The sequence below is a fragment of the Amblyomma mixtum genome, unplaced genomic scaffold, assembly GCF_055824585.1.
Source record: "Amblyomma mixtum isolate Tamu unplaced genomic scaffold, ASM5582458v1 scaffold_44, whole genome shotgun sequence".
Taxonomy (NCBI): domain Eukaryota; kingdom Metazoa; phylum Arthropoda; class Arachnida; order Ixodida; family Ixodidae; genus Amblyomma; species Amblyomma mixtum.
In genome coordinates, this window is record NW_028317741.1 from 159,547 (window position 1) to 225,000 (window position 65,454).

The window sequence follows — 65,454 nt, forward strand, 5'->3', positions numbered from 1 at the left end:
CCTTACCGTCAGACAAATACGGTAAGGCCCTACCGCCTCCCTAACCGCTTGCTCTGCGAGCCCGCCTGTTTGAACACGACAAATGAGTGCTTCAAACCAGCTTTCTTTTATTGAATGCAAATGTATAAGTAGTGCTCTTGTTGGAAATACAAATGAAGTAACGTCCCTTTTTTATGGGCAGAATGTCACAAACCTCCCCGGCCATCTTAAGCGATGTCAGTGGCCGAAGCCAGCTCATACTGAAGCCGCAGAAGGAGCATACGATTTACTCAACTGGTGCACGATGTATTTTGTAAGTGTCACGCAGAAGGCATAAACCAGTGAAAGTTTTCGTAATCTGGAAGAACATGCAGGTGTGATTGGATGAATGTTAATAATTTCAAACACTTTGCCGCTTCAAGCGTCTGAATTACCTGCAAAAACTAGGATAAAACAATTCTTAATTCGGATTGTTGGTCGATTCCGCCTTCGAGTGCTATCTTGCTATATGTTTTAGTGTAGTTGGTAGAATGGTCACCCCAGATAACCGGTGGTCCCAAGAATGAGCCCCGAACTCCGAAATAATCTTTTTTATCTATTTCCGTACATTCTGAGAAGGTCAAAAGATTACCCCCCCCCCCCCCGTTCATAGTAATTAGTGGTTACTCCTTCATTTTTGGCATGTAAGTGTCAACCCCGCGCAGAAGGCCAGAGAAAGCTTGGTGCTAACATTTCTTGAGTTCTATGGCTTTCTCCGAGAGCACATCAACGCATGTGAAGAATTTTACTACAAGAGATATGCACGAAATAAAGACCAGCGCAAGCCAGATCAGATCCGCAACGATAACCAGATGGAAATTCTCTTGATACAGGAATGCAAAACAAGAATAATAGTGCGATGTCAGACAGAAAAACAGGCTAATGAACATGTGAGAGTGACAGGTTCGTTTATCCTGTGTTTATCTGTGAAATTTCACTGTTATCTTTTTGCATTCCCTCATAACGATATTTGCTTGTTGGTCATCGTCTGTGAACCTCATCGGGCTTGCGCAGAGCACGTGGCACCGAATGCCGCTATTTTCACACATGTGGAACCACTCCGATGTGTGCGTTTGCCTATGGTTACGCTAGAACCCCAAAACGGGGAGAGAACCGCTACGCACACTCACAAATGGCGCTCACATCTCTTTCGTTGGTTCGATCCCGGCCGCGGCGGTTGAATTTCTTTGGAGGAGAAATTCTAGAGGCCCGTGTACTGTGCGATGTCAGTGCACGTGAAAGAACCCCAGGTGGTCGAAATTTCCGGAGCCCTTCACTACAGCGTCTCTCATAGCCTCAGTCGCTTTGGGACGTTAAACCCCATAAAACCAAACCAAACCATCTTTCTTTTTTTTTTAATTTCTCATCTCCGTTTTATTTCGCTTCTCCCACCCTGTCGTACGCCCCCTTTCCTTTCAGGCAGAGTGCGTTGTATGCACTTCTTATGTAATACCCGCGGAAGACCGGCATCTTTGCTGCCCTCCGTGTGTCGGTGCCTCTGCTGCCGTTCTCTCTCTGCTTCTTTATCCTTTTTCTTTCTTTTAACACTTTATTTTTCAGCCCTCCCTGTGGAGAGTAGAACTTTAAAAGAAGACGCGTGTAAGCCCTCTACTCTCACTCTTCACCAAGGTCTGCTCCCGTTCGAAGTGTCAAATAATGCTTCTTTACTCATAAGTGTCAAATAAATGCTTCTGTATATATACTATATGTATGTAAACAAGCAAATGTAAACAAGGCGTAAGACCACCCGCTCACTTTCCGAACGCAGTCGCCAGCGTACCGCGGCTCGCGCTCCACCTGAAGGGTATGACGCGAAGGCTTATGGATTAATGCCCATGCATATGCGCACGCATGCACGCATGCACGCACGCGCACGCATGCATGCACTCACACACGCTCACCACACACATACATGCACGCACGCGCGCACACGCACATAAGAATGCACGCATGCACACGCGCACTCAGGCACGCACGCACACACACACGCATACACATGCGCACGCACACACACACACACACACGCACACCCGCATGCACACACATAGACACATACACACACACAAACACCTACACACACACACACACACACACACACACACACACACACGCACGCACGCACGTACGAACGCAAAGATGGATTTTCATTCCAAATGGTAAGGCTTATGCCTCAAAAATGGATATAAGAGGAGGATGGCATGAAGTCTTGAGAAGTCCGCTAAGATTGCAATGGCACAAAAAGATACACATGCAAACATGCGTTATAGAAAGAGTGATGGCACTGCTAGCCCTTTCGCATTATATTTGAATGTGCTCAGATAAATACGTGAATGTAGGCCCTAACGCACCCATAACCGCTTGATCTGCGAGCTCGCCTCTGTGGACTCGGCAAATGAGTGCATCAGACCAGCTTTATTGTTGCGAGTGCAAATGCGTGAGAAGTGGTATTGTTGGAAATTCAAATGAAACAACGACTTTTTTTTTTCTTAGCAAATTGTCTCATAGCTCTCCGGCCATATTAGGCGATATCATTGGCCGAAGCGTCGCTCATACTTCAGCTGCAGGAATAGGATACAATTTACTCAGCCGGTGCGCTATGAATTCCTTAAGGGTCGAGCAGAAGTCATCAACCAGAGAAAATTTTCGTAATCTGTTCTAATTAGTGTGGTAGAATATGTATTGCGGGATAATTCTAATAATATCAAGCTTTTAGCCTGCCGCCTGTATAGCTTGGAATTACATGCAGAAGCATGAATAAAACAATTTTTAATTCGGACTGTAGATCCATTCGATCGTCCGGTGTCATTTTGCTAGATGTTTTAGTGTAGTTGACAGAATGGTAGTACCAGATAACCGCTGGTCCCAGGTTTGAGCGCGCAACTTGGGAAGAATTTTTTTGTTTATCTACGTACTTTCCGAGAAAGCCAACAGATGCCCTTCAGTGAATAATAATTAGTGCTTACTTTAATTTTGGCATATAAGCATCAAATGCGCACAGAAGGCCATGGAAAACTTGGTGCTAACATACCTTTTGCTCTACGGCTTAGTCCGAGAGGACATCACACCACCTGAAGAATTTGTCTTCGTGAGATATTTACGAAATAAAGTAGTTACATGCATAACTCCCATTCATGGCGGTCGCCTGTATAACTAAAGAACTGCTGTATAATACAAACGTTAGAAGCATACTTGAGTATGCTTGCACTGTCTGGGATCCGAAAACCTTGCTTGACGTTCAAAAGCTAGAAAGAGTTCAGAATTTGGCTGTTCGTTTTGTTTTCAATAACTATGGGCGATATTTTAGTGTAACGAGCGCGAAAAAATCTTTGGGTTGGGACTCACTTCAAAAACGTAGGAAAGTACTGCGTTTAAAATTATTTCATAATATATTTCATTCTAGAACTGGAATAGACAGAACCAAATATATAGCCAACCCTGATTACGTGTCTTTACGTAGAGATCATTCACTTAAAGTTAAAGAATACAGGTGCCGGACTGACCTTTTTAAAATGTCTTTTTTCCCCAAAACGGTTTCGGAATGGAACAAGCTGCCTGAGGAAGTAGTGTCCATATTATCAAATGATTCATTTTCTTCCATGCTGTGACATTTTTTTGTGTATAATAATTCCGTGTTCTTTCTATCTCATTGTTATCTTTTTTTTTTGTAACCACCTGCACGCGGTGGCATTTGTGTACTTTTTCTTCTACCCCCCCACTGTAATGCCAGCCAATGGCGCTGTGGGTATGATGATAAATAAATAAATAAAAAAGATCCGTCGGATCTTTGTTATCCTAGCAAATAGGTCGTCACCTATTAAGTTATAAACTTTGCTTCTGATTTTTAATCCCAGCTCTTCTGCTTAATCCCGGCTCTTCTGATTAATCCCGGCTCCAAAATAAGGCAATCCGTGTTATAACCCGGTCTGCCTACGATCATCCGATTGCACCCTTGCTCCATAACCTGAATTTTCTAAGCGTTAATGATATACATAGATACCAGCTTTGTAAATGTTTATTCGTGGCAAACGACAGCACAATTATTATCTTATTAACATTGGTGAGTTGGAAATCAAAGAGCCATCGGGTTATAATACGCGAAATCCCTTATACTGGAAAGTAGAGCTTTATCGAACTAATTATGCAACACAATCTCTAGAATATCAGATACCAACTCTTCTCAACAATTTTCTTCAAGAAAATATAGACATTCTTAACATTCACCTCAAACATTTAAAACAATATTTTTTTTCTTCATGATAATTCACGACACTATTTTTGTAATGTCCTTATTAGATTTATATCTTAAGCAATGTGCAGCTGTACCATACTTTTGTGTCCTTATTGCTATTTTCAATGCTCAGCGAATAAGAACCTTACCGTTTTTTCCTTTGTTTTCCTATGTCAAATGTCAAATAGACATTTGTTTTGTTCCTTCATTGCTTCACGTCATAATATGCTGTGCTACTCATGCTCCTTCCGTACCCATAATTTCTTCATTGTGTACATTGTCGACTTGTCCTATGACTGCATTTTGTGTTTGCTCCTAACCAAAATTTGGTTTTCTTTTGCGCAGATACTTGAATCTATTGTGCATTTGTAACTATCGTCTTCACTATTCCTTGTTACTAGTTTCTGATCGGTGCTCGGTCTGTGTTCACTGCTGTTTTGCCTTTGAGAGGATAAGGCCTTAGTCAAGCTGCGTCGCAGCTTTTTGCCTCATCTCCTCCGTTATATGTAATGAAAGACCAATAAATAAAATAAAATATCAATAAATTCTAACATGTGCTGTGGCTTTAAAGCAAGGCACGAGAACATTCCGCGCATGCCGCGATGTATTTTCGCTGATATAAAGAACAAAAGCAAAATCGATTTTATACATTTCACCTGAACCAAGTGACATTCTTCACAAAGTGTCCCACCAAAGGCATATTTTGCCACGTCTCCACTTCACATCGATACGTTAAAGCTGCGAAGGTAATGAGTGATGTTTTGTTCCTTCTGCCATTTAATAAAAACTGTAAAATATCTCTTCCAAATTTTAAGTAGTGTAAACATGCCGGTGTTATTTATCCAACGCAGTTATTTACGCAGTTATTTATCCAACAGGTCTCTTTTTGTGCAGACTGAGGATGGCCCAATGCCTTCACATTTCACTTCCCGTGGAGTCCCGCAGGGTGGAGTGCTTAGCCCAACTCTGTTCAACCTTATACTTGTCGATCTTGTCGACATACTACCACAGTCGGCGCAACTCTCAATGTATGCGGAGGACATCTGTATCTGGGCAGCCGGAGTTACGCGCCCATAAGGTCGAGCGAGGCTTCAAAAGACGTCAAGTATTCTTGCGTCCTACCTCGCCTGCAAGGCCTAGAGATTTAAACAGAAAAGTGCTCGCTTGTTGCCTTTACTTGCAAGAACATGTCTGATTCAACCGTATGCATAAACGGCACAGCAATACCCTACGCAAATAGCCATCGGTTTCTGGGAGTAATCATCGACTGAAATCTATCAGGAACACCCCATATTTGACACATGAAAAAGAGACAGACAGCAATTTCTCACGTTCTCGAATTTCTTGGGGGAAAGCCGTGGGGAGCTCCAGTGCGGTCGATGATGCAGCTCTACAACGCCTTATTCGTGGGATTACTTCGCCACAGCCTGGCTGTTCGTGGAAACATTCGTAAAACAAACCTATCAAGTCTGCAAAGCGTTCAAGCACTAGCTCTGCGGACTTGCCTAGGATGGCCGAAATGTGCAGCTACGGCCGCGTCTTTACTGATTGACCAGGAGCACGGCCGTTAGATACAAAGCGCAAAGAGAGCGCTTTGCGCTTTGCATCAAGCGGCCGTGCCAGGAGCATCCAGTGCCATTTTGAGGAAAGGATGTGCGCATAACTGGCTCCCTGGGTCAGTGGACGCCTGAATCGAGCTTATAGGTACATGAGAGAGAGATGTGGGCTGTAGGAATTACAACCTTGCGTCAGAAACGCGGCGCTGAAGCGATGGGCCGTCGGCGTTCATTGTGTTCGTTGGCGTTGACAACGTTTTGCACTCCGATCATTTTCAGGAAAGCAACTGCGCATAATTGGCTCCCTTGGTCAGCGGACGCCTGAATCGCGCTTATTTTTACGTGGGGTGATGAGAGATGTGGGCTGCATATGTCAGCGCTGACAAAGGTGAGAGAACACTCGCGGTCAACCATTAACTGCCACCTTCCAGGGTGGCAGGGTGGGTGTTGTCTTTGATTTAGACAAAGAGGAGTTTCTTGCCACGTGTGCGTGAACACATCCCATTTCTATCGTTCGCGACGCCTTACACGGCTGTCAAAACCTCGCGAAATACGTGCACAGACCTCGTCTTTGATAACCAGGCATAGATGCAGCAAGTCGTGCATAGATCCATCTATTCCTTCCACCACGAACCTTTCTTCATGGAAATCAAGAACTGTTAGTGGAGTGTTTCTTGAAGAAGGAATATGTGTGAAAACTTACAAGTTGCCTCTAATTGTAGATACATGTCTTGCTCGAATTCTTCGCCTCAATCTATCTGAAAGCTGGAAGAGGTGATGAGCTGCGCTCAAGCTTCGCATTAGGAAGTAACGTAATTGTCGGCCATTTTTTTTTCACATCCCGAATAAGAATAGATGGCATATGACTGTCTTATTTGCTTCGTACAAGCCGCCCTTCCTCTCTCCCTCCCTCTCTCTCGTTCTCTCTCCATCTCCGTATACTTGACGCGTGAAGGAGATTACATCTTTGGACGACAGGTCGATGTAAACAGCATGAACTACATGTCTCACTTCAGTTGGCACATGCCGTCGTTACTCGCTGTCCCGCGAGACGGTACAGAGCACTCGCGTGATTAAAAGTTTATTGAAAAACTACTCTGTTTACGGCATCAGAACATGCGTCAGCACGCATGCATTCCTGAAGTGTAATAATGTAGGCGTAGCGCGGATTAGACAGCTAATTTTTTGCTGTTTTTGTCTTTACGAACTGCTATGAGCTTGCGTCACCGGGAAACTGTCAGCCACTCTAGCCTAATACTTTTTTCAGCTCTTGTCCTACGCGCATGTTTTCCTGCGAGCTCTCCAGCTCGGCATTTTGCATTACCACCGTATTATAAATACATCAAAAAGAGAATTTCCGTGTCAGAGCGATCTTTTTTTGCTGTCGGCTTTTTCGCATTTTCAGGCTGTTTCTCGGCGTTCTTGCTCGCGCTATTTAAACTCAGGCAAGAGGCAATTCTCCTACACAAGCAAAGCTTCCACAGCGTTTTTGTACCTGGTACTTCAAGAAGTTGGAGGGTGAGAAAAAAACTTTGTAGCTTTTGTTTCCCCACTGGGTTGGCGCTGCGAGCGCCCGCTTGGTCAGACGTGCCTGCGCACGGCTCCGTGTTTCGATGCTGATATCCGGAGAAATCTCGCCTATCGACCAGGGATTTTTGGATAATCGAACGTCGGAAGTCACCAGGACCACGAGAATACCAAGTTTTCCGAGACGTGAGTCCGAATTTCCAAGAAATCACGAATTTACTTCCAGGCCAGAGCTAAGCCTCACCCGGGCGCCCAATCGGGCGCGAGGCTCCGGCACGTGCAGCGCGACGCAGAGGCGCCCCTAGCGGGAAGAGCAACAAGCGCCGTCGGTGCGTCACCCGCCCGCGAAAATTTGAATTTACGCAACCATGGAAGTGGTCGAGGGCAGCGCAGTGGACCCGCAAGAGTTCACCGTACCAGGCCAATGGTTCCAAAGCAAGGGAAAGAAATATGTTCCACTAGAAAAGAGCAAGAAAGAAATTCAGACCGAACAATACAGGCTCAAGCAAGCCGGGAGAAAATTGGCGGCCATGTCGGTCGAAAAACAAGACACTAGAATACCAGAGGGAGCTGAGAAGATCATCATCCGCCCTAGCGGAGGCCTTGACAAGCTCCTCAAACGTGGAATCGCATACCTGACCAACGTCATCATAGCGTCAGCGGGTATAAATACTAACGAAGTAGGCGAGGAAGACGTTGTCATTCCCAACAGGAAACAACATTCAATCCTCATCGCCACCACGAGCGGAGAGAGAAAACTGAAATACGCCAGCATGAGCCGAATCAAGCTTGGAGAAGAAGACATCGCGGTTTTCGCCTACGTGGCCACGCCAGATGACTGCGGCAAGGGGGTGGTACACGGCGTCGATGGAGAATTCACGCAAGAAGACATCATGAGAATGCTAAGACACAAGGCGAACCCCGAAGTCATCGGGGTCAGAAGACTAGGGAAGGACTCCACATCAATACTAATTCTTTTCAAAGAAACCAGAGTACCAAGAACGGTCATCCTAGGATGGGCCCCACACAGATGCTACCTATATCGGAAGAAATATGAAGTCTGCATAGCCTGTGGCCGACTCGGTCACCGGATTGACGTATGTCCGGACCCAAAAAACGTCAAATGCCGTGGCTGCGGGCAGGAGAACCCTTCTGAAAACCACTCCTGCACGCCGAAATGCCAACTCTGCGGCAGAGACCACATACTCGGAGACAGCAAATGCAAGCTAATGCATCGCACACCGTACGAGGTCAAGAAAAGATACTGGGAGAAGAAAATGAGAGAAGAGGAGGCCGCGGCAGGAGCCAGCGACCGATCGCAACAGTCACAGGTGCACCAGAGCCGCCCGCGCACTAACCCAGGCAGCCAGGGGAGTGGCTATACAGTTCGAGACAACTCATTTCCGAGGCTAGGAGGAGAACAACGACAAACTTCCCGGGGACGGAGCGCCTCCAGAGGAAGAAGCAGATCCAGGAGACGTTCGAGCTCGAGAGACCGGACCTCCAGCCGGGCCCGGGGAGGATCAACGGCCTGGGGCGGCGAAAGCAAAGGGGTGAGTTTTGCGAACATGGTCTCCCAGAGCGATGCCAGCAATAATAAGAAAGATAAGAAAGATGAGGAAATAGAAAGACTAACGAATATCGTTAAAAATATGAGTGATACGATCTCCAGTCTTAAGAGGGAGATACAAAATCTAAAATCAGCCCTGACTACGGCAGACGCTAAGCCAATGGCAGTTGTAAGCACTCCCCAAACAGGGACACCATCCTTGGTAGCAGCTAAAGCACAAACCTCACTAAATAATAGCCAGGAGAGCGAAAGTAACATGGTGGTCGAGGATGCCGTCCCGCCCCCATCCAAGCGCAGAATAAGGGAAGAGAGCAACTCAGACCTGACTGTGGACGAAAAGCTAAACAAGCTAGAAGCCAAAATGGACAGACATTTGAAAAATTTCGCAAAGGAAAGGGATACGAAACTAGAGGATTTTGCTAACCAAATCCAGAACCAAATGCAGAACCATTTCCATTTAATAACTGAGGCACTTCAGCAGCTAAAGGGGGAAAATGCCGTCATACATGCACGGCTCGCTAAGGTTGAGGAGAATATCGTCAAGCTTAGCAATGGACAGATCGTGCAGTAGTACCCAAATTTGGCAGTGGAACTGTCGCGGATACCGACGCAAGCGGCCAGTGCTACAAAGCGCCTTGTCGATGCTCGATACAGCCCCGCTGGCAGTTGCGCTGCAAGAGACCGGCGGTCCGGCTAAACTGCAGGGTTATCAGGTTTTCCATAGCAATAGCGGAGACAAATCACGGGTATCAACATTAGTCAAGAGAAACGTAGCAACAATAGAGCATGATCTAGAAGACAACGTAATCGAAAACGTCTTCGTGGAAATTTTAACAGGAAAGAAGGGAGAATCAAACACTTTTCTCTTAAACATATACAGCCCACCCAAACAGAGGAAGGTTAGGTTTAGGGCGATAATTAACAAAGCACTTAAAATAGCCGAAAACCAACCCCTAGTCATAGTAGGCGACTTCAACGCCCATCACCCGGAATGGGGGTACCTGAAAGAAGACCCAAAAGGGAGACAATTATGGGAAGATATACACAACCTGGGACTTACGATACTAACCGATCCGGAGCACCCCACACGAGCCGGAAATAGCGTCAGCGTGGACACTTCACCGGATTTAACCCTCCTTAGAAACGTAGGAACGGCGAAATGGATTAACACGGAACAGAACTTAGGCAGCGATCACTATGTCATAGCAACAGAGATAAGAACCAAGGACAAACAAATAGGCAAGAAACAAACCCCTACGACGATCACAGAGTGGGACCACTTTAGGGAGCTCAGAGGAAACAGAGACGAGACAGTCATAAAAAATATCGGAGAGTGGTGCGAAGCAGTTAAGAAGGATGCCAGAAAGGTAACCAAAGTGCTAGACGGGGAAAAAGCCCCCGAGATAGCGGACAGCCGACTCCTACACATGTGGGAAGCCAAACAAGGCATCGAGCGCCGACTAAAGAAACAGGGCAGGAACAACCGCAATCTCAAAAGAAGATTGGCGCGGCATAATAAAGAAATAGAGGATTACGCGTTTAAACTGTGCCAACAAAATTGGAATAGCAAATGCAACGAAATGGAGAGGAGCATGAATCTCCCCCAGACGTGGAACATTCTTAGGCATCTCATAGACCCCAAAAATTCCAAGACCCAAGCAAAAGTTACAATGACCAAAGTTAGACACGCGTGTGGGGAATACGATGACGAAAGCTTCATACGTAAACTAGCTGAAACCTACATAGGAGATACAAATAAAAGCCGGCTTCCCGATTATGAAGGAGCCCCGAACGAGGCCCTGGACGCGCCCATTACGGTAGCCGAGGTAAGGGCTGAAATAGTCAGACTCAAAACCAGATCGGCTCCTGGTCCAGACGGGATTACGAACACTATGTTAAGGAACCTCGACGACAACTCCATAAAGGCCCTCACAGGTTACATGCAGGAGTGCTGGGAGAAGGGCGAGATTCCCCCGCAATGGAAAACGGCCACCGTGGTCCTAATACCTAAGCCTGGGAAGCAGCCGCAGATAGGGAACCTCCGACCTATATCCCTGACATCGTGCGTAGGAAAACTAATGGAGCATGTCGTCCAAACCAGAATATCGAATTACATGGAAAAGAATAGAAAGTGGCCAGATGAGATGTATGGATTCCGACCACATCTCAGCACACAAGATGTCATGCTGCGATTAAAACATGATATCATTGACTCCAGAACCAAGGATGCAAAGGTTATCCTAGGTCTCGATCTCAAAAAGGCGTTTGATAACGTCAAACATGAGGCAATATTGAAAGGACTCAGCCACGCCGGAGTAGGCCACAAAACCTATCGCTACATAAGTGACTTCCTCACAGATAGAACTGCGAGCATAAGCTTCCAGGAGATTAAATCCGGGGAAATAAAGCTGGGAAGCAAGGGAACCCCTCAAGGGTCGGTGCTATCACCCATTCTCTTTAACATGGCCATGAGAGAACTCCCGGGCGAACTTGAGAAAATTGGCAACCCAAACTTAGAATATAGCCTGTATGCTGACGACATTAATCTATGGATCAACCGAGGAAGTGATGCAGAGATTAACCAAACCCTACAGGCAGCTGCCAATATTATTTCGATGTATGCAGAAGAAAGGGGCTTAGAATGTTCGCCCGAAAAATCTGAAATATTCATATATAACGATAAGGCTCTGAGGAACAAACCACCCTCGGAAATTCAGATTTCTGTAGGAGGAAAGGAGGTGCCCAAAGTGGACACAATCAGAATCCTAGGCCTTTATATGCAATCAAATGGAAAAAACATGACAACCATCAAAAAGCTTGAGAGCCACGTGATGCAGACCCTCAATCTCATCAAACGTGTCTCGAGCAAAAGAGGCGGTCTTAAAGAAAAAAACCTCCTTAGGCTCATACAAGCTTTCATAATAAGTAGAGTCAGCTACGCTACGCCGTACCTAAATCTCAAAGCAGCAGAGAGGAACAAGATCGACGCTCTCATAAGGAAGTGCGTCAAGAAAGCTCTAGGCCTGCCCATGTGCACATCCTCGGAAAAACTCCTATCACTGGGCATACATAACACGCTTACAGAGCTTGCAGAAGCAGTCCATACATCACAGCTAGAGAGACTCAGCATAACACATGCCGGAAGAGCCACACTAGCCAAAGTCGGACTCAAAACAGATAGGGGAGCTAGACAGAGGGAGGATATCGACATGGAGATTAGGAGCAATCTCAGGATTCCCCCCTTACCCAAGAGCATGCACCCAGAAATAAACAAGGAAAGAAGACAAAAACGGGCACAGGTGATAGACCGCATCTACGGTGACAAGCCTGAGGAGGAGGTCGCCTACGTAGACGCAGCGGGTGATATACATAGTCAGTACACGACCGTCGCGGTAGTGAACGGAGCGGGTAGCCTCATTACGGCCGCAACCGTCTTAGGGACAAACACTGAGACGGCGGAGGAGGTCGCAATAGCACTAGCTTGCGTCGGTTCCAAAGCTAAATACGTCATAAGCGACAGCAAAGCTGCAGTCCAAAATTTTAGTAGAGGGAGAGTCTCTCCCCTCGCTGCCAAAATTTTAAGACAAGCGACATTGAATAGAACAATCAATATAATCTGGACCCCCGCGCACGAATCTGTCCGTGGCAACGAGGCGGCCCACGAGGTGGCTCGAGATCTCTACCACCGAGCTGCACACGACGGTCCACCGCTCGTAGATCACGGGAGAGAAGGGCGACTAATTTCCTGTCAGGAAGTTACAGAATATTATAGACAACATCGCAGGTACTTTCCTCCGCCTAGCATAACACTCAACAATGAACAGGCGGTGGCGTGGAGGCGTCTACAAACAGATGTCTACCCACACCCAATTCTATGCAAACATATAATTCCTGAAATAGAAGACGATAAGTGCAAGAAGTGCGGAGCGAGAGGGTCCCTCGACCACATAATATGGGAGTGTAGCCAATCCCCAGGCAGGGCGAAGAACATTAATAGTAGAGACGCCTGGGAGACCTTGCTCCGGAGCTCGGACCCTGAGCTCCAGCTCACCGCCGTCCGACTGGCTGAAGAGGCCGCCGGGATACAAGAGATCCCGGCCAGCATCTGACGCGACTACCCCATGCGGCCGGATCTCTCCTGATCCTCCTCCCTCAACTGAGGGTATGGGACGGGGAGGTCTGGGTGAGGTAGTCTCATTCTGTTGGACAATAAATGTTTTTCACTCACTCACTTGTTTCCCCACTGGGCTGCATGTTTTCAGGGAGGTTCTGCACTCGTTGCTTTTGCTTACTATAGGTGCACGCTTCTGTTGTGTCCCATACAAACTTTCAGGAAAATGCCGGCTTGTATTGCGACGCTTGGCGCTTTTCTCCAGTTCGGAATGGTCCTGGGAGTGCTCCATAGCGGGGCATGTTGCGTCATCGTAGGAGGCACGCGAAACCAATCTAAATCCCAAGCAGCACAGATAATCGGTTCAATATTGGAAACAAATTCGCAAAGGGCGGCCCTACAAAGGTGCAGAGTGAAACACATCTTCGATTGCAATATTCGGCCTATTGCGTGTGCTGCTTGTGGCCTGTGCTGGCTGGGACGGCAAGAAATCGAAACCAGTGGTTTTTTCCCATTTACGAAACCTCGCTATTAGTTATGAACTTATGACAGTGGCTAAGCGCGCTGCCTATTTTTTGGTGACCAAGGGCTCTATTATTTACCCATCCATGATCCTTATTCTATTGCGGATTCATTTTGTCCTTTGATAGATATTAGTTTTGGCAGATAAAAAACTAAAAATAAGTGGTTTTTTTTTTAGTGACACAGCTGCGGCTTTCAAGCGCGCATCGGCGACAACCCTATCTCTTGATTGGCTGCATGGCAAAGTCGAAGGTTAGCTCCCGTACGCGCCGACTGCCAAAGGTGGTCATCGATCTGAGGGAAGAAGGGGAAGCAGATAGTTATGGTATTTCTAATCGAGAACAAAACGCTACACAGGAGGGTGAAAAACTTGGCTGTGGTTTAGCTCTGGTTTAACCTGGAGCATTGCGGAAGCAACATTTGCGCGTAGGCATACACTGTTGCGTGAGCTATATTGCCCACAGTCTCGCCGCTTCGCGTGCTCTTGCACGACCGCACTGCGCATGCGCGAGGAACAAGTGACGTCACTACGCACAGCTGGCCTGCCTCGCCGCGCGCGCTCCCCGTCCTTTCGTTAAAATGGTCCGAGTGTAAAATGTTGACAACGCCAACGCCAATGAACGCAATGAACGCCGATGGCCTAAGGCTTCAGCGCCGCGTTTCTGGCACAACCTTGTGAATGCCTGCAGTCACCATAAACGGCGGCGGCGGCTCCGCGACCCGGCGCGTGGTGTGACGCATGCCATGTGGCGTTGAGCGCACGGCGTCCACCGCCTGCAGCGGTGGAAACCCAAACCGCGCCGTAAGAAAAGGGGTGTAGGAGGGATTGAGAGAAGAAAGAAAGAGGTGCCGCAGTCGAGGTCTCCGGAATAATTATTGCTACTTGAAGCAGCTGGGGTGAACTTCCATTGTTTTTATGCGAAGCATACTACTTTAGCTGCCACTTCAGCCCTTCACCGTGGTTATGCGCCTCCAAATCACGTGATACATGACGTCACACCACGTGACACGATGACGTCACGACAGTAGAGAAACGGGGGCCCACCTTGCGCCGTCGCTGTGGTTGTGCGCCTCCAAATCACGTGACACGATGATGCCACACCACGTGACACGATGACGTCATGGAAGTGGAGAAACGGGGGCCCACCTCGCGCCGTCGCTGTGGTTGTGCGCCTCCAAATCACGTGATACATGACGTCACACCACGTGACACGATGACGTCACGACAGTGGAGAAACGGGGCCCACCTCGCGCCGTCGCTGTGGTTGTGCGCCTCCAAATCACGTGATACATGACGTCACACCACGTGACACGATGACGTCACGACAGTGGAGAAACGGGGGCCCACCTCGCGCCGTCGCTGTGGTTGTGCGCCTCCAAATTACGCGACACGATGATGCTTCAACCAAGTTAAGCCTCAGCCTTTTTTTTTTCATTGGTTATGTTGTTACAAAAAAAAATGTTTCCATGCAGGTCACCCCAATTATGTTCCGCCTCTTTGGAATCAACCTTCTGGTTGTTGCTGCAATCATCTTTGGTATGTGTACCTTCATTGAAGTTTTGTTTTAAGAGCGTTAGCTCTTATTCATCACGTTCCTCAATTTCTTAGGGTCGGCTACCACCTCCAATCGGCGTGAAATTTTCTCTCCGAGGAATTCCACATGGTGGCCCCCCCTAGTAAATCGATGTAGCAACCCAACTGTTGATTCATTCGTGACTACATTAGTATATCGTATTGGTGATTGGTGACGTCACTGATGTGGCGCCATAATTAACTAGTCACATTATATTGATTAATCGCTTTTAACTCAGTAATTACTGAAGCATCATAAAGCAAATGAGATATTTCGAATCCTCTATATCAATAGAACAGGTTAGACTTCAAAATTAACTAATGAAATTAATATTTAGTCATTGGCATGCTTATATTTAATTGCTTATAATTAACTAACCGATAACGTCATGATCTAAGTAATTGATATTCGAAACGGGCTTGATGCGTCGGACCTGTCAGACACCAATATTGTCGAATGAGGTTAATAATTTCTTATGGTTAGGCCTAACATAATCGCCATGTCGTCAGCACTCAACAGCTCACAATTTCATACCTCATGGCGACCGGGCACCTACCGCCTTGAAGTATGGAGAAATGGCGCTCCAAGGAGTCGAAAAATTTTTCGGTCCAAATTGGTCAAAAATATCCGACCTCAAGGCGGTAGGCGCCCGCTCGCCGTAAGTACGGAAAAGTACCCTAATCACGTAGTAATACATGACATGGACAATATGGCGCTACCGAACAGCTAACGCTCTTCCCGTCAGCGTCTTCCAGACGGTGGCGGCATTTTTTTCTTGATATATTTCTCGAAAACATGCTTACAATAACAAATTACTAACGAAACGATTTGATATCACAGTTTCACTTTGTAAGATGGCCCCGGAGAGGACGTGTCTCGCGGCAAATATTCAGTCTGAGGTATGTTTCGGCATAAAGATTACTGTCAAGCAAGCTTGTACCAATCACCAATCTTCATGATTATCTGCTAATACATTGCGACTCGTGGAATGCCGGCCAGAGGGATGGGCATAAGCTTTGAGATCTCTCCTACCAAATGGTAATGCAGTAGATTTGGGAGTACGTTACAGTTGAAAAGTATTCCCCTAACTCTGAAAAATATATCTTAAAACAAAGTTACAGTGCTCGGGTTTTAATTTCTTGATATGCCACGAGAGTGTTTTGGTAGTTCAGATGAAGCTGCGTTTTTTTTTCAAGCGGCTTCGCTGAAAACGGATCAAAAGTGATACAAAGAGCCCTACCAGATATTGATTCAACGAGCTAGATCATTCATTCCCACCGTAACGTAGAGGCAAGTTCTACTTTTCAAACTTCGCATCAATCACATCAGTGCATCGTACCTGGCCAGGAATCGTGTTGACGGATGGACAACTCTTACGAGCCAACGACAGAATGAAACTGCGCCGATTTGTGTCTGCCTCTTCGTGCACTTCATATTCTGTTTCAACCTGGCTTTCAAACAGAGCAAATTAAACGAAATGTAGAGTTCGTTATCACCACACCGAACCAATCGAAATGCCAGTGTTTGAATTACTTTAGTGGGTAAAACTCGCGCAATATTAACTTTTGGCCTCAAAGCGTGGAGTGAAAGTTTAAGAAAATTACATCGAGAAGGCTTTCGCTTACAGTATAGTAGCAGTGATTTATTAAAAAAAAAACAATAATTATAAAAAGGAAGGAAATAATTTGTTGAAAAGCTACCCCCATGGTGGCGTCCCAGCTGCTGTTAGACGTCCGCATAATCGCCGCGGCTTCTAAAAGGCGGCTGTTTCCCGTTGCCTTCTTCTCATTGAAGGAATTCGAAGAGGAGTAATGAATAACAGTGGCCCTTACTAAATTCACTGGTTCAGGTTTAAACATCAATCAGGCGTGTTTATCACGGACGGAGAGCGGCTACAAATCTAGGACACCATCGCTAGATCTAGCTCAGCTTCGACACGGTCCCCGTGCTATTTTGTAGCCCGTGTGAGCAGGTACACTAGGCGCAGTCAGCCAGTCTTGAGTCTCACCCCACATCCTCCTGGCCAGCAGATTCTAGGTACTCCCTCTTTGAACGGCCTGCAGAGGCGTCGACTTCGAATGAGCTCCAGTTGCAGTTGCAGAGGAAGGGGCGGTGTTTCCTTCTGTTCGCCGAGGCTGCCATTTTCACCCGAATTCTTCCTTCCGGGAGGGCTAGGCCATAGGCAGGGGAGGAAGGGAGAGTGCTCCCAAACGAAGACCGGAAAACATGCGAGCATACCGCGAGGGAAGGATGGGGAGACGCGGCTGGGGCAGGGCGGTGTTGCTCGAAACGCGAAAACTTTCGAGACACGCCGGCCTGGCCGATGCGACGAATGCGGCACGTTTATGGAGTAAGCCTCCGTCGTGGTTTCTACAACGTCCGTTCCTTTTTTTTTTTTTTTGCTCTCGGCAGTTTGCGTATGGTCTCTGCAAATACTTAGCTCAGCGACGCGCGGAACAACAGGGCGAGAGTGAGCCGGGGAAGGTACCAAACTTCCGGTACAGCCTTTCGGTGTAAAACATAAATGCAACACCAAGACAAGCCATCACTGCGAAGTCAAGAAAATAACTTTCTTTGTTTCCAGTTACACACCGTATATGAATGAGTCGTTTTATCCCTTGACTTCAGAATCTCTTCTGTCAACCGCTGGGCGTCGCACTATTCAACTCCGCTGAGGCCAATTGCAACTGCGCCATTTTGAGTGAGGAACTGAATTTCGCAGCCGTGCCAAAAAAAAACAAATAACAAACCGAAAGACCACATTTAAGGAGGCCTTGGGCAACAAAATTGTCTAATGCCGTTGCCAGGCACGGAAGTGTTTCTTGAGGTGGGCGTCTATAAGTTTTGCGTTCATACCTGTGGTCTACACAATCCCTACGATATAAAATGTCGCATAAAATGTTTCAAGAAAATACTTGAAAGCTAGAATAGCGTACATGCCACGTTAAATCAAATATTCTACGTCGGAATATATCAAAGGACTTAACGCAAAAGCGCACTGTGAAGCTCCACAAGAGAAAAAGCGAAACCAACTTCTTTTCTCCATCTTTCGCAGCGACCCTGATGATGGTCCCCAATGGGGCAAACGCATTTGATCCTAGTAGTAGTAGTAGTAGAAGACGTTTATTCGGCCAAAATTTACAGGCCGAGCATCTCGACCGCCTGGGCGACCAGAAGTCGCTGTTCTTCCTCCCCTTCAGCGCCAAGCCAGTCGAGCCAGGTGGTGATGGATAAAGAAGGTGGGGGGTAGGAACCCGACTGCTGAGCAGCCGGGCAATAGAAGAGGCAATGGGCAAGGTCCGCATAGATACAGGGGCAGTTGGGACAGGAAGGGTCCGATCGATAGCGATAGAGAAAGAGGCGAGACGGGGTGATGATTGCATTCATTTGAACGTGCCGAAGAAGGCGAGCCTCCGGCACTATGAGTGATGGATGAGGGGGAGGGTAAAGGCGTTTGTCGAGGCGGAGCTCGAGGTAGACCTCTTTTATGGTGCGGCGAAGGGTGAGTCTCCCACCGTCCTCCGAGGGCTTGGGCCAGGGGATCAACGGTGCCCGGAAAAGTGTGTCACGGGCGAGCTGATGAGCCGGCTCATTGCCGTCAATCCCTGAATGCCCAGGGACCCAGCGGAGGAAAACGATGGAAGGTTGCAATGCGGAGACCGCTCGTTCGACCTCCTGTTGAAGAGAAGGGGTTAGGGTGCGGTTCTGTATGTGGTGTATAGCGGCTTGTGAGTCTGAATAGACTGTGTACTCTTGAAGAGAGGGAAGGAGGGCAAATGACTGGAGGGCATGCGCAATGGCGAGGACCTCGAGGGAAAATGCATCCGGAGGGCGTAGAAACGGCCCGCTGGTGTGAGTTTCAGGAGCGGGGAGGTGGGGGTGGTACAGGGCGTAGCCGCAGGAACCTCGAGGAGCCACGAAGGAGGCATCCGTGTAAGCTACACCCTGGGTACCAAAGATGGTGCTGTGCGGCCGCATGACGACGGCCGGCGTGCAGAACGGGGGACATGTTGGACGGAAGTGGGAGGATCCGAAGATTGGGAGCCGGGGTGGGAATAGGAGAGGTAAACGGGGCGCAGGGAATGGGCGAGATACCCGCTTGAGTCAGTAACCACTGACCCTGACGGGTAAGGGAAAGCCGGGCAATCTGCGAGTCATGATGGAGAGAGAGCAGAGAACGGAGAGGATGAAAGAGGCCTGTTGCAAAGATCTTTGCAGTAGAGGTAGTGATAGGGAGGTTGAGAGCTGCCTTGTAGAGGCCCACAAGGGCAGTCTCAAGAGCGTTAAGTTGAGTCTGATTGAAGGAAACGTAGGGTGCAAAGTACAAGACCTTGTTGAGGGCCAGCGCGTGGGCAACTCGGCACGCATGAGCCTCGTGGAGACATGAGCGCCCAGTGACCACGCGCCGCAGGAGGTGAGTTACGGAGTGGCAGGTGGTGACAGCACGGTGGAGGGCTTGCACGTTCTTGGCTGCATGCAAAGGAAAGCCAAGAACTTTGCACTGCGTGACGACAGGAATGGGAGAGCCAGAAAGGTGGAGAGAGACGAATTAGTTGTGTGAGCGCTGGTATGAGGAATGGTGAGAGTGATGTCATCGGCGTAAAATATATGATGCAGGTCGGGAATTTCAGCTAGCTGGGAGGCGAGAGGGGCCATAGCAAGATTGAAAAGGGTAGGAGAGAGAACAGCACCTTGAGGAGTGCCTCGGGTGAGGTTGTGTGGGTCGGACAGATAGGTGTCGACTCGAAAGCGAGCGACACGTTTAGAGAGGAATGAGCGGATATAACAGTACATGCGGGAGCCACAGTCTAGGGAGGCGAGTTGGGAAAGGATGTGGTCGTGGCAAACACCGTCGAAGGCCTTGCGAACATCGACGGTCACAAGTGCGTGAATTTGAGTGGGGGTAGGTGACAGAAACGTGTGCTGGAGAACCAGAAACATGTCCTGTGCACAGACGTGGCGTCGGAAGCCGATGAGAGAATGAGGGAAGAACTCCCTCGTCTCGAGAAAATTAGAGAGGCGAGTCAGGGCCATTCGCTCAAGGGTCTTACCAACACATGATGTCAGGGAGATTGGGCGGAGGTTAGAGAGAGAGGGAGGCTTGCCCGGCTTTGGAATCATAGAAATGAGGGAGGAGGTCCAGGAGCTGGGCAGGCAGCCGCTGATCCTATAGATATGCTTGGTGGGATCGCTAAGAAGATCGGCGAAGCACTTGGATTCCGGAGTGAAGAAGAAGCTACCAAGCAGTAAAGATCCGAGTGTTCTGAATGATGTCCCGGAATCATCTTTTCTTGACTAAATGAAATAAAGTAGAAACCCCCTACGTACTTGTTCTGTGTTACGATGCTTCAAACAGGCAATCCTCTAAATCGCCACGATGGCTCTCTCAGAGCTTGAGAAGTACTGAACAACTTTTGCTTACCCTTCCGAACCAAATCGTGGCACGTAGAACTGATCACTGCTTTGATGCTTTGCGATATAAACCGACTTTTTATGTGTTCTACGCGGGCTCTGCTAAATTCTGTTCATCTCCTACATTCCTGCCTTCAACTGCGTGCACAAAGGCTGTCTCAGTCAGTAAAAAAATTAGGCAGTGGTTCAACTCTGAACAACAGAGTCTCATGTAGCGAAGCCACCTAAACATGATTAAACATTGTTTATACATCGTTTATTGTTTCTTAATTCCCCCACCACTTCAATGCCGCTTATTCCTCTTCATTGATTGGCTTGATGAAGAAAAAGCGAGATCGAGCACACAGCTCTGGTTATATATATACCTCATACCTGACGTCACAGCTGTGAACTGAATCACGTGACACAACGTGATTACCACGTGACTTTCTTACTATTTCTGCCGACAACTAGCAATGTCAAAATTCAATGTAAAAGTTCAAAGTCAGATGTCAAAGGTCAAGATCAAAACACAGGGTCAGAGGTGCAGGTCAAACTTGAAAAGCAGAGTTCAAGGTGAAAGGTGGTCTACTAAGTGGACCGCACTTGGCTAGGTTTATGTGCACAGCACCAGTAGCCATCACTTATCTGAAGGTGGTTTCAAGGTCGTTCGTAGGCTACGGCGAAATGCATCACATCCATAGTGGTGCAGCTTTCGCAACAAAAGGTCTTCCATGCTACGTTCTGCAATGAAATCCAAGAGCATTACACATCTTCCCTTTTACTGAGAGCAAGAAATTTGAGAGCGAAACCCGCTATATGCCGTCTCTGCAAAGAAAATTATGATTTCGATAGAACTCCCCAAGGTGAATGATACACCACGGACGCCAAATTGGGCATTCGTGCCGGACTACTCGCAAAGGAAAGAATTGAAGCGAGATTTTAAGGAATGGCGATCTGGGAATCTGTCTGGAAAATGGTTTTAGGTCCTCTTCTCCGCGCTCAAGTAGAAAGCGGAGTTTTGCGGTGCGTTGTTTTCTTGCTCTTGCATTATATCGCTGTGTGGAAGTGTGGAAACACCTATGTTTCAGTGTGCTAGAACTTATACTGACAATTCTCTGCATTTGGGCGTTTTCTGTCTGTCCGTCTGTCCGCATGTCCGTCCGAATTCCGTCCGAATTCCACCTGTCCGTCCGTCCGTCCGTCCGTCAGATGTCCGAATGCGGCCTAATTACCCAAATCGACCGAGTTTTTTTTTTGTGTGAACAAAAGGCTGCTGTTTGCGAGCGATGCTACGGGAGCAACGACAAAAAGGTATCCCTTTTTCGCTTTCCCTCTGACGATGAACAGCAATAGAAGTGGATACGCGCCATCCCCCGAAAAGAAGTTGGTGGTTCTTCTTTCGATTCGCCGAACGTGAGTGTTTGTGAGGTACATTTAGATCCTGCGGACATCGTTCGGCACGACGAGTTCTTAGGGAATGGTGATGTGTCACTGCGCCGAGAGCAACCTATGCTGAAGCTTGACGCTGATAATAGAATACTCGAAGGAATCCAACGATACTTAACCCAGCCCAAACAACGCTCTCGGTCATTAACAGTACGATGCTGTATCGCATCCGGTGCCTGCAAGGCAGTGGACACTTCTGATTACTCGCGTCCGATTAGGTGCGGATAACACAGTGTCAACACAGATTGGTCGCTAGTGTCAACGGGTCACATGCTTGAAATGCTAAAGAAGGCAGTGGTTCGAATGACACCTGTCGTGCGCGTCAGTAGAGGAATCCCGCTTACGAATGTTGCGAGGGCTGTGCTTATGTGTGTCCTTCGTTTCAGTTTCTTGTGCAGCACACATGAAAGGTGCTCCTGATCATGATTACCAATTTATGGCCCCTATTACCATTACCGCTGAAGGTATCGCTCGTCTCATTGCAAATCTTAAGGTTTCCTCATCAGCAGGTGTTGACAACATAAATTCTAAAATATTGAAAAACACCGTATTGATCTCCAGTGAAATTCTATGCCTCATCTATCAGCAATCATTATCATCTGGTTTACTTCCTACAGATTGGAAAATTGCTAAGATCGTTCCGGTGTTCAAAAGTGGAAACAGAATTTCACCAGAAAACTACCGCCCCATTTCGCTAACCTGCATTTGCTGTAAATTACTCGAGCATGTTATCGCTTCCCACATTTACTGCCATCTGGAACTCATTTCTTTCTTTTTTCCTAATCAGCACGGCTTCCGGAAAGGTTTTTCTTGTGACACCCAACTGCTAGAATTTACGACTGACTTGCATTTCAACATGGATGCTAACCTTCAAACTGACTGTATCTTTTTAGATTTTGCTAAAGCCTTCGACCGTGTTGCACATTCCCGCTTGTTCTCAAAATTGTCTGCTCTGTGTCTAGATTCTTTAACACTGTCATGGCTACGTAACTTTCTTTCATTTCGCCAGCAGTTCACTACAGTTAACAATTTCACCTCCCCACTCAGTGATGTAGAGTCTGTCGTACCCCAAGGCAGTGTTCTTGGCCCCTTATTGTTTCTAATATACATTAACGACTTGCCCACAGACATATCTTCTTCTATACAACTCTTTGCTGACGACTGCATCATTTACCGGCCCATTAATTCTATGCATGATCACCTTGCCCTCCAAACTGACCTGAACTTAATTTCAAATTGGTGTAGTAAATGGCAAATGATGCTCAACTCATCTAAATGCAAGGCTATCTCTTTCACCCGCAAGCGTACTAGTTCTAATTTCTCGTACTCCATTGAAGGTACCGCAGTGTCTCGGACATCATCTTATAAGTATCTAAGTATTCACCTCACGGATAATCTTTCATGGGCCACACACATTCAATCCATCTGTGCCAAAGCTTCAAGATCACTTGGGTACCTGCGCCGGAACTTGCGAAACGCCCCTAATAAGGTGAGAAAAGTCGCTTACTTAACAATCGTGCGTCCTCAACTAGAATTTGCTTCACCTACGTGGTCCCCTTATCAAAATTACCTGATCAACATGCTTGAATCCGTACAAAATAGAGCCGCCCGTTTCATCGCACAAAAGTACCACCCCCAGTCCAGTATCACTAAGATTAAACTTGATATCTCCCTCGAACCATTACATATTCGTCGCTCCATCGCTCTTTTATGCTTACTTCATAAATATCGTCACAGCACCAGGCCATCTCCCTTGCCGCTCGAAGAGCCTTCACGCATTTCACGCCGCCTACATAATCAGTATAGCATTCAACGCATTTACGGAAGAACCCTAGCATTCAATTCATCTGCACTTCCACGTGCCATTATTTTTTGGAATGATCTTCCCAACAGTATCGCATCTATCGGCAACCACCAATCATTTCAAGACCAGCTGCACAAACATTTTCTTTAACGACATTGTGTCTTGTTTCAGGTTGTTCTGTGTCCTTGGTTCCCTTTTCTTCTCGTTGGTATTTTACAAAGTTTTGGTTTCTTGTGCAATTTCAACCATTTGTATGTTTTTTATGGCTACTGCTTTTTCTTTTGATGTGTATTAGGCACATGCGATGCATTCTTGCTACTATTTTAATTTTTGTTGCCCGCGGTGATGTATGTCTTGTAGTTTCGTTTTGCCCTGTATATTTATAATTGTGTTTAATTTTTGCCTGGTATCACGTGTTGTTTTTAATTTATTCTTCCTATTTGCTTAATCTATTGTTTTTGCCCCCCTTACTCAATGCCCTTCTGGGCCCTGTAAGGTATTTTGAAGAAATAACTAAAAGGTGGGTGTTTGCGCGGCTGATTTTCCCCGAGCCCCGAAGATGGACGGACGGAGCCCCACATGTTTGTGTGCGATGTGTACTTGTGTGTGCGTTCGTTTCTTACACTCCACGGCTGAACTGTGAAAACTGACAGCAGAACAAAGAGACGAGTCACGGACGCTACCGAGGACAGGGTTGGTCAGCGAGCTTAGTGAAGTATCGAGGCACCTTCGAGGAGCTCAGTACTCTGCAGACGGAAAACACGTCTTTTGAGCGGAGGGAAGCGCTACTGACCCGAGATAAGATTCTAGAACCATATAAGCTGGCTGGGTAAAACGATTTAAAGAAAGTAGGAACGGATTCAAGATGCTTAGGGCAAATATTTAGAGGCACGCGACGCTGGGAACTACATCACATCACTTATAGCGGAGTGATTTGGGAACAATGATAGGGTAATCTTCCCAAAGAGGGATCAACAAAAAACAGCTTAGAACTGACTAGTCTTAACTAGAAAAGTGCGGAAGCAAATATCCCTAAATCCACCTCCGCAGGGGTCGACGAAGTTACAATCAAGCTTATTTATGCACTGGGCCCAACAAGCAAGGAAACGCCGGTAACAGCAACGGAGAAAATCAAAACAAATGAGCAAATTCCTCTCAGCTGGGGACAGAGTAGAAGGAATTTCATTCTGAAAGAAAAAGGAGATAGGACGAACTTAAAATCCTTCCGACTAATTACGATAACATCTTTTATATACAGCAGGCTCTAATGCAGGATATGAAACTGAAAATGCAGACAGGGGTAGAAAGTAATAGGTATTCGGAGATCTTCTGATCTGTTCAGAAGGGGTAGGCGCTTAGATGATAGCCTGTTCTGCTTACCCAATGCATAGAGATAGCTAAGGCGGAAAACAGAGCTGTGTATTTAGCCTTTCTGAACATAAGCGGTGCATACGAGAACGGGAACAGGGACCTTCTGTGGAACATATAAAAAAAATGAAGGTATCGGTCACAGGTAACTGATTTTCTACAGAAAATATACTGAGATAATAAAGTTGAAATTACTTTAGAAGGTATAAGAGTGCCACTGGGGAGGTGCACAAATGATTAAGGTAAGTTTTTCCTCTATCACCACTGCTGCAGTTCATGATATGCATTGAAAATATAGAACGAAAGCTACAAGGAATAATCTTGGGTATAATCTGTCTTACAGATTAGGCGGAGCGGCCGTTGGGGAACTGCTGCCGGTTTAATGCATGTGGACGATATTGTGCTGTCAGAAGATAGCCAGGAAGATTTTCAAACTTTGGTTAATTGCCGTGGCGGCGAAGGATACGCTGTAGGCTTCAGTTTTAGCGCAACTAAGTCAGATATCATGATTTTCAATGATACAACTGATCAGGTGCTTACAATACAAGGCCATGAAATACTCAGAGTGGCTGATTACAAATATCTCGGGATATGGTTAGACCAAGGGCAGATATACACGGAAAAGCACGAACAATCTTTTACGGCAAAGGGGCGAAGAGATGCCGGGATAATGAAGGAAACTGTAGTAGTAGTGCTGGTTTATTTTAAATTAATAATAAAAGGAAGGATAAGATTTCTGATAGCCCCTGCATCTGCCATCGCTACGGGAAGCACGTGATCTGGGGAGCAGAAATAAAGGGTAGCAGGCCGAGTAGAGAAATGAATTGGAAGAGGAGAGGGGAAAGTCAGAAATGATAGCAGGGAGAGATGTACAATGCACAAGTAATTTAACTACACTATGAACTGCCATGGCTAACATTCGCGGCAATGACGACATCCAAAGCACAGCGGTTGAGGCTACCAGTTAGATCAGGGAGAGCGAGAGGCTGCTGCGATGGCCAAATGATTCAAGGCATCGAAAAGCCGTGCGCGTCTCTGGTTTGAATTCTCAGTGATGTATTTTTTTTTCAGTTTCGTACCGTGGTGACCCAAGAGTTTTGAAAGTCGCAAGCATCAAAATGGCAGCTAACAGCTGTAACAAAGGAAATAAAAGACGACCGAAACTGTGTAGGGCCGCCGCGGTCGCTCGTTGGTTATGGCGCTCGGCTGCTGACCCGTAAGTCGCGGGTTCAATCCCGGCCAAGGCGGTCGAATTTTTATGGAGGTGAAATTCTAGAGGCCCCTGTACTGCCCGATGTCAGTGCACGTTAAAGAACGCTAGGTGGTCAACATTTCCGAAGCCCTTCAAGACGGCGTCCGAGGCAAATGTAGGCTCCCGGCCATATAAAAGAATGAAATGAAAAAAACCTGTCGTTGCCGACGATTACGTTACTTCCTAATGCGAAATTTCGGCGCAGCTCATCAGCTGTTGCAGATTTTTGATAGATTGAGGCAAAGAATTCGACGGCGGAGACAGTAAGCTTCTGCTTCGGCGGCACGCTCCTCTGGATTCTGGCGGCGACGGCACTGGGCCCCTGCTCTGGCAGCTCGTTTAGCACCAGCGGCAGACGAAGGACTTCAACCGGCTTCCTCGCTCATGGCTCAGAAAGGAATGTTAGAGAATAAACTATTTGTATACCCGAAGACAGGCGGTTAGCAGGCGTTTATAGGCTCGGGCGGTGCACCTATCGAGATCCTCCGCCATCGATCCGGCGCTCATATTGCCGCTGCACAGGGGTGGTATTGAAGGAGGAGCGAAGAGAGCAATTAAGTTATTGGGCGGTCGAGGCAGATGGCGCCAGGAGCGCACGCAACTAGAGCAGCGCGCTGCCCCGGCTGCGGAGCTAGGTTCAACGGACAACGGCGACGCCGCGAAACACAGCAACGGGCGCTAAAAGGGCTGCGCTCTAAAACAGTGGGTTTATAAGACGGTGATGGGAAGTTACGGCTGCGGCGGATGTAGAGAATAAGGCTGCTGACGGCAGAATCCGATAACAGCTGGACGAGGGCAGAAGAAAAGGGAGGTATGGGTAGCTATAAAAAGCTTACCGGAACATACAAGCAGGTTGCACAAGGAAACGAACACAAGTTATCAGAGAGCGCCAGGTCTGCACGGGCACAGCCAATCACTGCGCGGTGGGTAGAAAGGAAGTCGCAGCCGAAGACAACATAGTGAGAGTCGGCGCTCAGCACAGCAAACTGGATGGTATAGTGACGAATTCGGACCGCGCAGTCTGCAATGAAGTGGATGCCTTGAGGCTTGGCCGTATGGCGCGAAAAGTCAGAGGCGTCTTCGCGTTCCGCAATTTACAGCGAAGGGCGTCACTAATAAGCGAAACGCCAGCGCCCGTGTCAACGAGTGCGAGAACGGGGACGCCTTCAAGAAAAACTTCAATCACGTTAGCAGAAGGAATCGGTGGTATTAACGAGCTCACAAAACACGCAGCTTTTGCATCTGGAGCTGCTGCATTCAGTTTTCTTTTGGAAGGAGATTTGGTCGCCGAAGCATCGGAGAAATGGAACAACCGCGAGGTGAACGCGAGAAGCGAATGGGGTATTGGGGGCGAAGCGTAGACGAGCCAGACGGGACACTTGTGAAGGGCGGCTCTGGATCGTATCTTTACGTGCGCACATCATCCCCAGAACGAAGCGATGACTGAGGCAAAGACGTGCGACATGGATCAGAAGCCCGCAAGCGTAACATTTGGCCGATTGTCGTCGTTACGCCAAGGGTTCGTATGGTTTCGCTGGAGTCGACGAAACAAGGCTGTCGATGGTGGCATCGCCGGGGTGAACATAGAAGGCAGGACTGCTACGGCACGCGGCAGGGATGGGCGATTGCTGTGCACTGGTGACTGCTTCAGCATAGGTGAGTAATGCTGCCAGAGGAGGAAGCTGGCCTCAGGAGGAAGGGCCGTGCTCCTTAATAGCAAGGGGAATACTCGGGGAATACTCGGGGAATACTCGGGGAATACTCGGGGAATACTCGGGGAATAGCACGGGGAATAGCACGGGGAATACTCCCGTCCTAGCGCAAGGCGCTAGGACGGGAGTAGCACAGACGGCATCTTGAATCTGATGCAGCAGAGAAAGCTATAGGGAGAGACTTCTTCGTGGACGACGTTTTTCACGTGCGGCATGAACAGGGCTGCTCAGAAGACGGTGCACCAAGGGTCAAGCCAGCAAGATCCTCGGCGGGTGTGCGTAATGCCCTGTAGAAGCGTGTAGCTTTCCTAACTCGTCGTAGCTTCAGCACATGCTTAATGACGATGGCGAAGGAGCTGTCAGTCTTCGCCAACAGAATTTGGAAAGCGTCATCGGCGATCCGCTTTAGGATGAGGATAAATTTGTCAGTCTCGGTTGTGGATGGGTTGACACGCTTGCAGAAGTCAACGATATCCTCAGTATAGTCTGTGACGGTTTCGGCTGGTAGCTGAGCTCGAGGACGAAGACATTGCTTGGCGCGGAGTTTCCGCACGGCGATACGACCGAAAAAGTCGGCGAAGCTGGATAGAGAAGGGTCACGTTTGAGTTGCAGCCTGGAACAGAGAAAGGGGGTAGGGATGGGAGGCAATGGCTGGCTTCTACCTTCTGGCATGGTTCTGGCATTCTGGCAGTAAAGTTCGGCACCGAAGTTTCAGGATGAGAACCTGGAGGGCAACTGAGACACTTCCACCAAGTGTAAAGGGGTTTATTCAAAGCGCAGGTCGATGGGCGTTGATCGAAGAGCGTCACGACGGCCACACTTGTTGCTCTTAACAGTATACTCTTGCACATGCACACACGGGGGGTCGGCCAAGAACTAGAGTGCACAGAGAGGTCTTCACAGGAATTGTTTTTGGACAAAAAAGAAATAATTACTGGGGAAGAGAGAAGTAAACAGAAAACTAAAACATCGAAATAAGACGGGAAATGCACAATGCACGGAGGATATGGACACTGTGGGATTTGTAACTGAGGGATCAAAAAAATGATAATAATAATAATAATATTAAGAGAATAAAAATTTTAGAATAATATTAAAACATGTTAGAGTGGAAACCGTTTATATTCTAGTAAAAAAGTTTTGAATGGTAGTTACAAACACGTCTGTGGATTGTGGGGACGCACTCGTCCCCTGTGGTTTGCTTTTCCGCAATGCGCCCCTCAACTCGTTCTGTGTGGTTGGCTTCCCCACAATGCACTCTCCTTAGTTGTGTTACTTCAACTAACAGAGGAGGGCGCTCGCGTCGCAGCGACACCAGCGCCACGGATGGCGTGTTTGCTGCTCCCGCGCGGCGGAGAGACGGTTCTCTTCTGCTCCGCACCGGGGAAAGCGCGTGAACGTGTCGCGCGCCGCTCCGCTCTTCGTCGGCTGGCGAGAACCCTCGTGGGGAGCAACTTCCGCCCCGCATCTTGTCCTGCCCGGCCTCGGAGTTTTACCTCTACCCTACCGTGGGCGAACATTCGCTCGTAACCGCGCTGGTGAGTCGGACGCCCTCGATTCCTCAGTGTAATTTGTTGCTAGCTAGCGTTATTGTTGTTGTAGGAATAAATGCGTTGCTTGTGTCAGCGAGTGTGTCGTTCCTTTGTTCCCTCAGAGCAACGCCCGCCGTGGTCGCTGTGCGCTCACAAGCGTACGCGACCACAGGGTAGGGTCCGCGCGGTTTTAAACTGTGTCAGCCGCGGTTAAACGGGGAGAACGCATTTATCTCCCCAAGCAAAACCCCACAGGCTGTATCCAAATATGACGGCGCCAAACGACAATATGATCGGGCTGCTGAGACTACGAATCCTTGGCGTACCGACGACAATCGGCCCATTGCTACGCTTTCGCGGTTCTGGGCCATATCGCAGGTCATTCCCATCAGCAATCTCCTCTTTCTGGGGATGACTTGTGCGCGTACAGATATCATCCTGAACCGCTCTTGCCTAGTGCCCCTTCTGGCTCGTCTGGGCTTCGCCCCCAATACCCATTCGCCGCTCGCGTTCACCTTGTCGACGTTCCATTTCTCCGATGCTTCGGAGACCGGAACCCCTACCGAAGGAAAACTGAATGCCGCACTCCCGAGGCAAGAACTTCATGTTTTCCGGGCTCGTTAATTCCTCCGTTTCCTCCTGGTAACGTGGTTAAGGTTTTTCTTGAAGGCATCCCTGTTCACGCGCTCGTGGACACGGGCGCTGCCGTTTCGGCGATTAGTGACGCCCTTCCCTGCAAATTTCGTATAGCGACGACAACGCTGTCTGAGTTCTCAAGCCGTACGACATCTTAGCGCATCCGCTCCATTGAAAAGTGAGAGGTCCGTATTTCTAACAACGCTGTTCCTTATATATACTAACGAGTTCGTTGTGTTCAGCGCCGACTCTCGCAATGGCTTCTTCGGCTGTGAGTTCCTCTCGACCCACAGCGCAGTGATTGCGCCCATGAAGAACTTGCGCTTTCTCGAGACCTTGTGTTCGTTCCCTTCTCCGACCTGCCTGTGCGCTCCGCTAAGCGTCTTGCATCTGCCCTTCATTCCTTCTATTCTGTCTTCGTTCAGCTCCTACCCGACTCTCACCTCCGCAGCCCTGGTCTCTTTACATCCGCCGCAGCCGACCCCTGACATCAGTGTCTTCCGCTTTCTTTCGCCGTTCTCAATTTCCGACGGTCACTGTGCCAACTATTTCTCCAAACAAGTTTCTTTCCCGTCGTGTGTTCTTCGCGGCGAATGCCTCGGCTCTATGAAAGAACTGGACCCTGCTCTTGCTTACGAGTTCTCCGATTACCGTGCGTGTCCCCAGGTTGCTGCCCTGCCTTATTCTGCGACTGCGCCCGATCCGCTTCCCGTCGACGTGTTTCATCGTGCCATCGCTACCGACCTTCTACCCAACCTTGTGACTAGATCTTGACAGTGCTCCAACGCTTCCGCGCGCTTCGGCCTTTAGCAGACTTCCTCGGACCGTGCGTCGGCCGTCTGTGTATATGTGTATAGAAACGTGTATATGTTACCTGGTCGACACTGCTGTTTTTTCTCACCACCTACACCGCCTTCGGCGCATATTCACGCGCCTTACTGAAGCCGGGCTAGAATTCAACCTGAACAATTGTTACTTATAGGCTACAGAGCTGACAATATTAGGTCATTTCGCCTCCAAGAGCGACGTTGTTTTTGACCCTACGAAACCCCGCTCCGTGACTGACTTCCCCAAACCGACAAGAAATTCGCAGCTTTATAGGCTTGTGCTAGTATTTTCGCCACCTGACACGCAATTTCGCCTGTATCATCGTCCCTTCAACGCAGCTTCTCGCCGACAACCAGAACCTCTCTTCTTGATCACCAGCTTGCGAAGCTGCATTCAACACTTAACGTCGCCTGCTGGTCTCCCCCCCCCCCCCCCCCCCTGCCTACTTCACTAGTTTGATTCCCACTGCCTGATAGAACTTCGCACTGACGCGAGCAGTGTGGGATTAAGACGTGGTTTTTGCCCAACGAAACTCCGGGTATCTGCAATGTGTTGTAGCTTACGCCAGTCACGCCCTCACCAAGACGGAATCCACCAACAGTGTCAATGAAAAAAGAATGTCTCGCCTGCATTTGGGCAATTGCAAAGTTCCGTCCTTACATCTACGGCCCGTCGTTCTACGTCGCCATTGAATGTCAGGCCCTCGATATGCTGGTTGTCGTCCCTCAAAGATCCCTCTGGCCGACTGATTCGATGTGGTTCACGTCTCGAGCAGTTTGATATTAACCTCATTTACCACTCTGGACCCAAGCGGGCTGACGCCAACGCCCCTTTCCCGTTCTCCGCTCCCTTGCGATTGCACCTGTGCCTTCGCATGTGCCTGCGATTTCTCATCGTTCGATCTCCCTGTAAAGCTCTCCGAACAACTGAAGGGTCCCTGGATCAACTAGCACCTCACCTTCAGGTCCAACACCTCAACGTATTCTTCGTCCCGGACTCTCCGCCGCCAAGCTCCCCATTTTGTCGTTCGGGGTGGCTTTTTATACCGCCGTAACAACCTCTTCGACGGGCAAAAGTGGCTGCTGGTGATCCCTCCACACCTCCGTGCTGCCATCTATGCCTCATTCCACGCAGATCCACACTGGGGCAACGCAGGAGTGCTGAAAGCGCATGCTCGCTTGCGTCTGCGATATTTCTGGCGACGTATCTACTGCTTCCGAATTCAGTACATTCGGTCACGTACAGCCTGCCAACCTCGCAAGAAACCTCCCCGCCACAACGCCGCTGGGATTTCTCGGATCCTCCAGTGTCATATCCTTCTGGTGCACTCCTTTGGCCCTGGGTGCCTTCCTCCACTTCCGACCTCGCCACGAAACTGCATTCTTTCTGTCAGGGACCTAACCGTGTTCTCAACAAACTTCTACCGTGAATTACAAAGTCGAGCAAGGGTACTATGCATCCATACTTTCCTCCCCTTAAGTCGCCAGGATAGCTCCTTTTTCGGCGAAGTGACTGCGATAGAGCCGACCGGCATCAGTTCCAGCAGCGCAGGGAAGAGGTAGACGAAGTGCAGTCGGGATCCTGAGTGATGCCTGTGAGTGTTTCCGTCGTGGCGATCTTCGACCAACGCCGACCGACCTGCGCTTCGAGTGAACACATTTACAATAATACAGTAGTGTTGATATCTTGGCACTGGATGGATCAGTGTAGAAGGGTAACAAAAAAAATCATAAACATTAAATGGTTCTTCACGGTGTCGTAGGGAAAAAACGACGATTTATTCGACGCTTCACCCGGGGGCCAGTCTATGTAAAGAATGATAGTACAAGGATCACACACTTCTTATAGCAGATCGTTACTTAACTATCTGCACAGTCATAACATCAATTTAGAAAATATTAGCATGTCAATGTTGAAGACTTTTTTTTCTTCATAATAGAGGTGGTACCTTCACTAAGAATTGTATAATGATGATGTATTTTTTTTCTGTTCTTTATAAATGTATTGTGCTTATGCTATGTTCCGACATGAAAATGCAACAATCTTATTTTGTTATTTTGCTTCAGTTCGTGCAGTGGCTTTGCACATTTATTATTTTTTTTGCGTGTAAAGTGTGTCAGGAAAATTAATCACTACATATGTAAATACGTTGCGCAACCGTTGTATGCCTTGTAAAGAGGGACTTGAACCTCGTCAAGTGAACTATTTTTCACTTTTGTTCGAGCCCCTACCGTTTTGACGGAAATAAATCATACCATATCATATCATATCATATCATAACTCAGAGAGATGACCTTAAAATGGCGGAAAACAAAATGGAGAGAGAAAGGCGGTGGTGACACCGACACACGGAGGGAAGCAAAGATGCTGGTCTGGCGCTGCGCGTACATGCGAACTGGAAACGCCCACACGTGAAGTGGAGGGGAAGGGCAAGCGACAGGATCGGGTAGGGAAAAAAGTGGTGAGGGTAATTAGCAAAAGCAGGGATGTGCGCGGCATTTGTGAACACCCGCAGCGCCTCTGGGCACGTCTTTTTTTTTTTTCTCCCGGAACGTAAAACCATAGCTAAACACAAGGCACAGAGGTTCAGACAAATCTGTGCCATCCTGCAATGCCACGTGCTCCGCGCGAACCAGATAAGATCCGCAACAACAACCAGATGGAAATTCTCTTAATACAGGAATGCAAAAGAAAAATAATAGTGCGATGTCGAAGAGAGAAAAACAAGGTAATGAACATGCAAGAGTGACAGGTTCGTTTCTCGTGTTTTTCACTCTGAAATTACGCTGTTATCTTTTTTTGCATTCTCTCATAACGATGTTTTCTAGCTGGTCATCGTGTGTGAACCTCATCTGGCCTGCACAGAGCACGTGGCACCGAGTGCAGCCATTTTGACACTGACTCTAGACGACCCATGGTTTACCCGCGATGTCAAGAAAGCTTTAAACGTACAGAAAAGACCGTGCAGGAATGCGAGTCGGTCAAAAGTTCCTGAAGACTGCCAAAATTGCAAGGAAATCTCCACACAAACTGATAGAACAGTTATTGACGCAGAAGACAAATATTTGAATTGACTCTGCCCAATCTCTTCAAAACCCAGACGAAAAAGTTTTGGAATGTAGTAAATCCCAAACAAAATCAGTCAGTACCATCCATGTTTGGTACAGACGGTAACGTGCTACCACGAGTAATAGCCGCGGAATACCGGCACCTTTTCTGCCCTCCATGTGTCGGTGCCGCTCCTGTCTTTCTCTCTCTCTCTCTCTCTGTCTTTATTCTTTTTAGTTCTTTTTATTTCTTATTTTTCATCCCTCGCTGCGCAGTGTTGAACGCTAAAAGAAGACGCGCGTAAGCCCTGTACTATCATTCTTCGCCAAGGTCTGCTCCCGTTCGAAGTGTCAAATGGATGCTTCTTTACATATAAGTTTCAAATAAATGCTTCTTTACATGTACTATATGTATGTAAATAAGCACATCTCAAAAAGCATGTCTAAAGAAGGCGCAAGGCCGCCCGATCAATTTCCGAACGCCGTTGGCGCGCGTCGAGATGAAACTCAGCTGGCAATTCTACCTCGGCATGGCGCCGCACCCCTTGAGACCTGCGCCCTAGTTTCGCGAAGGAAGTCGCCGCCGTACCTCGGCCCGCGCTCCACCCTAAGGGCATGATGCGAAAGCTAATGGATTAATTCCCATACATGCAGACCTGGTCGTTTTCTACTTAACATTCAACGCCATGCCCTCGAGGTCCGCCTTAAGGGCATGGCGAGATATCGTTAATGGAGTTTGTCATTCTTGACTCGAGATTCATCGATCATTGACGCAGCGGTTAAGCGGTGCACCAGTGCCTTGGTATGGTATCTGCTGCCACCGGTGGGAATTTGTGATCGAATTTGCTCTTCCGGAGCTACCTCGCGCGACCAATCATTATCCGCCACCTGCCAGGTCGCCAGCGTCAATACACGCGCACGCACACACACACGCACACGCAAGCACACACACACATACTCATGCACGCGCTCGAGAACACACGCACACACACACATACTCATGCACGCGCTCATGGAGGAAGGAAAAAGAGAGGAGAGGCCCTTTCCACACAACACCATGGGAGAAAAATGTGGAGGAAATCACGTGGTTTTTTTCGCGATCGGGAGGCCACCTAGTCCGGGCAGCTTAGCAACGGCGTCGTAGTTGCTGCTTGCAAGCCGGGCGGTAGCAGACGACCGCGGCGTAGCAGTTGCGGTGCGGCGTACTTTTCTCAACTGCTCGAGTTTGTTTTTGATCGTGCTCACAAGCTTACGTTGGCGCCGTTCACTCATATCTCAGGCGGAATTCGCTGCAAAACTCTCGTTGTGGCGTGCATTGATTTCAACGTGCTCGACCACGATCGCACGGGCATTTCGTCAACTGCGTCACTGCTCGGAGCCGTCGGGAGACCGCCGCTGCTTACTGAGGAGCACTCGCGCTGTTCGTTTACCAGTGATTCAATACGCCGTGCGCTAGAGAGGTCGTCGGCGTATTGCGTGGACGTTTCGCGTCCTGTGCGTGTGCCATTCGCGCTCCCATTTCCATCGGCAGTGAAACCTCGTTGCTATTAGGCGTGCTCTTGCAACGCTCTAGTGATCGTCACTGGTGTTAGCGTAACTATTTTCGTTTTTCGCGATTGCGCTTGTGTGAGCAGCGGGGGCCATCACATCGGTGGAGGGCGATATTTTAAAGGAAGCCGCTGCGCTCGCTTTGCATGCTTGCACGCCCCTGTTATACGCCGCCGGTAAAAATGAAAAGATAGAGACCCTGCGCTTAAACAATACCTTAGAGATTTTTTTTCTTTAATAAAGGCGAAGGGTTAGTTTTGTTCACTGCAATATCTACATAAAGATACGAATGCACACAGGATGCCGAGAACTTCATTTGTAAAAAACATTTATTTTCTCACAAAAAAAAAACAACTCGCACGAAAAAACGTGGCTATTTACAATATCTTCACATCATATACAACAACACAAAAGCTTCTGCTCTATAACAAAGTCATCAACTGCAAACAAATGAGAGAGAGAGAGAGAACAACTTTTATTTAGAAAGCCTGCAGAGTCGGTTAGGCTCCCTCCCAGCAGGGAGGACAAGCTTTTACCGCGACGCGGCCACTACGTCAATCTCGTGCGTTGTGCTCCTTGAGGTCTTGTTACGTCCCTCGCTACTTCCGCGGGTTCGAGAGGGCCGCCGCCCCCTTCCTGGAGGTGCCGCCCCCCTCTCCTCGGTTTCGCTCGGGCGCTGCCTCTCGAGAGCTGCCGAGACCTGCTGGACGGCCTTGAGTTGTGTCTTATGATCACAGCTCCTCGTTGCAGCCTCTAGCTGCGGCGGGATCGTCGTCTTCTCACTGGCTTCGCGCGGATTTACGCTACGAATGACACTTGTCAAAACTTCAACCCCATACGCAAACCTGCGCTCGGCTGCAGGTCCTTTAAAAAAAAGCACTTTTTATTTTCGCGATACCTTCATTTGAGGAGAATGCAAAGGATTAAAAAGTAAACTGACGTAAAAAGGTCTGTTAATAATGGGGTGAACTGTGCCTCGAATTAAAAGGAGTGCCATACGCCGTGCGACGGTGAAGAATCAATGGGCACTCTTATTTTCGTTTCCACATTTCGTTTCCACATTTATTTTCGTTTCCAATAAATAAATAAAACATGTGCCCCCCTCGAAAAAAATTTCTGGCTACACCACTGCTCGTGTGGAATTCGCGCGGCTAAGGGCCCGCGTTTCTCGCGTGTGCTTAGTTGTCCTTCGCCCACCGCAGTAATTGAAAGCGACGGTCACTTCCCGTGCTTACAAGAGTTGAGGAACAGGGAGGAGATTTTCGATACCGGACGAATACCCTTCCCGGGCATCGGTGGCCGTCGTGTGGTTTCGCGCGACGAGGGGCCCACGTTTCTCGCGTGTCCTTCACCTCACCCGGTGAAGGCTAATTTCGAGCGCTGAGCTAAACAAGCAAGTATACTAGTTCAATCGAATGCAGCCTTCAACTTCAGAGTCCCAGGGACGGGCGTTGCCAAAGGGGGGCCACCGCAGATAACCACCGTAAGATGGGCCACCGCAGTAATTGAAAGCGAAGGTCACTTCCCGCGCTTGCAAGAGCTGAGATAAGTATTTTTCTCGGCTGCTACTAATTGTGACCAGGGCCGAGCAGTTGGAGACGGCGCGGAGACGACGCAGTACGAAGCAGTAACTGAAAGTAGCCGCCTGTCTCACACGGGTATTTCCGCTTTATTAACTTCTCCGCTGACGAACACCGGCATAGGGTGCCCTAAACCGGCCGGTAAGCAGCCAAGCGCCACCAGCTCGGGGATCTGTGCCCCTGCGGTAGCATGCTCCTTCGTTGGCTTTGAAACGCGCGCGCAGTAGTCGAGGGCGGGACTTATGCGATGACGTCAGCCCGGACAAGATGGCGCCGAGCTGGTTTCCGGCTTCACAAAATGTCACGTGACGGCCTCTCCTCTCTTTTTCCTTCCTCCATGCACGCGCTCGAGCACACACACACACGTACACACATACGCACGCTCGCAAAGATGGGTTTTCGTTCCAAGGGGCAAGTGGAGAAGCACTTCGTCGCAGTGAAGTTGAATCATGCCAAGGCTAAGAACACCGCAGTAAAGCTGTCAACTGCCATGAATTTGGATCCGCTCAAGAAACTGGTGAAGGATGCCGACAGAGAGTTCTTGGATGTTTTCTTTACGGGCAAATCTCAAAAGCCAGGGTGCCCCCTACGCACGACTGTTTCAGAGAAAGGGTCCTGGCAGCTGTGCGTCGGCTGTTTTCTTCAGCGACACTTAAAGGGGCTGCGAAACACTGCTTGGGGGGATACCGGCTATACTTCAGGTGGGTTCTTTATGTCACACAGATGCTGACTTAAAAAGAATTACAGGAATCGATGCACAGGAACGGGAGTTATTCAGTGAAGAAATTTCAAAATACAAGCAAACAAAACGCTGCCCTCAACTCGATTTTGGCGGGGCTTCCCACTCCTATTTCGCTCTCCCAATGGCGGCACCTGGCGCAACCAATCAAAACAGCCAGCCAGAGCACGTCGCGGAAGTTTGTACTCCATGGTTGCCTGCTCTCTGTAACTCGTTCTTGCTGAGACGGGCAGCGTCGTTTCCATGCCAGAGCGCCCCTGGTGGTGTATTTTTATTTTACTTGCTTTGCAGGGCTTTTATCTAAGACAAACAAGTTGTTTTTGTTGATCTAATATAAAACGCAGACAGGTGACAAAATGTGTCTCTATTTATTCACACAATTTACAGTATATTTACTGTTTGTCCGATCATCAAGCTCGCGCCAGGTGATGTCATATCCGCTGCTAAAAACCCGCCACTGTGTGGCGACACCATCAGAGCCATGAAGTTGTTTTTGGGAGGACATTAAAATATTAAAAAACGGAATATACATGATTTTAGTTTCGATACCTGGGCGCCGCCATGTTTGTTTTACTCGAGCGCCGCCTACCGCCGACGCCATCTTGGACTGATAATTTGCAGCCGGTGGGCTGCAGACGAAGCAGCGTGCGATCTCTGAAAGTGTCATTCGCCCGTTTTATTCCTGCCAAGCCTTGAAATTCTGGGTGGGCGTTCGCCTCGTGTCCATCCTCGTGTGTGCTATGCCATTAGCTCCTGCAATAACCAACTGGGAGCAGGCGACCATTCCTCGACGCAGCGAGCGTTCAGCGTCGGTAAGTGCCATGCTCGCAGTTCACGCGTGTAGTTTTTGTCGCCGGTTGCCTGTAGGGCAAATGCGGCACGGTGTTGCATGTTAGAAAAACGAAAGCAACATGTGTTGAAACACAAGATCGCGGAGAGCAATGAATATCTAGTTTTTCGTGGAGCGCAGTTTTTCATGAACGCTTTCGCTGCCTGCTTGGACATGGCGAGTGTGACAGTTTAGATGCTGAGCTTGCGACAGAGTACCCTGTTTACAAACTGAACATTTTGGAAACAGCGAGTACATGACCGAAACGAATCCACTTCTGATGATTAGAATGTTTGTTTGCGGAAATACGCGCGATGAAATTGAAATCCGGCCCCTCCTGCCGCTTGCGTAGGGCTGTTCGTACTACGAGCGATACAAGCCAGTTGACTGAAAGCAATTCACATTCTCGCCTTCTCCGCTCCCGCCAGTACTCACTGGTGCACAAATACCAGAAAATGTGCAATTACACGATCTAATAGGTTGGTACGCTAATGGAACGCTATTACCACTTACTGACAGGCAGAATCGCCGCACCTGTGTTGAGAATTCCAATCTCAATTGAGTCGGGGCACTGCTCAAGTCGCTGCGTTTGTTGTATCTCTGGCACGGTTATGTATAGTGTGGATTTTTTTTACAGTGCATTCGATGCGATTTGAGTCGAATAATTTATTACAATGCGTGGCAGAGTTTACCGTCCTGTGCATGCCGTGTATTTTTTCATCTTACGTTTCCATGGCTGCATTTTTCCTCACTTTGCAGTTGGGTAAAAGTTCATGTCGCCGCTTCTATTCATGCCATGCTGTGCAAATTAAATTAGTATTTTTGCACTAACGACATGTTTATTTTTTTCAGGTGGCGATCCCCACACCCTCCCGATATTGACGATCATGTGGGGCGGCGAAATGAAGTTGTGGTCAAATTTGTGAAGTCCTCACACAGAGTACTGCTGAATTAAAAGAACTCTGCCAAGGCCCTCCAACTACTCGATCTCTTAAAATTATGCACAGATTATAGTTTGGTAACCCAGGCGCTGCGCTTCGTTCCGCGCCCGATATTGGGCACATGCAGGGCTTGTTTCTGTCTGCATTTTGTTCACAAAGTGCGCTAACGTTTAAGCTTTTTGTTGGCGCAAGTATTTTTTGTTCCACAACTACGCCCACTGCCAATGCAACTCGGGACCGGCGGAAAAGCGGTGAAGAAATGGACACCGCAGACGTGCTGAGACCTTCACATAACATGGTGCGCGTACATACTGGCGGCGTTTGTTTTTTTCTATTTTCGTCGACTATTTCCGCAACCGACAATAAAACAGTGATGTCTAGAAGACGTTGGTCTTTGGTACAACATTGCTGCTTTTGTTGTACAGACGCAAACACACGCTTGACCGGTAGCTAAGCAGCCGCGGACGTTGCTCCGCGCGCCGGATTATCAGCCCAGGGGAGGACGGCAACAGTGGGGTGTCGCGCAGCGCACGTGTTTGAGAGTATTTCTCCCTCTCCTGCCCGCTCCTCGGAAAATGGTGTATACGCGGCATTACAGACGCTAATAGCACCATTATAACTCACCGTATGCAATCAACAGGCAAAACAGTTAACTAAGATTGTGTTTCTGGGCCCCTTTAACGTCCCTTCCGCTAGGCGGCCCGTTTCTTATCCGCAGCTGCAATGAGGTTCTTCAAGAACTTAGGAATGTGGTGCCTGGAGCACAGTCTGCTTTTTCGATTGATGTTACTCACCTGCACTATTTCATACCGCATACCGAAATGTTAATTTCTATCAAAGAGAAGATCGCATTCATAGGCGAACTGTCATTTCAGGACGAGGCAGGTATTACCTGTGATGATTTCTTAACAATTTTAGAATTTCACCTTTCATCGACTGCAGTTTTATGCGAAGCATACTACTTTAGCTACCACTTCAGCCCTTCACCGTGGTTATGCGCCTCCAAATCACGTGATACATGACGTCACACCACGTGACACGATGACGTCACGACAGTAGATAAACGGGAGCCCACCTCGCGCCGTCGCTTTGGTTGTGCGCCTCCAAATCACGTGATACGTGACGTCACACCACGTGACACGATGACGTCACGACAGTATAGAAACGGGGGCCCACCTCGCGCCGTCGCTGTGGTTGTGCGCCTCCAAATCACGTGATACATGACGTCACACCACGTGACACGATGACGTCACGACAGTGGAGAAATGGGGGCCCACCTCGCGCCGTCGCTGTGGTTGTGCGCCTCCAAATTACGCGACACGATGATGCTTCGCATTCTCCAGGCTTAACCATGTTAAGCCTCAGCCATTTTTTTGTCAACCTTCTCTTTTATATTCACCGCGATGGCGTTTGTATTGCGTGGTCCCTTGCGCCTATATTGAGTGACATTTATTTATTGTGCGTTGACAAACGTGTTAGTGACCGGCTCTCATTAACCTCTAACGTTGTTTGGGTATTCAGATTTGTGGATGACTACCAAATTCTGCTAAACGATCTCGTAGGTTCAAAACCAAGCGCCATCCTTCAGGACATAGTCCCGATTTTCATCAATGAATCAAAAGGGCTTCTTTTCACGCGTGAAGTGTCCCACAACAATAGCCTGCAGTTTCTTGATTTGAGACTTGATTTTAAGCAGGACAGCCATGTTTGTTGGTCCTACAACCCGAGATCGTGCAAAGAGCTACTGCCTTTTAGTAGTGCACATTCCAAGCTAATCAAGCGGGGAATCGTTGCGTTATGCCTGAATGCAGCATTGGATGAATCGTGTGAGCATGAGATGGCACAGGCCTTTCATGCGCAAACTGAACGCATTCATCAAGCCGGGTATCCAGAACACCTCATCAATAGTATTAGTGAGAACCTGGTCAAGAAGCGCAAGCGGACGTTGAAGGGTACGGCGCGAAAAGTCAGACAGCGGCGTCGTCCCCTTGCGAAATTTCCAGCGAAGGGCGTTACTAATCGCCGAAACGGCAGCGCCCTTGTCAAGCAGCGCGAGAACGGGGACGCCTTCAAGAAAAACTTCAGTCATGTATCCAGGAATTTGATATTAACCTCATTTACCACTCTGGACCCAAGCGCACTGACACCGACGATCTTTCCCGTTCACCGCTCCCTTGCGATTACACCTCTGCCTTCGTATGTGCCTACGATTTCTCCTCGTTCGACGTCCCTGAAATGCTCTAAGAACAACTGAAGGGTACTTGGATCAACTCGCTTCTCCCCTTCAGGTCTAACCCCTCAACGTATTCTTCGTCCCGGACCCTTCGCCGCCAAGCTCTCCATTTTGCCGTTCGGGATGGCTTCTTATACCGCCGTAACAACCTCTTCGACGGGCAACGGCGGCTGCTGGTGATCCCTCGACACCTCCGTGCTGCCATCTATGCCTCATTCCACGCAGATAAACAATGCGGCAACGCAGGTGCACCGAAAGCGTATGCTCGCCTGCCTCTGCGATATTACTGGCGACGTATCTACTGCTTCATACGTCAGTGCATTCGGTCATGTACAGCCTGCCAGCCTCGCAGCATACCTCCCCGCCATAACACCGCTCTGATTTCTCAGACCGTCCCACGTCATATCCATCGTTAGGCTCTGGGGGCCTTCCCCAACCGGCTTCGCCACGAAACTGCATCCTCGTTATCAGGAACCAAACCGCGTTCTCAATAAACTTCTACCGTGAATTATATCGACAAGCAAGGGTATTATGCGCTCATACTCTCTCGGCGGGGAAGTAACTGCGATAGATCCGACCGGCATCCGTTCGAGCAGCGCAGAGTTGGGGGTCCTGAGTGATGCCTGTGAGTGTGTCCCTTGTGACGATCTTCGACCGACGCCCACCTAGCTGCGCTTCGAGTAAACGCCTTGGCAATGTTGCATTAGTGTTGATATTGATGCGGGTAGACGACGACGACAACGAGCGATGGCACGAGTGGGAAGAGTAGAAGACGACAACGAAGTTTGGACTGTGTTCTCGGTGCCGCTCGCAGCTGTTCTTGTCTATTTGTAAATATCTGTAAATATATTCTTTCCCGCAACATATTTGGTGGAGGTGCGGATTTCCCCTACGTCTACCGACGACGGAGCTCCGCAGCGGCCGCCAGTTGCCTTCACTCATCATGACCCAAGACGCCGCCCAGCAAACCTCAGCCCCGGCCATGACATCACTCGTTCTTTCTCCCCCTCGTGACCCTGGGACATTTTCTGGTACCGACAACACTGACGTCGACGACTGGATCAACATGTACGAGCGAGTGAGTATCTACAACCGCTGGGATCCGACCCTTATGCTCGCAAATGTAATATTCTATCTAAAAGACACCGCCCGGGTCTGGTATGAGACGCACGAAGACCATCTGACCAGCTGGGACATGTGCAAAGAGAAACTCCGCGAATTGTTTGGACGGCCGCTCGGCCGAACGCTTGCCGCTAAGAAGGACCTCGCCTCCCGAGCTCAAACATCTACGGAGTCCTATGTGTCGTACATTCAAGATGTGCTGGCCCTCTGTCACAAAGTTGACGCCAACATGCCCGAGTCTGACAAAGTCGGCCACGTGTTGAAGGGAATCGCCGACGATGCCTTCAACTTGCTCGTATACAAGAGCTGCACTACAGTCGACGAAATTATTAAGGAATGTCGACGCTTCGAGGAAGCCAAAAGCAGGCGTATTAGCCAGCCGTACACACGCCTCCCCAACACGGCGACACCGGGAAGCTCCAGCGCCCCCAGAAAATGTGACCCGCATCATCCGACACGAGCTCGAAGCTATGTCCCCTGCCCCCCTGCATCTACATGATGGCGACAACCGCTTGCCTACCATCTCTCTGGTACAAGCTGTCATCCGCCAAGAGCTTGCCAACCTTGGTTTCCAGCCCGTCAGCCCTGTACGGTCTTCACCACCACCCGAAATCACTGCGATTGCTCCTGGACGACCTTCGTACTTCACTCCACGTCGCCGAAACCCTAACGAGTGGCGGACAACCGACGACAGGCCCATTTGTTTCCATTGCCACCACATTGGCCACATCTCCCGCCACTGTCGAAATTATTGGTCCCGTCGCAGCACATACCGTCCTCTCAGCTCCCACCGCGACGACGAACAGCCCAGCCACTACACGCCCCCTCCAGCCCAGCACAGTGCTACAGTCGACGGCCAGATTCCCCGCTCCAGCCGCTCCCCGTCCCCCCTGCGTCGCCAGTCTCGTTCGCCCCAACGCCGTCGCTCCTCTCCTGGCCCCTACGGACGCTCGCAAGCGGAAAACTAGACGCTGCAGTGTCTGGAGGTGATGCTGCAGTACAGCCCCAGTCCCAAAATCCTCGATTAGCCCTTCGCGCACACCATAATTTGCTCGCCATTCATGTCGAAGGAGTGCCTGTGAGAGCCCTGATCGATACAGGCGCGCACGCATCCGTCATGAGTTCAGCCCTACGACACCGCCTCCGAAAAGTACTGACCCCTGCACCCAAAGCCGTTCTCCGCGTTGCCGACGGCGGAACGCCTCATGTTGTTGGACTATGCACAGCCCGTGTGACCATATCCGGCCGCCATACATCCGTTCTGTTCTCTGTTCTGGACCAGTGCCCTCATGAAGTCATTCTTGGCCTCGACTTCCTGTCTGAGCATTCAGCCCTCATTGACTGCGCCACTAATGTTGTTCAGCTTGACCTTCCTCTTTCTGCTGAGTCGCCGTCCCCAGTTATACACCGTCTTTGTGCTGTCGACTTTGTCCGTCTACCGCCTCAAGCCGCAACTTACATTTCTTTCTCATCTGTTCCCCCTGTACCTGATGGTCACTACGTAGTCACTCCGGAACTTGACGTCGCCCTGACGCGCAGCATTGCGCTTCCACACAATGTATTTACAATGTCGGCCAACCGAGCGTACCTTCCGGTCCTGAACTTTGGTTCATCCATCCAACCGCTCCCGCAAGGCATCTCACTCGCCACGCTGTGCCCTGCTGCCGAATGTGTGATATCAGTGGTAGACAGCTGCTTACCTTCCACTCAGCAATGCCGGTTGCCTGCGGCCCCATCAACAGCGAACCCAACGGACGACTACGCCCACATGATCGCTTCTGACCTACCGCCGATGCAAGCTCGCGATCTTAGGTGCCTCTTATCATCTTTCCGCGACATCTTCGACTTTGAGAGCCGTGTTTTGGCTCGGACCTCTGTGGTGACGCATCACATAAACACCGGTGATTCCGCTCCTCTCCGCAGACGTCCGTACCGAGTGTCCAGCGCCGAACGCACCGTCATAAATCAAGAGGTGGACAAGATGCTCGCAAAAGACATCATCGAGCCCTCGTCAAGTCCTTGGGCTTCACCAGTCGTCCTGGTGAAAAAGAAGGATGGCAGCTGGCGCTTCTGCGTTGATTATCGGCACCTCAACCGCATCACAAAAAAGACGTATATCCACTCCCAAGGATCGATGATGCCTTAGATTGCCTACACGGCGCCAAATATTTCTCTTCAATTGATCTTCGATCGGGGTACTGGCAAATTGCCGTTGATGAAAAGGACCGCGAGAAGACCGCCTTCGTGACGCCTGATGGCTTATACCAGTTTAAAGTCATACCGTTCGGCCTCTGTAACGCCCCGGCTACCTTCGAACGAATGATGGACTCCATTCTTCGTGGCTTTAAATGGTCCACCTGCCTCTGTTACCTAGACGATGTTGTCGTTTTCTCGCCTACTTTTGCCACGCACCTCGAGCGCCTCTCCAATATTCTGACAGTGTTTCGTAACGCCGCACTTCAGCTGAACTCATCGAAATGCAAGTTCGGTCCTCGCCAACTCACTATTCTCGGACACCTCGTTGACGCTTCTGGTGTACGCCCAGATCCCATCAAAATTCAAGCTGTGAAGGACTTTCCTCTTCCAAGGTCGTCGAAAGATGTGCGCAGCTTTGTCGGCTTGTGCTCGTATTTTCGCCGTTTTATCAAAGATTTCGCCGGCATCGCTCGTCCCCTCACCGATCTTCTGAAGAACGACACCCCCTTTACCTGGGGCCCTGCTCAAGAGAACTCATTTTCATCTCTCGTCCATTTGCTGACCACTCCGCCCATCTTAGCACATTTTGACCCGTCGTCTCCCACAGAGGTTCGCACCGACGCCTCCGGATATGGCATCGGCGCCGTCCTAGCTCAACGTCAACAGGGTCAAGATCGAGTCATCGCTTATGCCAGCCGCCTACTTTCAGCCGCAGAGCAAAATTACACCATTACTGAGCGCGAGTGTCTTGCCTTTGTCTGGGCAGTAGCTAAATTCAGACCCTACCTGTTCGGCCGTTCATTCGCTGTTGTCACTGATCACCACGCTCTCTGTTGGTTGTCTTCACTAAAAGATCCCACCGGTCGCCTTGGTCGCTGGGCATTGCGCCTCCAAGAATACTCATACTCCGTCGTGTACAAGTCAGGGCGCCATCACCAGGACGCTGACTGCTTATCCCGATACCCTGTGGAACCACCTGACCTAGAGGACGCTGAGACCCTGCCCTGCCTCTTGGCTATCTCCGATCTTGCTGATATTGCCAACGAACAGCGTCACGACTCATCTTTACGACCTATCTTTGATGGCATCCGTTCTGCAAACCGATCTCCGTCTCTGAACCTTTATGTGCTCCAGAACGGCATTTTATATCGCCGAAACCTACGCTCCGATGGCCCTCCGCTCCTGCTCGTGATACCCCAACGTCTACGCTCTTCTGTCCTTGAAGAACTGCACGATCTGCCGACAGCCGGTCACCTTGGCGTGTCCCGCACGTACGCTCGGGTGCGGCATCGCTTCTTTTGGCCTGGTCTCTATCGTTCCGTCAAGCGTTACGTGGCTGCTTGCGACCTGTGTCAACGTCGGAAAGGCCCTCCACTTTGCCTGCCGGTCTTCTGCAACCCATCGACATACCTCCGGAATCTTTTCACCGTGTTGGCCTCGACCTTCTTGGCCCTTTTCCGATGTCCCTCTCCGGCAACAAGTGGATCGCTGTCGCAACTGATTATACGACTCGGTACGCCATCACGCGTGCTTTGCCGTCCAGCTGTGCTACCGATGTTGCCGATTTTCTTCTGCAAGACGTCATCCTTCACCACGGCGCCCCTCGTCAACTGCTCACCGACCGCGGTCGTTATTTTCTATCCAGAGTAGTTCACGACATTCTTCGTTCGTGTGACACGCAGCACCAGCTCACGACAGCTTACCATCCACAAACCAATGGGCTTACGGAAAGGTTCAACCGCACGCTCACCGACATGTTAGCCATGTACGTATCGCCAGACCACCGAGATTGGGACGCAGCCTTGCCTTGTGTGACATTTGCATATAACTCTTCCCTTCATGACAGAACAAGCTATTCTCCTTTCTACCTTTTGTTTGGTAGGCATCCCACCTTGCCTTTGGACACACTCATGCCGCCTTCTTCAGCCCCCAGCACTGCTTACGCTCGGGACGCCATCTCCCAGGCCACGCTGGCGCGCCTAATAGCACGTAGTAGGCTCCAAGCCTCTCAAGTTTCCCAGAAGTCAGCCTACGACCGCCGTCACCGGGCCGTCGAATATACCCCAGGATCACTCGTCCTTCTGTGGACGCCCTCTCGCAGCGTCGGTCTCTCCGAGAAGCTCCTTTCGCACTACCGTGGCCCTTACCGTGTCGTGCGCCGTGTTACCGACGTGAACTATGAAATTGCTCCCCTTGAAACCTCGCCCTCGTCCTCTGGCGCCACCACCGACATCGTCCACGTCTGTCGCCTTAAACCTTATCACGACGCTCATACGTCGCCTCCCTAACGCCGAGACGGCGTTTCAGCAGCCGGGGGTCCCGATGCGGGTAGACGACGACGACAAAGAGCGATGGCACGAGTGGGAAGAGTAGAAGACGACAACGAAGTTTGGACTGTGTTCTCAGTGCCGCTCGCAGCTGTTCTTGTCTATTTGTAAATATCTGTAAATATATTCTTTCCCGCAACAATATCTTGGCACTGGATGAGTCACTGTAAAAGGGCAACGACAACATTATAAACATTAAAAAGTTCCTCACGGAGCCGGAGTGAAAAAACTCAATGATTTATTCGACGCTTCAGCCGGGGGCCAGAACAAGGCTCACGCACTTCTTCTTATAGCATTCAACAGTGCACAGAGATGACCTTAAAATGGCGTAAAACAAAATGGAGAGCGAAAGGCGGTGGTGACACCGACACACGAAGGGAAGCAAAGATGCCTGTCTGCCGCGGCGCGTACATACGAATTGGAAACGCCCACACGTGAAGTGGAGAGGAGGGGCAAGCTACAGGATCGGGCTAGCAAAAAATGTGGTGAAGCGCAGAGCCTCTGGCCGTGTCTTTTTTTCTCGCGCAACGTAAACCCATAGCTGAACACAGGGCAAGGAGGTTCAGATAAATCAGTGTCGCCCCGCAATGCCACGTGCGCCGCACAAGCATGATAAGATCCGCGGAAACAACCAGTTGGAAATTCTCTTAATACAGGAATGCAAAAAAAAAAGAATAATAGTGCGATGTCAGAGAGAAAAACAGGGTGATGAACATGTGAGAGTGACAGGTTCGTTTATCCTGTTTTTCTCTCTCAAAATTGCGCTGTAATCTTTTTTGAATTCTCTCATAGTGATGTTTGCTACTTGGTCATCGTCTGTGAACCTCATGTGGCTTGCACGGAGCACGCGGCACCGAGTGCAGCCATTTTCACGCTGACTCTAAGCGAACCATGGCTTACCCGCGATGTCAAGAAATCCTAAGCGCAAAGAAAAGAGCGTGCAGGAATGCGAGTCGGTCAGAAGTTCCTGAAGACTGCGAAAATTACAAGGAAATCTCCACACAAACTGAAATAACAGTTATTGACGCAGAAGACAAATATTTTAATTCCACTCTGTCCAATCTCTTTAATACGGACCCCAAAAAGTTTTTGAATGTAGTAAATCCCCCAAAAAATCAGTAAGTACCATCCATGGGCAGTGCTATAACCAGTAATAGCCCTGGAAGACCGGCATCATTGCTCCCCTCCGTGTGTCGATGCCTCTCCTGTCTTTCCCTCTCTCTCTCTCTCTCTGCGTCTTTATTACTTTTCCTTCTGTCTAACTATTATTTCACATCCCTCTCTGTACAGAGGTCAACGCTAAAAGAAGACGCGTGTAAGCGTTGTACTATCATTCTTCACCAAGCTCTGCTCCCGTTCGAAGTGTCAAATAGATGCTTCTTTATATGTAAGTGTCAGTTAAGTGCTCCTTTACACAAGCTGTGTGTATGTAAATAAGCATATGTAAAGAAGCATATCTAAAGAAGGCGTAGGGCCACCCAATCACTTTCCGAACGCAGCCGGCGCGTGTCGTGATGCCACTCAGCTGGCAATTCTACCTCGGCATGGCTCTACGCAGGCGCCGCGGCGAGGCCGCCGCACCCCTTCAGATCTGCCTGCTAACTTCTTGAAGGCAGCCACCGCCGTACCACGGCCCGCGCTCCACCTTAAGGGTATGATGCGAAAGCTAATGGATAAATACCCATATATGCACACCCGGTCTTCATCTTCTTAACATTCCACGCCATGCTTTTAAGCTCCTCCGCCTTAAGGACATGGTGCGATATCATTAATGGAGTTGGTCATTCTCGACTTTAGATTCATAGATACTTTGGAGTCCTCCTACCACTCTAGGCGTAGTGGTGCAGCGGTTGAGCGGTGCACCAGTACCTTGGGATGGTATGTGATGCCACCGGTGGGAGTTGTGTGATCCAAGTTGCTCTTCCTGAGCAACCTCGAGCGACCAGTCATTAATTAAGCGCCACCTGCCGGTTCGCCAGTGTCAACACACGCGCACGCACGCACGCACGCACGCATTCAAAGACGAGTGTTCGTTCCAAGGTGCAGGCAAAGCTTATGCCTAAAAAATGCATATAAGAGTAGGATGGCATGAAGCGTTGGGAAGTGCGCTAAGATTGCAACGAAACAAAGAAACATACATGCAAACGGGCGCTACCGAAATAGTGATTACACTGCTAACCCTTTTTCATTATATTTGATTGTGTTCAGATAAAGGAGTTAATGGAGGCCCTACCGCACCAGTAACCGCTCACTTTCCCAGACCGACAGTGTGGACTGGGCAAATCAGTGCTTCACACCAGCTTTCTTGTTATGAATGCAAATGCGTGAGAAGTCCTGCTGTTTGAAAGGCAAATGGCACTTTTTTCATCAACAAAATGTCTCATAGCTCTCCGGCTATCTTAGGCGATATCAGTGGTCGACGCGTCGCTCATACTGCAGCTGTAGAAGTAGGATACAATTTACCCAGCACGTGCGCTGTGAATTCCTGCGAATTCCTTAAGGGTCGAGCAGAAGTCATCAGCCAGTGCAAATGTTCGTTAATAATTTCATGCTCTTAGCCTACAGGCTGGAGCTTGGAATTACCTGGAAAAGCATGAGTAAAACATTTATTAATTCGAATTGTTGATCAATTCGTCCGCCCAGTCTCATTTTGCTAGCTGTTTTATTGTAGTTGGCAGAATGGTACTACCAGATCACCGTTGGTCGGAAGTTTGAGCGCGCAACTCAGGAAGAAGTTTTTTGTTTATCTACGTATTTACTGAGAAAGATAACAGATGCCCCTCAGTGCATACTAATTAGTTGTTACTTCTTTATTTTTCGTATTAAGCGTCAATTGCGCACAGAAGGACAGGGGCAGCTTGGTGCTAACATATCTATTGCTCCACGGCTTTGTCCGAGAGGACATCGAACCACGTGAAGAATTTTACTTCGTAAGATATGCTCGAAATAATGTTATTCCATGCATAACTCTTATTCATGGCCGTCGCCTGTCAAATATCCGTCGGATCTTTGCTATTCAAGCAAATAGGTCTTCACCTAATAAGGTATAAACTTTGCTTCAGATTTTTTTCTTTTTCTAACACGTGCCGTGGCTTTAAAAGGAGGCACGGGAACATAGCGCGCATGCTGCGATGTATTTTCGCTGATATAAAGAAAAAAAGGAAAATCGAGCGCATATTTTTAACCTGCACCAAGCGACATTCTTAACAAAGAGGCTCATCAGCGGCATATTTTGCCAAGTCTCCACTTGACATCGATACGTTACAGCCACGAAGGTAATGAGGGATGTTTTGTTCCTTCTGCCATTTAATGAAAACTGTAAAACATCTCTTCCGTATTTAAGTAGTGTAAACATTCTGGTGTTGAGCTAAAGAAAAAAAATACAGCAAAATGTAAAGATTTTATCCCTACAGGTGTTGCCTCATATTTCCTTGAGACCATTTTCCGTTCGCCTAGTGGCAATTCCGTCCACATTAAAGCGAAATTAAGCTGCCGTCTGCGCAGTTCTATAAATACAAGCAGTTTTTCAGGGGTGTTGAAATTCATATCTGCAAAAGTATGCCTGTTGAGTTTTAGTTTATAAATACTATATATCTGAGAAAAGCAGACTTCAGGGACTAGTGCATGGGGTACAAATATGAGCAACAACAGAGTTCACCATCTTGCCACCATCTAAAGTATATGATCTCCATCTGGAGTATATGTACAGGTTTCGACGTGTATGCTCTTCAGTTGACAACGTAGTCGACCTGGTGTCATCCGTCCAACGCCAAAAACACTTGGGCTTGACCGCGGCGTTGTTCCTGGATATAAAGGGCGCATATACGACAATATTACTCCCCAGCATATTTGTTTATTTATTATTATTATTACTTATTTATTTATTTTTATTTATTTATTTATTTATTAACAAGTCTTGCGGGCGTGCTATTAGTCACAGTTTTAATCAACAAGTTCACAGGTTGAGGTCAGCAGGCTTTTCGAATGATGCGATGATACGGGCATGCAATAAAATACTTAAAAAAATCAATTCTTCTTGTAGGCTCGAGACACAGGAACCTTCAGGTCAGGTAAAAAAGAAATTTGCGATCGCGCCCTACGTTCACCAGTTAAAAGCAGGTAGGCCGTTGATATGGGGTTGATGTGCTTTTTTGAGCACCTAATAAGCTGGGAAAAACTTGCGCCAGGGTTGGTATGGTAAGCAGATAAGATAAACAAACAAGACAAAAAAGAAAAACAAAAAAAAAGAGTGTGAAGAAAATCATGATTTAAAGTTCGTCCCTTGTGCCTTGGGTGCTGCGTATAGGGTTCCGTTCACGTGCGGTAAGAACTATACAGGCCAGACGGTAAGGTGCCTGAATTCCCGCCTGCGTGAAAGCAACACCTATTTGAAAGGGGCCCCTTCCTCGAACCTATCCTTGCACTACAAAGAATGTGATAGTAACACGTCCGCACCTGCTGCCCAACAATGTATTCCGCATTTTAACGACACAAAGGTCTTGTACAATCACAAAGATAGATTAACTAGGGAAATGAGCGAAGCATTTCATATTCAGAAAAACCGCGACACATTCGTAAGCCCCCCATCCGTCCTCGTTCATGACTGTGAGATATCGTTTCTTGAACATCATGACTAATTGTGATATCAGTGTTGGTGGCATAGATCATGCGTGCTCCTGGTTGTTTGTAGAGTATATTTTTTGTGTTCCGTACAATAAACCTTCAGTTGCTAGTCAGGACCTGTCCCGTCGTCTTCGTTTCTCTTGTCTCTGTTCCTGCGCTGTTTTCCTCAAGAATGTACCAACTCGCTCAACTCGCCGCTTCACTTAAGCAAAGGAAGTGCACATAACTGGCTCCCTGGGTCAGTGGACGCCTGAATCGAGCGTATAGGTACATGAGAGAGAGATGTGGGCTGTAGGAATTACAACCTTTCGCCAGAAACGCGGCGCTGAAGAGATAGGCCGTCGGAGTTCATTGTGTTCGGTGGCGTTGACAACGTTTTGCACTCCGATCATTTTACGGAAAGCAACTGCGCATAATTGGCTCCCTTGGTCAGCGGACGCATGAGTCGCGCTTATTTGTACGTGAGGTGATGAGAGATGTGGGCTGCCTGTGTTAGCGCTGACAACGGTGAGCGAACTCTCGCGGTCAGCCATTACCTGCCACCTTCCAGGATGGCAGGGTGGGTGGGGACTCTAAAGTGCATAAAAAGACAAAGAGGAGTTTCTTACCACTTATGTGGGAGAACATCTCTTTCATCTCGCTCGCGACGCCTTCCACGGCTGTCAAAACCTCGCGAAATACTTGCACAGACCTCGTCTTTGACAACCAGGCATAGGTGCACCAAGTCGTGCATAGATCCATCTATTCCTTCCACCACGAACCTTTTATCATGGCAATCAAGAACTGTTAGCGAAGTGTTTCTTCAAGAAGGAAATTGTGTGAAAACTTACAAGTTGTCTCTAATTGTACATACATGTCTTGCTCGAATTCTTCGCCTCAATCTATCGAAAAGCTGGAACAGGTGATGAGCTGCGCTCAAGCTTCCCATTAGGAAGTAACGTAATCGTCGGCAATTTTTTTTTCACACCGCGAATAAGAATCGATGGCATATCACACTGTCTTATTTGCTTCGTACAAGCCGCTCTTGTTCTCTCCCTCCCTCTCTCTCGTTCTCTCTCCATCTCCGTATATTTGAAGCGTGAAGGAGATTACATCTTTGGGCGGTACGTCAATGTAAACAGCATGAACGATATGGCTGACTTCAGTTGCCACATACCGTCGTTACTCGCTGTCCCGCGCGACAGCACCGAGAACTAGCGTGATTAAAAGTTTCTTGAAAAACTACTTTGTTTAAGGGATCAGAACATGGGTCAGCACGCATGCATTCCTGAAGTGTAACCATGTAGGCGCAGCGCAGATTAGACCTCTATTTTTTGCTGTCTTTGTCTTTACGCACTTGGAACTGCTATGAGCTTGCGTCACCATGAAACTGTCAGCCACTTTAGCCTAATACTTTTTTCAGCTCTTGTCCTCCGCGCATGCTCTCCTGCGAGTTTCCCTGCTCGACATTTTCATTACCACCGTATTATAAATAAATCAAATAGAGAAGTTCCCTGTCAGAGCGATCTTTTTTGCTGTCGGCTTTTTCGCATTTTCAGTCTGTAATTGCTTCTCGGCGTTCGTCCTCGCGCTATATAAACTCAGGCAAGAGACATTTCTCCTACACAAGCAAAGCTTCCACAGCCTTTTTGTACCTGGTACTTCAAGAAGTTGGACGGTGAGAAAAAAACTTTGTAGCTTTTGTTTCCCCACTGGGCTGCATGTTTTCAGGGAGGTTCTGAACTCGTTGCTTTCGCTTACTATAGGTGCACGCTTCTGTTGTGTCCCATACAAACTTTCAGGCCAATTCCGGCTTGTATTGCGACGCTTGGCGCTTTTCTACAGTCCGGAATGGTACCGGCTGGGCTCCATAGCGGGGCATGCTGCATCATCGCAGGACGCACGCGAATCCAATCTAAATCCCAAGCAGCACAGATAACCTGTCCATTATTGGAAACAAATTCGCAAAGGCCAGCCCTACAAAGGTGCAGAGTGAAACACATCTCCGATTGCAATATTCGGCCTATTGCGTGTGCTGCTTGTGGCCTGTGCTGGCTGGGATGACAAGAAGTCGAAACCAGTGGTTTTTTCCCATTTACGAAACCTCGCTATTAATTATGTCAGTGCCTAAGCGCGTTGCCTATTTTTTGGTGACCAAGGGCTCTATTATTTACCGATCCATGATCCTTATTCTATTGCGGATTCATTTTGTCCTTTGACAGACATTAGTTTTGGCAGATAAAAAACTAAAAATAAGTGTTCGTTTTTTGGGTGAAGCAGCTGCGGCTTTCAAGCGCGCGTCGGCGACGACCCTATCTCTTGATTGGCTGCATGGCAAAGTCGAAGGTTAGCTCCCGTACGCGCCGACTGACAAAGGTGGTCATCGATCTGAGGGAAGAAGGGGAAGCAGATAGTTATGGTATTTCTAATCGAGAACAAAACGCTACACAGGAGGGTGAAAAAATTGGCTGTGGTTTAGCTCTGGTTTAACCTGGAGCATTGCGGAAGCAACATCAGCGCGTAGGCATACACTGTTGCGTGAGCTACATTGCCCACAGTCTCGCCGCTTCGCGTGCTCTTGCACGACCGCACTGCGCATGCGCGAGGAACAAGTGACGTCACTACGCACAGCTGGCGTGCCTCGCCGCGCGCGCTCCCCGTCCTTTCGTTAAAATGGTCCGAGTGTAAAATGTTGAAAACGCCAACGCCAATGAACACAATGAACGCCGATGGCCTAAGGCTTCAGCGCCGCGTTTCTGGCACAACCTTGTGAATGCCTGCAGTCACCATAAACGGCGGCGGCGGCTCCGCGACCCGGCGCGTGGTGTGACGCGCACGCCATGTGGCGTTGAGCGCACGGCGTCCACCGGCTGCAGCGGTGGAAACCCAAACCGCGCCGTAAGAAAAGGGGTGTAGGAGGGATTGAGAGAAGAAAGAAAGAGGTGCCGCAGTCGAGGTCTCCGGAATAATTATTGCTACTTGAAACATCTGGGGTGAACTTCCATTGTTTTTTTTTTTCATTGGTTATGTTGTTACAAAAAAAATATTTCCATGCAGGTCAGCCCAAATATGTTCCGCTGTGGTTGTGCGCCTCCAAATCACGTGATACATGACGTCACACCACGTGACACGATGACGTCACGACAGTGGAGAAACGGGGGCCCACCTCGCGCCGTCGCTGTGGTTGTGCGCCTCCAAATCACGTAATACATGACGTCACACCACGTGACACGATGACGTCACGACAGTGGAGAAACGGGGGCCCACCTCGCGCCGTCGCTGTGGTTGTGCGCCTCCAAATTACGCGACACGATGATGCTTCGCATTCTCCAGGCTTAACCAAGTTAAGCCTCAGCCTTTTTTTTTCGGTTTGGTTTATGGGGTTTAACGTCCCAAAGCGACAAAGGCTATGAGAGACGCCGTAGTGGAGGCCTCCGGAAATTTCGACCACCTGGGGTTCTTTAGCGTGCACTGACATCGCACAGTACACGGGCCTCTAGAATTTCTCCTCCAAAGAAATTCAGCCGCCGCGGCCGGTTATGTTCTTACAAAAAAAAATATTTCCATGCAGGTCAGCCCAAATATGTTCCGCCTCTTTGGAATCAACCTTCTGGTTGTTGCTGCAATCATCTTTGGTATGTGTACCTTCATTGAAGTTTTGTTTTAAGAGCGTTAGCTCTTATTCATCACGTTCCTCAATTTCTTAGGGTCTGCTACCACCTCCAATCGGCGTTAAATTTTCTCTCCGGGGAATTCCAGATGGCGGGCCCCCATAGTAAATCGATGTAGCAACCCAACTGTTGATTCATTGGTGACTTCATTAGTATATCGTATTGGCGATTGGTGACGTCACTGATGTGGCGCCATAATTAACTAGTCACATTATATTGATTAATCGCTTTTAACTCAGTAATTACTGAAGCATCATAAAACAAATGAGATATTTCGAATCCTCCATATGAGTAGAACAGGTTAGACATCAAAATTAACTAATGAAATTAATATTTAGTCATTGGCATGTTTATATTTAATTGCTTATAATTAACTAACCGATAACGTCATGATCTAAGTAATTGATATTCGTAGCGGGCTTGATGAGTAGGACATGTTAGACCCCAATATTGTCGAATTAGGTTAATATTTTCTTATGGTTAGGCCTAACATGTTGGCCATGTCGTCAGCACTCAGCAGCTCACAATTTCATACCTCATGGCGACCGGGCACCTACCGCCTTGAAGTATGGAGAAATGGCGCTCCAAGGAGTCGAAAAATTTTTCGGCTCAAATTGGTCAAAAATATCCGACCTCAAGGCGCTAGGCGCCCGATCGCCATAAGTATGGAAAAGTACCCTAATCACGTGGCAATAGATCACATGGACAATATGGCGCTAACGAACAGCTAACGCTCTTCCCGTCAACGTCTTCCAGACGGTAGCGCCATTTTTTTATTCATATATTTCTCGAAAACATGCTTAGAATAACAAATTACTAACGAAACGAATTGATATCAGGGTTTCACTTTGTAAGACGGCCCGGAGAGGACGTGTCTCGCGGCAAATATTAAGTCTGAGGTTTGTTTCGGCATAAAGAGAACAGTTGAACAAGCTTGCACGAATCACCTATCTTCATGATTATCTGCTAATTCATTGCTACTCGTGGAATGCCGGCTAGAGGGGTGGGGATAAGCTTTGAGATCTATCCTACCAAATGGTAATGTAGAAGATTTGGGAGTACGTTACAGTTGAAAAGTATTCCCCTAACTCTGAAAAATATATCTTAAAACAAAGTTTCAGTGCTCGGGTTTTTATTTCTTGATATGTCACGAGAGTGTTTTGGTAGTTCAGATGAACCTTTGTTTTTTTCAAGTGGCTTCGCTGAAAAAGGATCAAAAGTGATACAAAGAGCCCTACCAGATATTGATTCACGAGCTAGATCATTCATTCCCACCGTAACGTAGAGGCAAGTTCTGTTTTTCAAACTTCGCATCAATCACATCAATGCATCCTACCTGGCCAGGAATCGTGTTAACGGATGGACAACTCTTACGAGCCAGCGACAGAATGAAACTGCGCCGATTTGTGTCTGCCTCTTCGTGCACTTCATATTCGGTTTCAAACTGGCTTTCAAACAGAGCAAATTAAACGAAATGTAGAGTTCGTTATTATCACACCGAAACAATCGAAATGCCAGTGTTTGAATTACTTTAGTGGGTAAAACTCGCGCAATATTAACAACTTTTGGCCTCAGAGCGTGCAGTGAAAGTTTAAGAAAATTACATCGAGAAGGCTTTCACTTACAGTATAGTAGCAGTGATTTATTAAAAAAACAATAATTATAAAAAAGGGAGGAAATAATTTAGGGAAAAGCTACCCCCATGGTGGCGTCCTAGCTGCTGTTAGACGTCCGCATAATCGCCGCGGCTTCTAAAAGCCGGCTGTTTCCCGTTGCCTTCTTCTCATTGAAGTAATTCGAAGAGGAGTAACAAATAACAGTGGCCCCTACTAAATTCACCGGTTTAGGTTTAAACATCAATTAGGAGTGTTTATTACACGGACGGAGAGCGGCTACAAATCTAGGACACCATCGCTAGATCTAGCTCAGCTTCGACACGGTCCCCGTGCTATTTTGTAGCCCATGTGAACAGGTATACTAGGCGCAGTCAGCCACTCTTGAGTCTCACCCCACATCCTCCTGGCCAGCAGATTCTAGGTACTCCCTCTTTGAAGACGGCCTGCATAGGCGTCGACTTCGAATGAGCTCCAGTTGCAGTTGCAGAGGAACGGGCGGTGTTTCCTCCTTTTCGCCGAGGCTGCCATTTTAGCCCGAATTCGCTCTTCCGGGAGGGCTAGGCAGGGGAGGAAGGGAGAGTGCTCCGAAACGAAGACCGGAAAACATGCGAGCCTCCCGCGAGGGAAGGATGGGGAGACGCGCCTGGGGGAGGGCGGTGTTGCTCGAAACGCGAAAACTCTCAAGACACGCCGGCCTGGCCGATGCCACGAATGCGGCACATTTATGTAGAATGCCTCCGTCGTGGTTTCTACAACGTCCGTTCCCCCCTTTTTTATTTTGCCCTCGGCAGTTCAGGTATGGTCTCTGCAAATACTTAGCTCAGCGACGCGCGGAACAACAGGGCGAGAGCGAGCCGGGGAAGGTACCAAACTTCCGGTACAGCCTTTCGATGTAAAACATAAATGCAACACCAAGACAAGCCATCACTGCGAAGTAAAGAAAATAACTTTCTTTGTTTCCAGTTACACACCGTATAAGAATGAGTTGTAATATCCTTTGACTTCAGAATCTCTTCTGTCAACCGCAGGGCGTCGCACTGTTCAACTCCGCTGAGGCCAATTGCAACTGCGCCATTTTGAGTGAGGAACTGAATTTGGCAGCCGTGCCACAAAAAAAAAAAAAACCGAAAACCACATTTAAGGAGGCCTCGGGCAACAAAATTGTCCAATGCCATTGCCAGGCACAGAAGTGTTTCTTCAGCTGGGCGTCTATAAGTTTTGCGTTCATACCTGTGGTCTACACAATCCCTGCGATATAAAATGTCGCATAAAATGTTTCAAGAAAATACTTGAAAGCTATAATAGCGTACATGCCACGTTAAACCAAACATTCTACGTCGGAATATATCAAAGGGCTTAACGCAAACACGAACTGTGAAGCTTCGCAAGAGAAAAAGCGAAACCCACTTCTTTCCTCCATCTTTCGCAGCGACCCTGATGATGGTCCCCAACGGAGCAAACGCAATTAATCCTATACAACTTTTTGGTGAGGCTACTAAGAAGATCGCCGAAGCACTTGGATTCCGGAGTGAAGAAGAAGCTACCAAGGAGTGAAGATCCGCGTGTTCTGAATGATGTCCCGGAATCGCCTGTTCTTGACTGAATGAAATAAAGTAGAAACCCCCTACGTACTTGTTCTGTGTTACGATGATTCAATCAGGCAATCGTCGAAATCGCCACGATGGCTCTCTGAGAGCTTGAGAAGTACTGAACAACTTTTGCTTACCCTTCCGAAACAAATCATGGCACGGAGAACTGATCACTGGTTTGATCTTTTGCGATATAAACCGACTTTGTATGTGTTCTAGGCGGGCTCTGCTAAATTCAGTTCATCTCCTACATTCCCGCCCTCAACTGCGTGTACAAAGGCTATCTCTCTCGGTAAAAAATTAGGCAGTGGTTCAACTCTGACCAACAGAGCTTCACGTAGCGAAGCCACATAAGCATGATTAAACATTGTTTATATTTGGTACATCTTTTATTGTTTCTTAATTCCCCCACCACTTCAATGCCGCTTATTTCTCTTCATTGATTGGCTTGACGGATAAAAAGCGAGATCGAGCACACAGCTCTGCTTATATATGCCTCAAACCTGACGTCGCAACTGTGAACTGAATCACGTGACACAACGTGTTTACCACGTGACTTTCTTACTATTCCTGCCGTCAACTAGCAATGTCAAAATTCAATGTAAAAGTTCAAAGTCAAATGTCAAAGGTCAAGATCAAAATACAGGGTCAAAGGTGCAGGTAAAACTTGAAAATCAAAGTTCAAAGTGAAGGGTGGTCGACTAGGTGTATATGGTGGCTAGGCGTATGTGCATACCAACACTAGCCATCACTTTTCTCAAGGTTGTTTCATGGTCGTTCGGAGGCTAGGGCGAAATGCATCACATCCATAGTGGTGCAGCTTTCACTACAAAAGGTCGTCCATGCTATGATCTGCAATGAAATCCAAGAGCATTACACATCTTCCCTTTTACTGAGATTAAGGAATTTGAGAGCGAAACCCTCTATATACCGTCTCTGTAAATAAAATGATGATTTCGAGAGAACTCCGCAAGGTGAATGATACACCACCGACGCAGAATTGGGCATTCGTGCCGGACTACTCGCAAGGGAAGAATTGAAGCGAGATTTTAAGGAATGGTGATCTGGGAAAATGTCTGGAAAATGCTTTTAGGTCCGGTTGTCGGCGCGCCAAAGTAGAAAGCGGCGTTTTGCGTTGTTTTTTTATCTTGGATCATATCGCTGTGTGGAAGTGTGGAAACACTTATGTTTTTGTGCGCTAGCACTTATACTGGCCATTCTCTGCATTTGGGCGTTTTCCGTCCGTCCGTCCGTTCGTCCGTCCATCCGTCCGTCCGTCTGTCTGTCTGTCTGTCTGTCTGTCTGTCTGTCTGTCTGTCTGTCTGTCCGTCCGTCCGTCCGTCCGTCCGTCCGTCTGTCTGTCTGTCTGTCTGTCTGTCTGTCTGTCTGTCCGTCCGTCCGTCCGTCCGTCCGTCCGTCCGTCCGTCCGTCCGTCCGTCCGTCCGTCCGTCCGTCCGTCCGTCCGTCTGTCTGTCTGTCTGTCTGTCTGTCTGTCTGTCTGTCTGTCTGTCTGTCTGTCTGTCTGTCTGTCTGTCTGTCTGTCTGTCTGTCTGTCTGTCTGTCTGTCTGTCTGTCTGTCTGTCTGTCTGTCTGTCTGGCTAAAGCCGATTTTGTTGCAGGCTGCTCACTTCCCCAATGGTGGTGGTGGTGGTGAAAAATAATATTCAAACAGGGCTTGAGGGTAAAAAAAAACACCTGCTGCATGGTCGGTATCCTTAGTCCGGGACACCGCACGACGAGGTCCCGTGTAATGCCCGCTTGACCAGAGCCCTTTGGGACTCCAGCGTGGAGCAGTTGAGGAGGGCAGTCTCCCATGCCTCTCGGGTGGGGGTGGGGGAAGGGGGAAGGTGAGGATTCTGAGTACATGCCCACACCATGTGAAAGATATCGCAGATCTCTCCACAGTGCGGGCAGCGCCCATCTGTGTTCGGATCGAAGTGTTTTGCTATGGCAGGACAGAGAAGGGTTCCTGTCTGCAGACGCCGCAGAGTTCGCTCCTCCGCCTTACTCAGCCCCTTGACAGGTGCCGGGTTGAGACGGTGGCTGTCGCAATAATGAGTTAGGATTTCGCGGAACCGCGGTTTATGAGCTTCTGAGCAAGGAGAGCTAGGATGAGGAGCCCGGTATGTGAGCGCTCGGGCGGCCGCATCAGCGGCCTCATTGCCTCGTAGACCCTGGTGGCCAGGAGCCCAGATCACATGGGTGGTGGGCTACCTGCTTACCATCAAGCGGCAGCCAATTTCATGGTGACAGAGTGCTCGAGAAGAGTAACCTGTGTCAACCCAGCACAAGCAAGCGAAGTCCTACCGATGGCAACTCCTGCCATAACACCTGCCCTGTGCCACTGCTCAAGTACCCACCGGCAGCACGTTGGAGAGTGAGCCATCCGGTGGGCACGTGAGCAGTGCTGCAGGTTCTCGCCTGGTTGCCACCGGCATACTTGCCAAGTAAGTCACCTGGTGCACAAGTGAGGTGTTGTAATGGCCTTCTTTCACTTTTGCATGGTTGAACACACGCACCAACAACCACCTTAAGTTAGCAGAGCATCGCAGCCCCGAAACACATCATGCTAGTGCAGATATCCGCATTTGGCCTAATGACCCAAATCAACTGACATTTTTTTTTTGTGAACAAACGACTGCTGTTTCCGAAAGATGCTACGGGAGCAACGACAAAAAGGTATTCTTTTTTCGTTTTCCGTCTGACTATCAACTGCAAGACAAGTGGATACAAGTGGAGACAAGTGGAGACAAGTGGAAAAGACAGTGGTGGTTCCTCTTTCGATTCGAAGAACGTGAGTTTTTGTGAGGGCCATTTAGATTCCGTGGACATCCCGAGCCCCGAAGATGAATGGACGGAGCCCCACATGTTTGTGTGCGATGTGTACTTGTGTGTGCGTTCGTTGCTTACACTCCGCGGCTGAACTGCCAAAACTGACAGCAGAACAAAGAGACGAGTCACGGACGCTACCGAGGACAGGGTTGGTCAGCGAGCTTGGTGATGTATCGAGGCGCCTTCCAGGAGCTCAGTATTCCACGGTCCATGCCCCCAGCGCTTCCGCACCCTGGAAGCGACAAGTCGGACCCTGAAGACGGAAAACGCGTCTTTTGATCGGACGGAAGCGCTGCTGACCAGAGATAAAATTCTAGAACCATATAAGCTGGCTGGATAAAACGAATAAAAGAAAACAGGAACGGATTCAAGATGCTTAGGGCAAATGTTTAGAGTCACGCTACGCTGGGAACTACATCACATCACTTACAGCGGAGTGATTTCGGAACGGTGATAGGGTAACCTTCCCTAATTAGGGATCGACAAAGAACAGCTTAGAACTGACTAGTCTTAACTAGAAAAGTGTGGAAGCAAATATCCTTAAATCCACCTCCGCAGATATCGACGAAATTCCAATCAAGCTGATTAATGCACTGGGCCCAACAAGCAAGTAAACGCTGATAAAAGCAAAGGAGATATGAGCAAATTCCACTCAGCTAGAGATCGAGTAGAAGGAATTTCATTCTGACAGAAAAAGGAGATAGGATTAACTTAAAAACCTTCCGACCAATTACGATAACATCTGTTATATACAGGCTGCAATGCAGGCTATGAAACTGAAAATGCAGACATGGGTAGAAAGTAATAGGTATTCGGAGATCTTCAGATCTATTCAGAACGGGTAGGCGCTTACATGATAGCCTGTTCGTGCTTACCCAATGCATAGAGATAGCTAAGGCGGAAATAGAGCTCTGTATTTAGCCTTTCTAGACATAAGTGGTGCATACGAGAATGGGAACAGGGACGTTCTGTGGAACATATTAAAAGATGAAGGTATCGGTCATGAGGTAACTGATTTTCTACAGAAAGTATACCGAGATAATAAAGTTGAAATTACTTTTGAAGGTATAAAGAGTACACCTGTGGAGGTACACAAAGGATTAAGGTAAGTTTGTCCTCTATCACCACTGCTGCAGTTCATGCTTTACATTAAAAATACAGAAAGAAGGCTACAAGGAATAATCTCGGTTATGATCTGTCTTACAGATTAGGCGGAGCGACCGTTGGGGAACTGCTGCTGGTTTAATGCATGTGGACGATATTGTACTGACAGCAGATAGCCAGAAAGATTTTCAAACTTTGGTTAATTGCTGTGGAGGCGAAGGGGAAGCTCTAGGTTTCAGCTTCAGCGCAACTCAGTCAGATATGATGATCTTCAATGATACGACTGCTCAGGTGCTTACAATACAAGGCCATGAAATACTCAGAGTGGTTGATTACAAATATCTCGGGATATGGTTAGACGAGGGACAGATATACACGGAAAAGCGCGAACAATCTTTGAAGGCAAAAGGACGAAGAGATGCCGGGATAACTAAGCGTAGAGCATTATGGGGGTACAATAAATTGCCGACGAATACGCTATTTCCTAATGCGAAATTTGAGCGCAGCTCATCAGCTGTTTCAACTTTTCGACAGATTGAGGCAAAGAATGCGAGCAAGACATGTACAATTACAGAGAACTTGCTAGTTTTGAGACACATTCTTTGTTCTAGAAACACTTCCACTAACAGTAAAGTTACACTTGAGAGCGATTACAATACTAAAGAATTATTGCACTGAAAGTGCACTACCACAAGACAGAGGCAAACAATCAAAACACAATATCTTCACTGAAACTTGGATGGCTCGGGTGGTCAACACACTTCTTATATAGGCTTCCTCCACGTCTGTCTGTTCTTCGCGCCAAGGCAGGCGTACACATACACACAGTCGGCTGTGCAGCATACTACTTCTTCTCGGGCTGGGCGCGTGTTTTCATTTGTTAAAGGCCGGGAGAGGCTTCGAGGAGCATCTGGAACATTTTCTGTCGTGGCGCCGCGCTGTCCCGCGAGTGCAGAGGCGGAGGGCATCGCATAGCGCACGCAAGGCTACGCCCTCGCTGTCAGCATCGCGTAGAAACGGCTCGGACAGTCTAGAACAATCGACGGAAATCCCCCCGCGCGCCGGCGAGCGGTGGGAAACAAGGGGCAGCCACACACAAAAGGCTAGTCGCTCTCCAGGGGTTCCTTCCGTACTGCGAAAGGCGTCCACGTAGCGCTGTTTTTTTTTTGTTTCTTGCTAAGGAAGGAAGGAGGTTGCGCTTTTACCCACTCCTGGTTACAATGGACAACGACGATGGCGATGGCGACGCCGCGAAACGCAGAAACGGGCGCCTAAGAGCTGCACTCTAGAATATGAAGTACTGAGATGTATTTCGAAAGGAATAGTCGCGCTGGGACTTACTTTCAGGAATGCGGTTCTGTGCTTAAGGGCGGAAGTTAAGTCGAGATTAGAAGTAATTCTGAGAGCTGCTGGAAGATTGGCACTAGGAGCCCTCGGCAATGCTACAAACGAGGAAGTGCAGTGAGATATAAGCTGGGCATCCTTCGTAGCACGGGAAGCTCAAAGTAAAATACTACATGAAGAACGCCTGAGGAAACTGGGCCATAGCAGGTAGGCAGCTAAGGTACATAAGTATATACTTCGACAGAAAGAGCGTTTACTTACAATGGTGGAAAAGAACTAGGAAACTAATCACTAAGAATGTCGGACACAAGGCTTTAAACGACAGGTTAAAAACGCGGAATGTAAAAATTGAATTTACATCAATGGAAAAAGAGTATAGTGTAGAACTGTATAGATAACGGAAAAGGCAGATCAAGAAGGAATTGTTCTATGCTAACTCAAGAGGCAGTGCCCTACTCTTTGAAGCTAGGTCCGGGTGTCTTGGAACGCACCACTAAAAAACGAAATTTTACGACGATGACACATGTGCTGTGTGTATTAGATCTGTAGAAACAATCGACGATGGATGGATGGATGGATGGATGGATGGATGGATGGATGGATGGATGGATGGATGGATGGATGGATGGATGGATGGATGGATGGATGGATGGATGGATGGATGGATGGATGGATGATGGATGGATGGATGGATGGATGGATGGATGGATGGATGGATGGATGGATGGATGGATGGATGGATGGATGGATGGATGGATGGATGGATGGATGGATGGATGGATGGATGGATGGATGGATGGATGGATGGATGGATGGATGGATGGATGGATGGATGGATGGATGATGGATGGATGGATGGATGGATGGATGGATGGATGGATGGATGGATGGATGGATGGATGGATGGATGGATGGATGGATGGATGGATGGATGGATGGATGGATGGATGGATGGATGGATGGATGGATGGATGGATGGATGGATGGATGGATGGATGGATGGATGGATGGATGGATGGATGGATGGATGGATGATGGATGGATGGATGGATGGA

General features: G+C 48.4%; 1 long non-coding RNA gene across 2 annotated transcripts; it reads left to right on the plus strand.

Moving 5' to 3' along the window:
• Window positions 1-7,208: 7,208 nt before the first annotated feature.
• LOC149324385 (uncharacterized) lies at window positions 7,209-59,081 on the plus strand. 2 transcript variants are annotated; one of them, XR_016286858.1, is made up of 3 exons: window positions 7,209-7,320; window positions 55,815-55,878; window positions 58,960-59,081. It is a non-coding gene; the product is annotated as an uncharacterized LOC149324385 (long non-coding RNA). The 2 variants fall into 2 exon arrangements; XR_016286857.1 differs by lacking the exon at window positions 7,209-7,320 and adding an exon at window positions 53,864-53,921.
• The last annotated feature ends 6,373 nt before the right edge of the window (window positions 59,082-65,454 follow it).